This window comes from Thermobia domestica, chromosome 2 (assembly GCF_964235325.1).
Source record: "Thermobia domestica chromosome 2, izTheDome1.hap1.1, whole genome shotgun sequence".
In the NCBI taxonomy this organism is placed as follows: domain Eukaryota; kingdom Metazoa; phylum Arthropoda; class Insecta; order Zygentoma; family Lepismatidae; genus Thermobia; species Thermobia domestica.
This window is the reverse complement of record NC_137455.1, coordinates 21034767-21106855: the sequence shown is the minus strand read 5'-3', so window position 1 is coordinate 21106855 and position 72089 is coordinate 21034767.

Here is a 72089-nt window from a genome sequence, read left to right as displayed (position 1 = left end):
ATAGGGCATGGTAAGCCTAGTAAGGTAATCCTGAGGTCCAGAAAGCTCTTGATATGGCTGTTAGAGATAGGGCATGGTAATCCTAGTAAGGTAATCCTGAGGTCCAGAAAGCTCTTGATATGGCTGTTAGAGATAGGGCATGGTAATCCTAGTAAGGTAATCCTGAGGTCTAGAAAGCTCTTGATATGCCTATTAGAGATAGGGCATGGTAATCCTAGTAAGGTAATCCTGAGGTCTAGAAAGCTCTTGATATGCCTATTAGAGATAGGGCATGGTAATCCTAGTAAGGTAATCCTGAGGTCTAGAAAGCTCTTGATATGCCTGTTAGAGATAGGGCATGGTAATCCTAGTAAGGTAATCCTGAGGTCTAGAAAGCTCTTGATATGCCTTTTAGAGATAGGGCGACCGCAGGGGCAGATCCAGGACTGACTTCTGGGGGGGGCGGTGAGTTGTCATACTGCTACTTTTAAGGGCTCCAAACTTTGGGATGGGTTTTATTTATATATATAAAATAAGAAAGTTTACTCTTCTGGGGGGGCGATTGCCCCGATCGCCCCCCTGGATCCACCCCTGGGGCGACGCAACGCGCTGACCACTTGTCCGTCACTAGGCTGGATGTAGTTCAGCTGGTCGCTAACAGATGGCGCTGGAGTGGCTCAGGTTCACAAGAGGTCTGTTACGCCAAATGGTTTCGTTTTTAGTAAGGTAATTCTAATCCTAATCTTAATATGGTAATTCTAATCCTAATCTTAATATGGTAATTCTAATCCTAATCTTAATATGGTAATTCTAATCCTAATCTTAATATGGTAATCCTAGTATTTTGGATAAGAAGTCCACCTTTTCTTGATGTAAAAAAAGAAAAAGGAAAAAATATGAACTCCATGTGAGGTCAACAGCAAAAAATCCTAGACCCTATGCCTCAGCCATGAATCAAACTCGTGACTATGTGCAGTAATCATTCACCTATCATGAAATCGTGATTTCACACGTTGTGTTACTTACAGCACTGACCTATACAAATTTGGTTATGATCGTATGATATACAAACTAATTTGCAGTCATTTTTAACGACTCAAAAAGTACAGAACAGTATAATGCGTAAAAATAAATTATTATTTCCTCTTATTTAACTCCTATTTTAATTGCTTCCGTTAAATTCAAAACAAAACAAAAGAAAACTAATAATTTCCATTGGAGAACGCCAAACAAACAGATTATTAAAAAGCTTCTGTTGGGGTTAAAAGAATGAAACAAACGTGTAAAAGTTAAACGAAGGTTAAAAATAATTATTCCGAGGAATCGCAATTGGGAAAAAAACATTATATTTGTAGCCACAAAGGAATGTCGCAGGAAACACGTTCCACCCAGCTGCAGTTGTCAAACCGACGAATGATTTATTCATAATTTTTAATAGCTTTAGCCACTCATTCGTTTTTAGTTCTTCTCTAATACGTCGACAAAGGTGACCTCTGTTATCTGAAATAGGAATGACTTGGACACTGTTTTGGGTTTTATAGAGCTCTTAATTTCGATTCTAATTTTCTTTCCCTCTTTTGTTTTCTGAACACAGTGGAAAAAGTGAACACACTAAAAAAGACAATAATATATTTCTGCCTTTCGAGTACCGGTATGGTATTTTCAGTAGCGTAACTTGCTTATCTACTTAGGAGAAGCTGTTGTTTCTAATCTATTATTCTGATTATTTACTGTATTATTCTTAAATCCTTATTGCATTGTTTATATTAATAAAATATTCTGTTTACTCAAGGGAAGTGGGGTTTACATGCACGAAACGCCACTGGTATTTTTTTTTTTTACCATCATGTTGCAACTTCTGACTTTCATAGGATAAGTTAATAATTGGATAAAGAACTATCGATCATACCAAAAATTATTTTTTTAAAAAAGTGCTGGCCCTTGGATTGTATACTAATTTGACACCTCCAGTGCATGGGGTCATTAGTTTTATCCCCATCCAAGTAAGTTTGTAGTGGACAATATATATCCTGAGTTTTTCTCGGGGTGCTTACGTTTCTTCCCACTTTCTCATTCCACCAATTCTATCATCATCCATTCATTTGCGTTAATCATTGTCTCCCTTAAGCTAAAGAGCATAACCGTGGAACGTTAAACTGAAATATTTCGTTTCATTTTGTTTTTCTATGCTAATTTGAGAACACGGAATACAATGGCATTATTTTTAATTATTTCGGTAGATGAGGTCATGAAGAAAATGACCTCTCAGTTAGAATGTTTATATTTATTTATATTCAATATTTGAGGCCATTTTCCCTTGTGGCCTCATAAACGTACCACACCTCAAGACAATCGACATGTATCCACAGTGGTGGAAAGGAACAGGCAGCGCACTCCGCGTCAGGTAGCTGCAGACCTTGCAACCGCTACTTGTGCACAATCATCTGCCAGAACCATTTCACGGCACTTAACAGTCTTCATCCCGGCGAAATTAAAATACCGCTAATTTTACAGTAATTATGTGTTATCTTCAAATAGATAAAAGAAAATCGAAATGTGGAACAAGAGCGCCCTAGGCAATATCATTTTACATGAGATACCGTTATCACGACTCACTTATCTGTTTTCGATTTCGAGCCACTTTGAAAATTGGCATTTATTTTCGCGTTTCTAAACAGCTGAAAACGGAAAGTCACTAGGTGACTTGTGATAACGGTACCTCACGCAAAATAATATTGTCTAGGGCGCTCTTGTTCCATATTTCAGTTATCTTTTATCTATTTGAAGATATCACATAATTACTGTAAAATTAGCGGTATTTTAATTTCGCCGGGATGAAGACTCTTAAATCAAATTGGTTTATATGTACGAAAACCTGTTAAATGCATCCCAATTCAACCACGCTATCGTCGTGAACGATTACAGTGGTGTGAGAAAACGTTGGTTGGGATCAGCAACAGTGGTCCAGTGTGATATTCTCCGTCGAATCTCATTTCACTGTAACAAGTGATTCTGGCCACCAGTTACTGTGGAGAGAGCGGGAAACATGTTATGCACAACATAATGATCATTGATCGCTATGACCAAGGCATGATAGTGTGGGAAGGCATTACGCACAATGGTAGAACTCCGCTTCACATCTTTGAGCAAGGTAGCGTGACACCACATTCGTATTGCCGAGAGATTCTTCTGAATAATGTTCGTCAGTTTCGTGGTGCAGTAAGTCTGGACTTTCTGTTTATGAACGATAATGCGCACCCACACAGGACCGCTGGAGTATCGGACACACTTGAACGTGAAGATATTACACGTATTCAATACCCTGCCTCCTTACTCTCCGGACCTCAATCCTATTGAACATGCCTGGGATGTACTTGGCAGACATGTTTTTCAACGAACTCCCCCTCCCCAAACCTTGCAAGAACTGACAAGCTCCATGTAAGAGGAGTGGACACTACCTTCCAAGGACTCCTCACTAGTTTAGTGGACAGCATGAATAACAGATGCAGAATGTGCAGTAGTGTCCAAAGAGGTCTCACATTTTAGTGAAGTACTCGTATTTGTATCCTTCTGGCAGGAAAACTCATTTTACGAGGCTGTTTGGACATGTTCCAAAGAACATATTGGTTTTTCGTTTTCTTTTTTTTTCCATGTGGTGCAATCTGTACAATTTTCCATTAGAATAATTGCACACTGTCTCTACTGCATATGCACTGCATTTTATTTCTTTCCTCAAAGTCTATTCTGAATTATTCCGAAAAATAGCACTCTTCCTAAGCATTTGTCAAGCAGTGTATTTTGATTTAGGTCAGTTAGGTTAGCCTAGCTTTGCTTGGGTTGCCTAAATCATTAGGATATTTTAGGTTCATTTATTTTACATTATCTTCCCTTCGATAGATTAAATTTGCTCATGTTAGGTGAGTTTGCGTCATACAGAACGAGACATTACTACTACTATTATTATTATATTATTATTATTATTATTATTATTATTATTATTATTATTATTATTATTATTATTATTATTTTAGATTAGCGTTGTTTCTTAAAGCATCAAGGCTATATGAGATGTAAACCTACACTTTACAACTAAATGAGCTTCCACTAGGAATAGATCCCAGAATCATTAAAAATGAGAGAGTTTGAACAGGATCTTCCAGCATGCTCTATTTCCACAATTGCTTCATTCCCTATAATTCACAGAAAATTTACATACACCAAGTAGTTAACGATTTCTTAGTTTTGTTTTCAGTTTATCTGGGAATTTCTAAAGGTCTTCACTGCAGGAATATAAAAATCTCAGTGAATATTAAATCACCTGCTAAATTTATTGTTTATTATTATTGAGTTGCAGAAACAAAAGCAAGAAAAGAAAAGACGAATGTTAGGATTTATACTGAATATCCGTAACAAAATGTTTTCATAGCGGAATCACAAAACAACTTACAGAGCAGTCTATGATGTTCTTACGACTAAACACTTCTTTTTTAGTTTTAGCACAGCCAGTATTAATCTTGCATTACAACGTAAAAAAAAAAAAAAAAAAAAAAAAAAGCGACGTTCACTACAAGCTATCGATATTATAAACTGGTTCTCTGCAGTGCGAAGCTGGTGGCTTGCGCGTCAGTCCGGTGAAGCAGATGGTTTGGATTAAAAGAAAAGAAATACTACATTATTATCAGTTGGATTACGTAAGCAAAAAAGTACTTACAAATGATAAGTGTGTCACTACAAGGAGGATGGATGTGTCCCTGTTAGGGTATGTGTCACAGTTAGGTGTATCCGTGTCACCGTTAGGAGTATGTGTGGCACTGTAGGTGTATTTGTATTTGTATTTGCATCACTGTTAAGAGTACCTATTCCACCGTTAGGAGTATCTCTATCGCTGTTAAGAGTATCTTTGTCACTGTGTTTTTGTGTCACCGTTAAGAGTATCTGTATCACATTTAGGAGTATCTCTATCACTCTTAGGACTACTTGTATCACTGTTAGGTGTGTCTATGTCACAGTTTGGACTATCTATGTCACTGTTAGGAGTATCTGTTAAGTGTATCTCTGTCACTGTTAGGAGTATGTGTCCCTGTTAGGTGTATCTATGTCTTTGTTAGTAGTATCTGTGTCTCTGTTAGGAGTATCTGTGTGTCTGTTAGGAGTATCTGTGTGTCTGTTAGGAGTATCTGTGTCTCTGTTAGGAGTATCTGTGTTCTGTTAGGAGTATCTATGTGTCTGTTAGCTTTATCTATGTCACTGTTAGGAGTATCTGCGTCACTGTTAGGAGTATCTAGGTCACTGTTAGGAGTATCTAGGTCACTGTTAGGTGTTTCAATATCACCGTTAGGAATATCTGTGTCACTGTTACAAGAAGACAAAATACCATAGAATATAATCTACTACTTAACACTGAATATTCTTACGTATCGTCTTAAGTCATTACCTACAAATTTTAGTGATGTTAAGTTATGGGTTGCATTGTATTATTCTTAAGATAAACCATGTCTATTGCTAAGGTCTCATCTCAGAAGGATCTCGGGGTTGTGTTTGACGAAAGACTTCTGTTTACTGATCACATTACTGCCATGACTAAGAGTGCTATGCGATTATTAGGTCTCCTGTATAGGTTTACAGAGATTAGGGATATTACAGCTTTAAGGTGGATCACTAGGTGTTCTCGGTGTTATGCTAAACGCTACTTGAATAGTGCGGCGTTGCCAGATAGTGTAAAGTGTTAATTGGAGCCAGATAAAAAAGGAAGTAATCATGGAATTCTGCTTGGATATTTAGTGGAGAAATTAGTTTTCGACCCTTACCGTAATTCACAGCTAAGTTCTGGTTTTTGAACTGCAATGCCAGAATGCAGGAATTAAACATACAAATTTGGCAAGAACGCATTATGGCGTTCTGCGCAAGTTTCGTCTCAAAATCTATTTCCTTAAATGTAAATTAATATTTAAGTAAAATATGAAACATAACACGATAAACGGTCAAACGATATATCTATTTCGTGATAAGATTGTTACTTTAAAACATTTTACGCATATAAATAAACATTTCATTAAACGGAGCACTTCTAGTAAGATTTAACAGTAAGTGCCAACTTGTGTGCTCATCGTAAAATGAATCAATTATTTTCTTTAATTTGTTACATTTTTCGATATCAGGAGACACAACCAAATGAATCAGTGTCTTGTGCTGTAGCTGAGACATTATTCTATCTTATAGTACAATATTTATAATATGTAACGTTTCATTGCGCATTAGTTAAGGGAATAAGCTAAAATATGTACTTAAGGTGGATCTGGGTAGTGATCCACCTTAAGTATATTTTATAAAACGTTTATTTCAACCAAAATAGAGTACTGTTCCACCATTTGGAGTATGGCTAGCGTATCAAATCTCTCTCGCATTGACTCAGTTCTAAATTTCTTTCTTGCCATTGTCAGGAAAAGAATACCTTCTGTACGCTGTTTAAGTAAAACTGAATTGTTGACTGTTCTTGGCATCCGTACACCTTCATCTCGTCGCATGCTACTTGATATGATGTTTCTTCATAGAATTCTAAATGGGAAACTTAGAACTGAAGAACTAATCTCTAAATTTAATATTCGGGTACCTGCAAGAAGAACTAGAAATAGTGAACTACTTCATTGCAACACGCCTCGATTATCAATTGTTCAGCGTTCTTTGTTCCATAGACTGGCTTCTGAATTTAACTCCATTGCTTCTGACGTGGATATTTTTAAATCTGAGAATGTATTCCGAAGGGAAATTATTGCTACACGTATAGAACCTTAGTTTTCTTTCAATTTGTTATTGCTACACTTATGGACCTTTATATAGTTTTTTGTTTACACTTGTTATTGTTAATTTTATATTCTATGTTATATAGTTTCAGTGTAAAAGGGCTGCCTTACTGTATCTGGAACTTTGGCAAATAAATAAATAAATAAATAAATAAAAATGTTGAAGAAGCTTTAATCATGCATTTTCCAATATTTAGAAGGCAGGAACAGAATATTACTATTGACCAAGTGACATCTGTGGACAAATCTCTTCAAGGAGGAACCGTTTTTCTCAAAATCTGTAAAATGATAGTTATTTGACTCCTTCCTTACGTCCAATCATATGTAGTACACATAGGGCCGTATTTAACACTTCTGCCGCCCCAGGTCTTAGAAAATGGCGTCTCTCCTCAAAACTAACATTTGCTGCCAAGTTTCTGTACTTTGCAGAACTCGAGTGCGAAAAACGAAAAACTGATGTCAGAATGCCGCTCCGACTGATCTCCGATGTTGGCCCGTGCGTAAATTACGTCCCAAAGTATATAAATAAATAAGCATTGGCAATAAACCACATCAAAAAAAAAATAATGTCATAAAAATTCGTTTTTCTTGATTTTTATGAAAATTACGCGTAAGAGTGAGTCTATCCTCACCATCAGCCACCTCATTTTGTTGAACTAGATAGATATTAAATATAAGATTGATATACTGCGTGGACCATTTATCTTGAGACGCCCTTATAACTTTTAAACTAACGAATAAATAAAGCTTAAATTTTGTATCATGCAAATATCGGCAGGGGGTGCATTATTTGACATACCCTGTTATACCACAAGACTAACAGTGTTGCCAAGCCAACATAGAAAAAAATTAAATGAAATCTTTAAGTTTTACGTCCCACGATTATGCCGGTAAGGCTAAAGCAGACGGTGATGATGAGAAATGAATGAAATGGTGGAATGAAGAAAGTGAGAGGAAAAGGGAGAATCCCTAGAAAACCCACCAGCACGGTGTTTGTCCACCACAAATTCCACACGACGCGAGCTGGGATCGAACCAGGAACTCCAAGCACCGGGGGTGAACGCTCTACCACTGAGCCACCGCGTCCCCCAAGCCAACATAGAGTTGTACTTTCTTCTGTAATTATCGACATAGGTTGTGTAAAGCACTCCTTGAGTTTCTCCGTAATTTTCAATGACGCAACTAGTCTCCGTAATTTTCAGTGACGCAACTAGTCTATTTGTAGCCCAGGGCAAGATTGCGCCTTAGCCTCCCCCATCTGATCAACCAAACCAAAACGCTCCCCGACTACATCTGATATTGATATCACACAGTAATTTTTCTATTCCATTTTTTTTCTTCAAGTAGTAAAGCTTGATTTCAAAATTGCAGTACATAATTTAATTTCTAGTACAAGAATAAAACACCAAACTAATTAGTATTTGAGCCAAATAATCTGAGAGTAGCACGCTTGAGTCTTATATATTCTTATAGTCTTATCATAATAACTGCAAATTACAATGTTTTTGGAATTATATCGGCATATGCATATGTGCAAAATGAAATAAAACAGAAGTCTGTTGCTTTAGAATAGAATATTTAATTATGACACACAGTCAAGCTGTTGTCTCGATTATTATACTTGGGCATTTTGCAAATCTCATAAATCGATGTAAGTTAAATTACAACACAAAAAGCTGGAACTAAAATTTAACTTTGCGGGCTCTTTTGGCTGCAAAGGTTTTTACAATGTCCTCAAAAGATAGTCTTTGAAGCTAACTTATGCTCTGTGGATATGATCCTAAGGTTGGTGAGTCGTTATTGTCCTGATAAGTTTCTGAGGTAATTATTTATGATGTTTACTGACAATCCTTTTCTTCCTTTATAGCGAAAATAAATATTTGCCCAGTTTTGCGCTCCCCTAATCCGGCAACCGGGACACAAGCCCCGTTTGCCCCCTTTAGGTACGTCACTGGTAATTTTCACTACAGTCGCACGAATCTGACAGATCTGAATTCGATTTAATGGTCGGCGGGATTTGTCAATCTCACTGTTCTTCTTTGCCTATCTTGTAAGCAATTGCCTGTTTTGTTTTGCATTGACCCTCAAAACATATCCAAGACACCTATAAATTCCTTCACGCTAGCATCACACAAACGAGCCTCGACTATTTTTGCCCTCTTTCGAAGTCACAGAGATCCGGAGATCACACGGAGTTTGCTCTAACACACCACCACCAACAGACCGTAACTATCTAACCGTTGCCAACCCAGACATGTGACGTGTTTCCAACTCCAGGAGTTTCTACTATTTTGATTAACGCAATTCACAAAGCCCCAATCTAATATTGACCAACATTTGCATAGGAGTAGAGCTTGACTTCCTTAGTATACATGAAGTATTTTCCTATACAGATATTTGGTTCCCTATATAGTTTTTCATCAGAGTTGATATTTGGATGTAGGCAGTTTGGCGAAAGGATTAGATCAAGACTTAAGGGGGAATACGAAAGGCGCCGATCTTGGGGGGCGAGGGGGCCCGGACATTCCTAAAGCTCATATGAGCCCCCGTGTTGTATTTATGAATATACAATATTTTGCATAATTTCAATGCAATTTGTCTTAAAATCCTCATATATATACCTTCTGTATCTGAATGTCCCCCCCCCCCCCCAAATGTACAAAGAAATCAGCGCCCTTGGGAATACGTCAAACAAATAGTTAATCTGAGGTTGTACGTCAAAAAAAGACTACTTCACAATATAGATTTTATAAAATCAATAAGGGATTTTTTTTCTTTCTGAAATAGGGAAATCCATTGGTAGTTTCATAATCCTAAAACTTTCTTCTCTAATGTCGACGAAATGCTCGAAAAAAAAAAAGAGTGAATTAATGGTTATCTCTTAGTGACAGATAATGGAAATGAAGTTTCCGATAATTGACCACATATGTCGCTGATCGTTTAAGTTTCTTTCAATAGTTATTTCAAACTGTGCTAAATTCATAAGTTTTTTGAACTTTTTTTTCCGAGTAATTGAAGCAGGTATTTTCTTTTCAATCACACACATACAGCTACACATCTACACAAACTCACTTTTCACAGACAGCGAAAGTAAAAGTTAGTCAAGACACAGAGATCAGTTTTCGCCATTATTTTTGGATTAGGTTACAACTTTCTGAATATGACATCTTTTCGTAATATGAACTGTCAGACTCTAATAAAATACGACAATGAGATGACTTTATAGATGGCTCTTTAGAAAGTAGATATTTTCAAGCATAAAATGAACGATGTCCTCCAAAATTCGCACATTTTAACTACAATCTTTTAAAACTTATGTCTCTGGTATAAGCCTCGAATTAGTCTGTAATGAATGAAGTACAAATATGCATTTCATATATTTTAAATACTTTGTCATAAAAGTTAAACAACAAAATTCTCTATAAGAGTTAAGTTCCAAAGTTAGACTCCGTTTCTAGCAAAATTTGGAGAATTTAGCGGAATGAAATCAATTTGCTTCCTTGTGTGCTTGATGTTTAACGAGAGCAAATGTTGTGATTTTCTTATATGAATGGTTCTAAACATGGAACTATTTGGCAAGCGGAGGGAACTACTTGGCGCAAGGTTACTTCATGGTAGGATTATGGAAATGTAATAAGCATTTGTTTTGTAAACATGGCTGGTGATAATCAGGAAAATCTATTAAAAGTAAGTAGAGTCATGGTTTAATAAATCTAAAAATAAATTGTAGAAAATGCGGTAAGCAAATAACTGTAAAGAAACGTGGAGAAAGTTATACTTTTCAATGTAACGGTAACTAACATAACCAACATGGCAACAAGGTTCTAGAGCACAGGTCTCTCTTCCCATTTAGCTGTAAGAAAGACAGAAAACAACGTGCCCTGCTGGGCTCTAACCCGCCTTCACTGGCTAACGCTCGCTCGGCAATACTATTTGAATTAAATATTAAACTTTGGTAAACAAAGGAACCAATTATTACGCTTTCAGCTAAAAACTAGACGGACGACCAACTTCGGAATAAATACCTTCTATAAGTAGCAGTTACGTCCACATGTGCATAATTATAGGTTATATGGGAATGTTTGTGGACGTCAGTGATGTTTTAGAGTGGCCTACCTTACAGTTCGTGTCCATGTGGCGTTTTCTAAAATAGAAAATGACATACCATTTTAATACTATCCTTCAATATAATACATCACATCTTATTTATTAATAGAAAATAATGTAAATCAGCGCGGAATGTCCATCCCTAATAATACTCGGGCTAATAAATACTGCTACATGTTAGCATAAATGTTGCTAACAAGCATCCTATTTGCAGATGTGACTGGAACTTAAAAACTGCATTGTTTCAATTGAGTTATTTCGAGAATAATGTATATAGTGGCCCAGGGTGGAGTATTTCCAGCGATCCCACACATGTAACACCTATAATATGAATCAACTCTTGCTGACGGAAAAAAAGCGATCGGTATACAGGAATTGTTCACTTCTGGTATACGGTACCTAATACAGTTTCTCAGTGTAGGGTATTTCCAGCGTTTGCACACTTGCAGCACATAAGTAGTAATGGGGCCAACTGATCTCCTTTGGACTTTGACCCCTAAACTTTTCAAAACAAAAAATTTCGAAACAAAAAATTTTCAAACTTAAAAAATAAAACAGTTTTAAGACTAATTTTTTTTTAGTTTCGAAATTTTTGTTTGAAAATTTTTAGTGTCAAAATTTTTGTTTAAAATTTTTAAGTTTGAAAATTTTATATCAAAATTTTTAGTTTCAAAATTTTTGTTACCTTTGAAATATTACGTCACAAAAATTTATACTGACTCGGCTGGATATACGGGGGTCCGTACTACTACATATATGAATCAATTTTTTGATGAAAGAAAGCGATCGGAACTATAATCAGTAACTTCCCGTCAACTACTTCCAGTACACCATAGGGAGGGGGGCGTGGTCGCTCAGTAATAGAGTATTCACCCCCGGTGCTTGGGATTCCTGGTTCGATCTCAGCTCGCGCCGTGTGGAGTTTGTGGTGGACAAACATCGTACTCGAGGGTTTTCCCGTTTCTTCCCACTTTCTTCATTCCACCATTTCATTCATCTCTCATCATCACCGTCTCCTTTAGCCTAACCGGCATAAGCCTGGGACGTAAAACTTAAAGATTTTATTTCATTTTTCCAGTACACCAGACAGTACTGATCACTCTTTCGTTAAGACGAATTAATTGATACACAGCGGGATTCCTGATACCAAGATAAGACAAAAAGTATAGACCCACCTGGATGCACAAACGCTTACTTTCGGAGTTATAGGTTGCCAAAAGCAAAAACAAAAACAAAAAAAAAAAAAAAAAGAACGTCAAAGATCCATAGCTCTAGTACTATGGGACCTACCATAGTCGGGTGAAGACTTCACTTAGGAGCTCATACGTGCACTATCCAAATATCCATGTTTCAGAATCCTGCGGTTCTTCCGCAACAATTTTATAGAGGTAGTTAGTGAGTAATTCAAGTTATATGCCCGTACCCAAACTCCCTCTGCAAAAATTGCTGCGTGAGTACCTTAGGATTCTGAAACATTTATTTTTGGATAGTCCACCTATTATTTCCTAAGTAAAGTCTTGAGCCGACTAGTGTAGGTCCCATAGTTTTGAAGCTATGAACCTTTAAAGTTCAATTTTTCATGTTTTCGGCAGCCTGTAACTCCGAAAGGAAGCATTTGTGCACCCAGGTTGGTCTATACTTTTCGTCTTAACTTGTAGTCAGGAATTACCTCCCAAACGAAAATTGGTGTTATTTTGAAACACCCGATATATATATATATATATATATATATATATATATATATATATATATATATGTGTGTGTGTGTGTGTGTGTGTGTGTGTGTATGTATGTATATGTATATGTATATATAATGTTTTCATGTGTGTAATCGCTGGAAATACCCCACCCCCGGACCGGAATTGGGCAATATCGGTACGGACCTCTTTTCTTCGTCAAGACGAATTGACTAATTAATCTGTTGCCTAGTGCAATTGATCGAAACACCCCATCCACAAAAACTATATCAGGTACCGTGTACAGGAAATGGTTGGCCGGAAGTGACCAATTCCACTCCTTCGTTATGACGAGTTGATATATGTCTTGCATGATGTGCAATCGCAGGAAATACCCCACCTTCGGAAACCGTATTATTCCCATTATTTCAAAATAGGACGAGAGCCGAAACCATATATTTATATGCCATTTTTAGTTGTTACACTACGAGGTGTAACGATATGACTGCTGACAAAAGTCCAAGTAGCCCGTAAAAAAGTTTAATTGTATCAAATTGTTAAGATGTTTTTTTAAGTGGTTACAGCACATACTGTAATTAAAGTGACGGACATGGGTTCGAGATTGCCTCTTATCAACTGATATGTTCAAATACGTATTTACATTGTTTAAGAATGCTCTGATACTTCTGATACTAGCGTTTGTTATATTTTATAGTGTTGTAATAGAGCTTGACTCAGGCCCGTATCTATGGGGGTCTAGAGGGGCCGGCCCCCCTAAATTTTTGCTGTTCTCTCTAAAATTTTCAAGGTAGGTTTGCAAATTAACTATAATATAGTGATTAACTATAGTATGGTTAGATCGCCCCCCCCCCTAACTTCTACCGCACCCCACATTTTTGGGCTGGCTACCGGCCTGGCTTGACTAACTCGTGATGCTAACTTCCGTATTTAGTAACACGTAATTTAAGTTAACAACGATTTTATCGAAAACGGCCAACATCGATTTTTCCGCAGGGTTGTCCAAATACAATAGGAAAAATTAATACCTAGTATAAGAGAGAATAGGTTTCATTTAACTTGATTTCTCCTAAAATGTTTGGACAACCTTGTGAAAAGTCGAGTTTGGTCACAAAGTAATCCTGATTTAGATTACATCTCAATTACCTCTACTATCTACACCAGCGTTTCCCAACCGGTGTGCCGCGAGGAACTCGAAACAAAATTATTAATTCTATAGCAGAAAGTATTAAATCTAGTGGTAAAAATGGTTAATTACATAAAAACAAGGCCTCTTAAAACAAGATTATTTTCAAATCTATGTTCTGCAATGGATTCTGAATACACTCAGTTGCTTATATACACAGAAGTGAGGTGGTTGTCTCGTGGCCTCGTATTGTCAAAATTTTATGCACTTTAAGAACAACTTCTTCTATTCTTTCTGTCAGAAGAAATTGAATATGTTGATCTTTTTAGTGATGATTCTTGGTGTACTGAATTTGCTATTCTTGACGACATATTCCAAACCCTGAATGCGTTGATCAAAAGCATGCAGAAAAAAAAAAAAACGAAAATACTATAACCTCGAGTGACAAAATTTGTTCATTTAGAGAGAAACTCTCATTTTGGGAGGACATAATTAGAAAACAAAGCAAATGTGACATGTTTGAGCTTACAAAGTGCTGTAAAATTGACATAAACCTCTCTACACTCATTTCAGACACATTCTCTTTGTTGTGTACCAATGTTGAGAAATATTTTTCTACGCTTTAATTGACTTCATTTGACTAGGTGAGGGACACCTCTGCGAGTACAATTAAATGTCCGGGAAGAAAGTGAATTGGTCGATGTGGGGAATGACCAAGACTTGAAGCTTCACAGTAACACATGGCATCATTCTTGATTTCTCTGCGGAGAGAACATCCAGCTATTTCTACAAGGCTGTGAAAGTTCTCATTCCCTTTTCTACATGCTACTTGAAGAAGTAAATCTTCTGCAATGAATACAGTCAAGTGTAAGAACAAGTCACAAATGTTAACTCCGGAACACGATACGAGAGTATGTTTATCAACTATCTGTTCACAATCACTGTTGCCAGACCAATCAGTTGGAAAAGTAGGAGACTCGAACATAAAAAACAGGAGAAAGCAGTAGTCATATACAGTGGTGGCGTTTGAGTGTAAATCCAGGGGGAGGGCAAAACATTGCCAGTATTAAGGGCACAGTGGTCAAAACAAGCAGTCCAGAATGTATTACTACTTTCATTTCAAAATAAAGCAATACATACAAAACATAAATTTGAATTTTAATTACTTCAAAATAAGTTTCATAAAGATTTTTTTCCGATTATTAGGAATCTTTTGGAGGTAGAAAGACCGCCATGGCCCCTAATTGCGCCTAATGGCTATAGAATACCTAATTGCCACTCATGCTCCCTAATGCCATAGAGTGAAGGAATTTTCCGCAGCAAAAAGCAGGAGAATTTGCAGCTGAATTTTCCGTTCCAAGGAAAAAGCAGGAGATTTTTTCATTCTTCATTTTTTTCGCAGTGGATCAGTAGAACATCAGTAGAAAAAGCAGATCTCCTGCAAAACAAGTAGATCTGGCAACTCTATTCACAATTGAAAAAGATTACGAAAGATCATCAAACTCAAGTTACACATTAATTTTGCTTCCTGCATCAACTTGTTTTACTTATTTTTGAAAAATTGTAAACTTCATATATCATTATTAAACAATTGTAACCTTCAATAGATATGATTGAAAAATTGTAACATTACTAATATTATTGAACAATTTTAACCTTCATATAATATTTAATATTTAACGTATAAGTTTATACATAGGTTTCATACTGTTACTTTTCTGTATATATTTAATGTTGAATAAAAGTATTTGTTATCATTGTTACGATCAGTGTTGATTCTTTATTGTTGCAGTTTATTTCGTAACAAATTTTAAAATATCATTCAATCCTTTCGACAAACCAACATTCATACAACTTACCTACATTTGTTTTAAAAGTGCAAGAGATTTTTTTTTTTTGTTCGTTAATTATTTAGTGATATTCCTTATTAGTGAAAGGTTGGATACAGTTTTCGAAAAATAAATTTTATTTTTTTAAAAAAAGAGTCCTATGTTCCATTGCAGTTGTTTTCTATTTTTAAATTAGAATGAAAAATAAGCATAATGATTTACCTCGGGAGAAAAACAGTGATCGAGCTTGCATCTCTTTGAGAAGGAGATCAGTAATCACAGATAAAAATTACCACGGTTTTCATATTTACAAATAATAATAATAATAATAATAATAATAATAATAATAATAATAATAATAATAATAATAATATCTGAGTGTGCCGCGAGAATTTACGTTACATTCTTAGTGTGCCGCAAGTTGAAAAAGGTTGGGAAAAGCCGATCTACACGTTTATTAAATATGACTAAGCAAGCGTAATTCACTTCTCAAGCTTCCACTTTTATACATAGTTATCCTGTTTCGTTTCACAGAGGACAGAAAATCGTCTTTGTTTGCTATGGCCTCTCAAATATTTATACGGTATCCCATGAGTGGCTTATAATAGAGCTCCCCGTAGGTTTCTTGGTTCGATACCATGTGATGAAACTTGTGCTAGATCTCGTCCGTAGATTTCCCTGGGGATTCTCGCTTTCTTTTCACTTTCTTAGTTTCGCCGATTTGCCATCATCCTTATTCGCTTATACACATAATCCATCTCCTTAACTTACTGGGAATAATCATTGGCTGTTAAAATAAAAACTTTATTTCATATAGGCCTACTACCTTTTTACAGTTCGCTACCTTCTTGTCCCCTGTTTCTAGATTTATTATCATTTCACACTATTTTAGTCTTTTTTTTACAATGGTTTTATTGTGTTACTCAAGGCCCAGAGCGGCAAATTTCGAGGATCGGCAAAATCTGTCATAATTATCTTACGTAAAATAAATATTTCTTGTTGGAAACAGACTTTGTGATGATGGTAATTAAACTTACTAAGCTGATCTTCTATTTGAATACTACATTCATAAATCATGTTTAGGTCGTATTAGTTTAAGGTAACATGGACAGTGCTAAAGCAAAAGGTCAAAAAAATCCCAGCATGAATTACTTGATTGTTATCATGAATTACTTGATTGTTATCAAATATAAGACTTCAATTCTCGAACAGCAACAAAGACCTGTTCCATTTAGTTAGTTATTACAGTGTTGATATAAAAACGTCGTATCGTTGTCCCAAACAAGTTCCTTATCATTTAAGTTGAAAACAAGTATTTTTAAAACTATTTTTAACTGATGTAGCAAGGCAATCAAGAAATAAAGATAAAAGATGTAGTTGTACTGGAATTGCAAACTGATATATTGTAATTAAAGCTCGATATTGAATGCTATAAGAAGGATTACCTTCTTTGCAGGTGGGTTTGATTTAGCTTATCTCTAATTAACATATTATATTATTATTTAAAGAGAAAAACAGACATAACGAGATTGTATTTGTAGTGTTTACGCCTTTCTGAGTGTGAGTGCACTTTAATTCCCCTTCGTTGTTCAAGATGGGGTAGCATATTTAAAATTGTGGCTTTTAAGATTTGTTCTTCCTGGAGAAAGCGGGCGGGCGACAAATTGTCCTGGTGTTACTTGACTATTTGATAAAGTCAAATCTTGAAATTTAAATTGCACAAACTTTCATATTTACTACAGATCTGAAATTTTGAACAAATGAAATGAAATGAAATGAAATCTTTGAGTTTTACGTCCCACGGTTATGCCGGTTAGGCTAAAGGAGACGGTGATAATGAGAGATGAGTGAAATGGTGGAATGAAGAAAGTGGGAGGAAACGGGAGTACCCCTAGAAAACCCACGAGCACGGTGTTTGTCCACCACAAAGTTCACTTGGCGGGGGCTGGGATCGAACCCGAGACCCCAAGCACCAGAGGTGAACGCTCTACCACTGAGCCACCGCGCCCCCCAAATTTTGAACAAGTACGTAGTCCTACATTTATAAGCGCTTAAAGATACGCAGACCATTACACAATGTACTACAATAATAAATAGTATAATTTAAATGTTATATCACACACTTCATGGACTACTTCTAACGTGGATGGATTCTGATAACTTGAGGTAAAAATAACTAAAAATCAGATCAACTTTTGTACATAAGGTTACAAAACAACACAAGGACACTCTTCAATAATCGAAAATGAAACGAAATTAAGTCTTTCCAATTTAACGCCCCACGATTATGCCCATTAGGCTAAGGGAGACGTATGATAAAGGAAAGTGAATGATGTTGGAATAATTGGTGGAATGTGAACGTGGGAGGAAACGGAAGTACTCCGAGGAAACCCATGGTACACGATGTTGTCCACCACAAATTTACTTGGCAGGGAATCAAACTGAGCCACCGTGACTCTTCTGAGAATCAAGAGGAGAAAAAAATCCTTCAACGCTCGAAACGAGACAAGACAAGAAAATTCTTCGATATTCGAGACGAAATGAGACGAGACTTGTACAACATTTACGAAAAAAACATTATTTCTCGTCTCGTCTTACGGGGGACGCTATTACGCATATGCAGCTTCTAAATGTTTTCATTAACAACCCTATACTGTGGAATAAGTCTATTATCTTGAAAAATCCACACAGGCCAAGGGCGCCCATCAGCTGGGGCGTGGTGGGGCGCTTGCCCCCCTAGAGGAAATTGTACTTAAGAATATCGAAAACCCAACAGAATTTTTACATTAATTACAGCAAAATTGAAGTTATATTTGAAACGTCGCTTATACTTGCCCGTCCCCCTTGGAAACCACAACATGGGCGCCCTTGGCACAGGCTACTTTGTTTTATGGGAATGTGTTACCTTCCGTTTTGGAATATTTTTTTTTAAAAGAATGACTAGGGTGATTTTGTTCATTGTCTATTTAAAAAATAAATATAACACAACTTAACTTAATTTTTAGAAAAATGGAGAGCAGGAAAGTTTAGTGTGGTGATCTGTATACTTTTTATCGAGCCTTTTGTTTCGAAGATTTTTTTTATTCCGATCAAAAGTGTTAGTCATGACGTGGTCACACTAAAACTTTATGGTTTTTCGTTTGTTGCCTAAACTCACAGTGGTATGAGAATTATTCTTAGAATGGTTCTCAACTGCTCCGGTTTGGCCGGATATAACCTGGAATTCTACACTTTGTCCTGGAAGAATTTTTTTGGTAACGACTAAAATCACGGAATTCATATTTGCCATCTCTTTCTTCATTCCATTGTTTCATTCATTTCTCATCATCACCGTCTTCTTTAGCCTAGACAACATAACCGTGGGACATAAAACTTAAAAGATTTCATTTTTTATTTCATTTAATTGAATAATGAATATACGGTACGGAACAAAAGTTTGCAATTTCAAGTTTTCGAAGAAAAAAACACTTATTTAAATATTCAGCTCAGATGACGATGACGGATCTTCCCGGCGTGGGAGACCCAGGTTAGATTCCTGGGGAAAGCTCATGTGGTCCGGATCTCACGTTAAACTGTAGGTCCACATCTCATATAGCCTTGCTGCTGAAAGAAATTGTAAACTAAATTAAAATATTTTAAGAAGACTGATCTTTCTAACAACAGCGGATGTAAGAAAGAAAATGTGCCGCTCCTGTCTTTTCCGTGTATGTTGATAAAGTGTTTCACTTTGTACTGAAAATTCTTTAAAGCCAAGAGATTCTTTTTTTTAAAAAAAAAAAGGAAAGGAAAAGAAAGAAAGAAAAGAAAAGAAAAATTGATTTGATATATTTTCCGGGTCGAAATTTTATTCTTTTTCTATTTCAGTAAGTACGACCCTGATTTTTTTTTCCTTGTCTGTCTTTCTGGAGTGAAATATATCATAAATAAAATATTTTTCTTATGTCTGTTTTGTGATGACCGGTAATGATACTCTTCTGAAATTTCATTTTACATAAAAGCAGTGGCGTATTTAGTGGGGGCTTCCGGGCTTAAGCCCCCCTCCCCGAAATCTTACTTAGTATAGTAAAGTAAATGAAATATGTTGTAGAATTTTCACATTTCCAAGCAAAGCCCCCCCCCGAAAGTTAGCAAAGCCCCTCCCGAAACAAAATCGTAAATACGCCACTGCATACAAGTATGTCTCTCATGCAATTATGATATGAAAATGAAAATCGTTAAACTGAAAAAATCTTTGAAATCTTTTATTTTAACGACCCACAATTGTATGCCCTTTAGCCTACTAAGTGGGGCGGATGAATAAGGCAAGTAAATAATTATAATGGAAAAATTGATGTAATGGAAAAGTGGGAGGAAACGGGAGTAGCGTGAGAAAATATACGGACACGATGTTGTCCAACGCAAAATTTCTGGGTCGGAGATCGAACCAGGACCCTATGCACCAGAGGTAAAAGCTCTACTACTGAGCCAACTTGCTCCGGAAAGAAAGGAAGAAAAAGAAAAGAAACCAGAAGAATCACTTTGCTATCTATCTGTTAACACTTGTCAAGTCCATGTGAGACATCCTGTAGTCTTTGTTGAAAGCTGGTCTAATAGAGAAACAAAGATACAGCTTTTAAAGTTGTAGTAACCAGTATATAGAGCTACATGATATGTATAAAATTTTAATGAACAAGGTTTCCACGTGTAGACGAAATCAACCTCTGTGTTTACTCACATGGGATATGTACCTCAGGTGGCTCCTAACATGAATTACGGATATGTAGTAATTAGTGCTCTGAATTTATACTGGTTACTAAAATTATTTAGCATCTGACACAAAACTACAAGCGTAAGTAGAGAATATAAACACACAGACAGACATAAATATGTATAAGAAAAAAAGGCTCCTCAAGTGTTTATTGTGGATTAGGTTTCCTAAAATCTGATATTTTAATCTTTCACGCTTTTATTATCCATGCTTGGTTTTAATGTATCTCTCTTTCAAACTAATTGTTAGTATTCTTGTGTATACAAATGAGAATACATTTACATAATGTCTCAGAATTATAGTTAAAATTTGGCATTTTAAGTATTCAGTTTCTGTGTAACAGTTTTGAATAATACACTTTATTGCGGCATTGTCCGTCGAGAAATGCCAAGCGTTGTAATTTATTCATGGTGATTTTGTGTTACATAAACACGAGAGTCATTTTATAAATCTGGAATTCTTATTGTTCTTCATTCAAGAGTCCTGCCTCTTGGAAATTATGCTTCTAGCTAGGGATGCCAGGTCTTACGTTTTTTCGTGAGTTGTACGATTTTTGGCACGTTTCACATTTATTTTCCTCGTAACACAACTACTTCCGGTTATTTTTAATAAACGAAATAAATAATAGCCCTGGACTGTTTAAAATGTTTTTATAAGTTAATGCAAAAAAAATAATAAAACATAATTTTTACAAAATTAGCGCAACTTACTTCTTACACATTGTAAAACCGCATCTCACCGAATGTAATTTACTACTCACAGTCAGACACAAAATGCAATAGGTTCAGTTTTCATCTCTCATCTAAACGGCATCCCGATTTTATGTTTTTAAGAAGAATTTGATTTTTGCGTATTAGTCTTCATGTGTTAACACCGTCTCGATCGCTCCATCCTACAAGTAGGGTAATGGGATACACTCATTGTCCTATAGGCCAATACCTATCTTCCAGTGATGCCTAATTATGAAGGGGACTTCCCTAGCAAATAGGTGTCGGCGCTGGTAAGTTAATGCAGGCTCGCATTCCCTTTTGATGTAAGAACACAGCAAAGTACCGAATCTCACGGTATGACCATAACCCCGCAGAACAATCCCAACCCCACCTACCTGAGATTACTGCTAAGGTACCTTGTATATTCCTGGATCCAGGAACTCATGAAGGGGCCCCCACCTGAGAGTGGGATGAACTTCCTTTTCCCCGGTATGATAAAATATTCTTGATTTAGCCAAGGGTGATTATTCTTCCTTTACAATGTATCACTAAAGAAAGTTATCTTCTTCCCCACCGCGAGAAAGCTGGTAAGCACAAAGGTTGGAGAGTCTGACTCACAAGGAAAGCTATCAAACTCCTCGACGAGTATCGCATTGAAACTTGCACAAGTGGAAGGACATATTGAAAGATGGAAATATGGTTACTCTTACGATTCGCAACGTCATCGAACCGGAAGTAGAATAATCGTTCCCTCGTAGTCCCTGAAAGTTATGTACTCTGGTCATACACGCCAGAATGTGATACACTGGAACCTGTTTTCTCACGAAGACAAATATTGCAAACTCAAGATGATAACAGTCGATGATGATTAGGATCTCTAGTACGTCATTGATGCGAATCGATGTCAAATGGAGCACGATACTATCGTTAGTTCCAAACGAACACGTTCACCCGGTAGACAAAAGGGACACACTGAAACCACAACGCAAAAATGGTTTTGTATTATTATTATTATTATTATTATTATTATTATTATTAGTAGTAGTAGTAGTAGTAGTAGTAGTAATAGTAGTAGTAGTAGTAGTAATAGTAATATGAGCAGTATGATTAGTAAAACTAATAATAATGAGAAGAAGAAGACAACAAATGTATTGTTGGGTCTGTTAAGTAACGAAGGACTTCGGTTCGTCTTGAGTGTCCTCTAGCAATGCTAGTAAGGTTTTAGAATCCACGAACATCCATGCCCCAGCCGGAATTCGAATTCGGGAGCCTTGAGTCACTGGCTTGACGCCTCAACCCACACGAACACGAGGTCTGCAAGAAGAAGAAATAGTATAGGACAGGATTTCTCAACCTGGGGATCACGAAGATAAACGAAAGAGAGAAATATAATATCAGAATCTAATACCGGAAATATTTTTAAATAATTATTATTTTGAATGTTGTTATGATGAACAATTTTTACATATTTGTATACATACTGTCAAGAACAAAAAATGGCCTACTAAACAGGTGCAGAGTTGGTTAATAATCAATTTAAATGAAAGAGGTAGGCTACTATATGAAAGTAATGAGAACAGCATATTGAAATACCAGAAGAATGCAATTGCATTTTATTTTTTTTTATCGTAGGACCCAAAATAAAGTGAGTTTTAAAATTTTTAAACGGTCTCCATTTTGAAGCATACGAAGGATCGGATTCGATATTTGTAATATGAACGAACGGATCAAATTTGGTTTTAATCCATTCACTTTTAGGGAAGTTACTATATTCACTATATACAAAAAAAAAATGGATTTTACTATTATAGAGATAAAGGTATATAGTGATATCTCCGCAATAGGTATATTAAAAACCCGACACAAGCTTATTACAAATCAGAAATTATACGGGGGTTGCTGGCAAAAGGGTGTGATAATATACGGTTCGTGATCAGAATTAAGTTGAGAACCACTGATATAGGATTATTATTATTATTATTATTATTATTATTATTATTATTATTATTATTATTATTATTATTATTATTATTATTATTATTATTTCTTTGTCGTCTTCTTCGTCTTATTGCCGACCTCATGTTCGTGTTGGTTGAGGCTTCAAGCCAGCGACTCAATTCCGACTTCGAATCCCGGCTGGAGTATTGTCGTTTGGGATTTTAAAATCTTTATAGCAGTGCTAGAGGACACTCAAGACGGGCCGAAGTCCTTCGTTACTTAACGGGTTCAACAATATAGCCTATTTCTTGTCGTCTTCTCCTTATTATTATTTTTACTAATCATACTACATATATTCATAATGCTAATCATACTACTAGTACTACTACTACTACTACTACTACTACTACTAATAATAATAATAATAATAATAATAATAATAATAATAATAATAATAATAATAATAATAATAATACAAAGACATTTTTGCGTTGTGGTTTCAGCGTGTTCCTTTTGTCCACCGGGTAAACGTGTTCGTTTGGAACTTACGATAGTATCGTGTTCCATTTGACATCGATTCGCATCAATGACGTGCTAGAGATCCCAATCACCACAGATTGTTATCATCTTGAGTTTGCAATATTTGTCTTCGTGAGAAAACAGGTTCCAGTATATCACATTCTGGCGTGTATAACCAGAGTACATAACTTTCAGGGGCTATGAGGGAACAATCATTCTACTTCTGGTTCTAGGACGTTGCGAATCGTAAGAGTAAGCATATTTCCATCTTTCAATATGTCTTTCCACTTGTGCAAGTTTCAATGCGATACTCGTCGAGGAGTTTGATAGCTTTCCTTGTCAGTATGTTACGTCGAGTAGTTAATTTAGTAATATCTCTTCGAGGGGGAAACAGTTTTTCAGTGTAATGTAATATTTATACTAAGGGAGCTATATAGTTATTTGAGTTAAGAGATGTTAACGGTCTGATCCGCTAAAGATAGAAGTTAGCAGCTTCTTCTTGAGGGTACAGCGCTTGTCTCTGGTGCGTGAGGTCCTTGGTTTGATCTCCACCCAAGTAAGTTTGTGATGGACAATATCGTGTCCATAATTTTTTTCGGGCTACTCCTGTTTCCTCCCTCATTCTCATTCCACCAATTATTCCATCATCATCATCATCATCATCATCATCCATCTCCCTTAGCCTAACGGTCATAACCATGAGACGTTAAACTGAAATGTTTCATTACATTTCATTTTAGTACTATTTCTTGAGAACTGGAAACCCTTGTATAATCGGAATAGAGATTTTACTTACCACGATATAGGAAATAAAGTATCTTCTTTGATAAACACAAGTTGACCTGGGTTTGGGTTGACGTAGCTTGTTTTCCACTTCTTTCTTTCTTGTAGTTGTGATAAATACTATTCCATGCATGCAAGGGCGCCGATCCTGGGGGACCGCGGGGGTCCGGGCTCCCCGAAGCTCATGTGGGCCCCCTCATTGTATTTATGAATAAACAATATTTGGCATTATTTGAATGCGATTTGTATTAAAATCCTCATATATATGCCTTCTGAATCTGAATGCCCCCCCCCCCAAAAAAAAATTACAGAGAAATCGGCGTCCTTGCATACCTGGTGTTTAAATTTTCCAAAGGTGATGAAATTTTTGTTGGATTCATTGCTTGCTATCTTTGAATTGAGTTCATCTTCTCTTGTTGTAAATCACGCTCTGACAGTGCTATCAAAAGTTGGCCAATAAGAAAATGACTTGGAGTTAATCCTGCTGGATTATGAAGATCACATTGGACAACGCTACAAGAGGGGCGTGACTTTAAACAAGCTTCTTATCTGTGTGATTACTGTCGTTCTTAATTCTTCAAACGTGTGGTATGACTTTCCCATTACTCTTCTGAAGTCTACTTAAAACGACTTAACGCATTTAAGGCATTAAATTGGATGCAACGTTGCATGACGTATGTACCAGCATGTACCAGCTTGTTTAGATAAGTAAACAAACACGTAAAGACTTTGTTAACCAAGCAGGTAGAGAACAATTTGCTAGTTTACACTGAGAAAATAAATTGCAAGTGTACTTAGAAAGGTAGGACACATGAGTAATTTATGTAGTTTTTGGACTTAACGTACAGCAGACGTATAATTTAAAACGCAAGTTTTAAAGTACTTTCTGTATAAATGTTCCACCTGTACGTACTTTCCGTATAAAACAATATACGCGATCAGGATCTCACATACAAATGGACGTATATAACATATAGCTTAGGAATGTGGCATAAGTACATGCATGTGATATACGGAAAACTATTAGATGTCAGACATCCTGCAACGACATGATGTAACATCTAAGGGCGGTGCCTATGTAGCATACGGATAACGTATGCTGCGTACTGATTTCTATAGTAAGCAAGAGGATTCCGTATATTTGTATTATATACCGCTGTACGGAGAACGGATTTTTCTCAGTGTAGAACTAATACATGCATGTTTAGAAAATGGGTGTCAGGCATTAGAAATGGTAAAGTCTTCAACAATCAAAATCGCATCTCAGTAAATCTAATGTCAAAGACGTAAAATGTGTTAGAAAGTCTTATGTGAATACCAGGGACGCACTCACACATGCGGGGTCCATCGAGTCCGGACCCCCCTCCTCCCCAAAAATTTCATAACTCGATATAGACAAATACTTCATATAAACGAAAGATTTCACATTAGTCATCATCTGTATTATTTCTTTTCCGATAAAAACAATCTAATTTTATAATTTTTCGTGAGAATATACGTGTCAATACTTAAAGATTATAAATCACTTTTTTTTCGTTTTTCTCGGCTGAAGAATAACATCCGTTTGATACCACATAAACATAGCGTCTTGTATTATTAGACCTGCCCCAAACCTTGGACGCCTCCAACAAAAATTTCTGGGCGCGCGCCTGGTGAGTACTAATGTTTCGTGTTCGTATTGTCAAAAAAATCATGCGCCACACAAGTATAATGATTATCATAAGCTAAGTACATCCAGAAAATTAAGCTTTGAGAAGTATACAAACTGTGTTTTATTTGTTTGAAAGTGGTCAATCGCGTTGCAAAATATTGTTCATTAGGTGCATGCAAAATACCTAACCTCAAGCATCATACCTTACTATAAGCGGCGTTCCATATGGATTTACACTTTATTTCTTTTACACTTATAAGAACCTTTATGCCTCTGCAGATACGTCCACTTTCTCAACATAGTCTCCATTAAGAACAACTCACTTGCGCCATCGATGTGGGCAACTTCTCTATGACTTCTGAGAACCACTTTTTCGGAGTCTGTCGCACCCACGTCCGGACAGCGCCTTGCAGTTCCTGGAAGTCGTCGAAATGATGTCCATGGAGCAGTTTCTTCCATGCCCCAAATAGGTGGTAATCAGAAGGGGTCAAGTAAGGAGAATAAGGTGGGTATAGCAGCACCTGGAACCCCAGCTCATTAATGGCAGTCATGCTTGCCCGACTCGTATGGAGACGAACGTTGTTGTGTTGCAGGAGCACACCTTTTGCCCATTTTCCTGGTCGTTTCCTCTGAATCGCACGGCGCAAAGTCCGAAGCAATGTCACGTATGAGTCACTGTTAATGGTGGTTCCGGGTTCCAGCAAATCAATAAGGATGATTTCATCCTTTCTCTAGAAGACTGTGTGTGTTTACCTACGGAGAGCTGTGTACCGAACTTTTTTGGCGTGGGGCAGCATTTATGCTTCCACTACATTTATTGGGCTTTGGTCTCTGCCTCATGACAGTGGAGTCAAGTCTTGTCGCCAATAACGAGTTTGGACATGAAGCCTTCTGGATCCTAGTTGTAGTGTTGCAGAAGATCATGTCCTTGTGCTGTTGTCTTTGTGCTGCATTCAGGGATTTGGGAACTTACCTGGCAGATACCTTACCCTCTTAAGGTGTTCGTGGGCTATACGGTGCAGAGTGATTCTGGCAAGTCCTGTGGCTGCCTACAGTTCCCTGAACGTGATGCACCTGTTGTTCTAAATAAGCCACTCCACTCTTGAAATATTCACTGGTGTTTTCACAGTCACTTTCCTTCCAGAACTGGTTCCCTTCTCCGTTGATGTGCATTCACTTTTCCAGCCGTCCACCCAGTTGTATATGATTTTGCGTGATGGTGCGCACTCTCCCCACACTGCCACCAATCGCCTGTGCATTCCACAGTCTGTACACCCTCTTTCCACAGAAACGACGTTGTTCAGAGCTGTTCTTGCTGATCACCTTCTGTCCGGTCACGTGCTTACACTTTTCTATATTCTTCTTCCACCTAAAGGCATACCTAAGTACTACTTTCTTTCAACTGGAATGAGCTAAATGGTGGTCTCTGAAAGAACAATGTAAATCAATATGGGACGCCCCTGGTACATAGTAATTTTAAGAAACCACAGCAAAATCACGACGTAGGTGTTCAGAGTGCATCTTTCAATCCTACCACTTGTTTTGAGTAATCACCATGTAATTTGATTTTGATTTCATCTGATTAGGAATTTTATTCAGTGATGCAGGCTAGGGATTCGCACGAGACGAGTCGAGGCAGGATTTTCCTGATAAAATTCGAGTCGAGACACGGCTCTTCCAATACAGAAATATACATTTTTCGAGTCGAGATATCATTTTTACAGCACATTTTCGAGACGAGACATCCACAAATCTTGTCTCGTTCGCATCCCAAATGCAGTCTCCTCCTTAGGCCAATGGTCTGTAACCATTGAGGACCATTCTACCACATTTCATATATTAAAACATTTTTATTTGCTGTGTTATGTAAAGTTTATGTGCTTTTTTAAAAAAAATAAATAAATAAACAAGGTTATTAGATCTATTTTAGCGAGCGGCATGTTCAGTCTTACTTTATTTACTAGCATTTCTTGAAAACTGGAAACACTGTACAATCAAAATACAGATTTCGTTTGAATTATTCAAGATGATGGCAGTTTATAAGAACGTGCGTAAGACATGAACAAGGTAACATTTTTCTTCCACAATAATAGTGGTTTTAAATGTTTTTTTTTTTTAAGATTACAAGAATATTAGTGAACTTATTATATTTGCTACTAGCGTTGTTATAATTTTATAAGTGTAAGTGATAGCCAGTGGCTTTGGAATTCGCAGTTGATTACTACCATACTCTCTAGCACATCCCTCATGACACAGTTTCTTTTTAGTCAATGTTCGCACCAGTTTCTCTTCCTCTTCTTATCGCACCATTTCTAAGACACTCTCATTCGTCTTCCGCTTGACCCAGCTAATTTCCTCAGTCCTTCTCCACACCCACATTTCAAAAGCTTCCAGTCGCTTTCATCATTTTTGCGTAATATCCATGTTTCTGGCCCGTACATTACAATATTTCACACGAAGCATTTTACGAGACTTTTCCTCAACTCCTTATTCAAGGTCCCACAAAATAGTATATTCTTCCTCCTAAAGCCTTATTTCGCCATTCCTATCCTTGCTTTCATTTCACCTTCACACTTCATATCATCACTAATAATACTACCCAGATATCGAAAACTAGTCACCTGTTCCATTTTCTCCCCTCCTACTTCTATATATTTGACACCGACCCCTTCGTTCCAATCACGATGACATTTGTCGTTCTAATATTTATTTTCATCCCATTTTCTTCAATAAATTTTCTATCATTTGATCCAGTTTCTCTTCAGATTCTGCAATTAGCGCGATATCATCTGCAAACCGTATACAACTAATCATTCTAACTCCTACTGAAATGTCTCTTCATTTTGTAAGCGCTTTTTCACTATCTCTTCTAGATAGATATTAAATAATGTAGGCGAGAAACAGCATGTCTCTCAAACTCCTCTTCCAATTGCACTCTCCTCTGTTATTTCCTCCCGCATTCTAACACTTACTTGTTGGTACGTATGTAAGGTTTTTTTTTTTTTTTTTTTTTTTTTTTTTTTTTTTTGTGAATGTCTTCATTCCAATCCAACCTTCTTTAGAACTTCCAACAACAGTTCCGAATTCACACGGACAAAAATTTTATTATATTTATATTTCAAATGATATTATTATATTTCAAATGATATTATTATATTTCAAATGACAAGCCTTTCATATTGTAGATATTAAAGGTTTATCATTTGAAAGCACGTCTCGAAAAAAAGATATCACTAGTCAGATATCATAGTACGAGACGAAGCAAACTAAGTGGTGGTCTTCAATAAAACTAGTCGATTCATTGCTATGGATAAATAAAATACTATTGAGAACAGGGGCGTCATTTAGGGAGGGCAGGAGAGGGCAATTGCCCTCCCCCCCCCAAGAGTTTGAAAAATACATATAGTTTAATCGATTGTCTACTAATATACTAGTACAAAACCGGAAAGTCTTATGTCTGTGGTGCTTTTGCCCCCTCAAGCGAAGTCTGAAATGACGCTCCTGATTGAGAAATACTCGCACATCCCTGTAGACTGTTCGCGGAGTATCGTAGGTCTATTCGCACAACTCCAAAGAATAGACAAGCCATCTTAAAATTTATTCTTCAAATAGCATACATTACTCTCGTATAACGTAATAAATACCTAGTTTATTTCCTTTCGAAATAAAACAATTCTTTCTTTGAATATTCTATATTTAAAACAAACTCTGTACACTTCATTAAATAAATATGTTTGATGTTTGTTAAATCTCCCCCTACAAAATAAAATAACAAATAAAACGGGTAGAGAATGATTTTGCGAATCAAGGCACGTATTGAGTTTTCAACAAATTAAAAAGAAAAAGGCTTAGTTTTGCCGTAAATTTTGTCTTGAAACGGAGCACAGCGATTTACTTCGCCGTTACGTTTATTTATCTTTTCTCGATTTCTCTGATACTACGAACGAAGACAAGGAACCTAAGCATTTTGTCTTTCTTTTTATTTGATTTCAATTCTTTGTACAATTGCAAATAGGAAAGAGTTCCATTTTTTTTTCTTTTTCGAACTCTTAAAGAAGAACTTGTAGTAATTCTTCCACAGAATCTTTACGATGCCAGAACCTGTAGCATTTCAAAAGAAGGAAATGTGTATATATATTTGGCTCTAAGCAGATTACTATCTTTGAGTTCCAGTTCCAGGTAGTGTAGAGGGATAAAAAAAGAAATCTAGAAATCAAAATACACCCAACAGCAAAAGACTAGTCCTCTTCGATTAAAGGAAGACCATAGTATAGTCGTATTTGTCTATTACCATAGTATAGTAGAATATCATCTATTACTATCTATTATTCTATTATCTATTAACATACTGCTGTATACCTAGGTACATATTTGATGTTATTTTTCGTTGCTAACATTTACAATTAGGCATTAGCTTTAAAATTAGACGAAATCGGCCAAGCCTTATAGAAAAGAAAATCATATTTGCCCCTGCCGCTGGAGGACAAAACTGGCGAAACCTCACAAGGGGACGCGGCAGAAGTCCTAAAATGCAGAAGTCCTAAACGGCATTAGACCTAAAATGCACAAGTCCTAAAAATTATTTCGCGGCACAAGTCCTAAATGGCAGAAGTCCTAAAGTGCAGAAGTCCTAAAGTGCAAAAGTCCTAAAATGCAGAAGTCCTAAAGTGCAGAAGTCCTAAAATGCAGAAGTCCTAAAAGGCAGAAGTCCTAAAAATCATACCGAGGCAGAAGTCCTAAAGTGCAGAAGTCCTAAAAATCTCTTGTGGCGCTACCATCGCGTCCGTAAGAAGAATACTGTCAATCTGTTAGTCAAGTTTTAGATATACTGTTTCATATTACAGAGCCTTAGTTCTTACAAGTTATTTGTATAAATACATATTCTATCGTTCTGAAATAATAAATAAATAAATAAATAAATGAAGCCTATTGTCCTTTCTTACTCTTTCCATGATATATTTCTATGTTGACAAAATTTTAACTTTCTACCAAATGTGATTCCCAGATCTTTCATAATGTCTGTTTTTCTCTATTTCCACACCATTGACTTCATATTAGTAACATAATATTGTGTTTTAGTTATGTACGTCATAAATTTTGCTTTCCTTGTGTTGTTTTGAAGTAAATTATTTTTACACATATATTTCTTGTACAGAAGTCTTTCTGTAGCAAATAATTGTCATATTCGTAATTAATTACTCCTGGGATACGGCTATTTCGGTGTAGGATGTTATGGTGCAGGGCGTTTCGGTGTACGGATTGCTCGGTGTAAGGACGTTTAGGTGTGAGGCTGGTTCGGTGTAAAAGTTCTAATGTTTACACCGAAACGTCCACTCTTCAAAATGAAAATTATTCGTTAGGGAGAAATAAATTCACGAAGTAGAATATATAAATTAATAAATAAAATAAAAATTAAATGTTTCTGTAATTGGCAAGGGTTACTTATTTATAGTGAGTCCCCTCGCTTCACTCTATGTCAGAACTTCTTATATCCTCAAATGTTATAATTATTAATTGATTGGGAAAACGTTTTACGGTAATGATATATAGTAAAAAAAGTGTGTGATGCATAAACATTGTGTACACCACACACATGATTGCTTTCTGTTTATGCTTGGAGGCCACCTCTAACGTTCAAAGAGTGGTTTCTACCCTTAAACCCGCACCATTGCCAAAAATAAAATTTAAAAAAAGTGACGATTATTTTTTGATATTCTACAAGTATGCAAAGTTTCATTCAAATCAGTAAATTACACTTCCATAAGTCTCCTTGCTAGTGCTGTTCAAATGGAAAAAATAAGTTAATTGGCGGATATGAAGTCAGAACAAAGAAAAAATACGCCGGTGTTACGAAGAGACTGAACAACGTTTGTGAAAATTACAAATCTGACGATGTGATTACAGTCTTAAAAGGAATTGTGTACAATTTTAGATTCTTAGTTGAGTGATTCTATGTAATTATATTTTTTTCAACAAAATTCCTTTGAGTTGAGATGAGTTGATTCTGAGTTTAACGTCCCATTCAGGAGTGAGGCTATATGAGACGTCCACATACTGATTAACGTGGAATCCGAACCACATGAGCTCTCACCGGAAATCGAACCCGGGTCTCCCACGCCAAAAATTCCTTTGAGGTATTATTCAGTTTGTATATATTATTACTGTGTCTCAGGAACTTTGTACAATATATTTATTTCAATTTAGAAATATTGCTGAATATTTTTCAGTAAATTTGATTATTATTCTATAAAACTCGCCTATGGACATCTCTGAATAGAAATTATTGTTGCGAATGGATTGGTGTTGTATTATCATCCTGTCTCAATAACAATGAGACTCAATAACAATGTTAATCAGTTTACACTATTCCAGAGTGGCTACACTATGACACTTCATGCCTGTTCATTACAAGCATATGATTAATGCAATCAAATATTAGGCTATACACCGAAACGTCCTTTACAGCAAGTGTCCTTACACCAAACCGTCCTTACACCGTAGCGTCCGTACACCGAAACATCCGTACACCGAAACGTCCTACACCGAAACATCCTACAGCGAAACATCCTACACCGAAACGTCCTACACTGAAATATCCTAAACTCTTACTCGTTATCATTATTAATAATTTAGTGTTACTAACATAGTTGTTACCGTTGGAATTAAATACGTTCATATTGGTATTGTGGCAACTACTTAGTACTGAAATGCTTTATCGAATATTTAAGTCTGTAGTTTGTAGCAGGATGGCCATAGAAGTTAATGGCTTATAGCCCATATTGCCTCACTGAAATTTTAGAGGATCTTTGAAAAGCAACTTAATTGAAATTAATGAGAAATATATATTTAAAATACATTTCTTTAATACAAGAACATTACGTTTAATCAATTCCGCAACCATGGTTGAGGAAGGGATGTCTTAAAGTACGAACCATTGAATTAGTGCAGAAGCAATAGCTGAGTTTTTTATAAACATATATATAAATGAAAGTATACTAGAATGTAACTAACTAGACTGGAAATGAAAGAATGTAACTATATATATATATATATATATATATATATATATATATATATATATATATATATATATATATAAAATGAAAGTAACTATATTTGTAACTTAACAACACTTGAACCACCAGACTGATCTCGACAAAAACTTTCAACATAGATGAGGTTCGGGCCTGAGATGGTTTTATCATTTCACTTTGAAGGTGCAACTTGGAGGAAGGAAGTGCGGATATATATTAAAAATTATCGATCTTAGTGTCGAACCCATAGTTTTCGGGGTTGCTGAGATGAACACTGACATCTCCGATGAAGCTTAAATTCTAATTCAGCACTGCAACTTGGAGGAAGGAGAGGAAGATGTATAAAATGATCGAAAATGACCGCTATAAGTGTCGAATCCATAGTTCTTGGGGTCGCTGAGGTGAACAGTTACACTTTCGATGCCGTTTAAATTCAAATTTACTCCCGCAAATTGAGGGAGGTATATAAAAATGATGCAAAATAATTGATATTAGTGTGAATCCATAGTTTTCGAGGTCGCTGAGGTGAACAGTGACACTTTCGATGCTGTTTTAAAAAATTTAATTTGTCCCCGCAAATTGAGGGAGGGGTGGTATATTAAAATGTTGGAAAATAATCTATATTAGTGTGAATCCATAGTTTTCGAGGTCGCTGAGGTGAACAGTGACACTTTCGATGCTGCTTAAAAAATTTTAATTTGTCCCCGCAAATTGAGGGAGGAGGTGGTATATTAAAATGTTGGAAAATAATCGATATTAGTGTGAATCCATAGTTTTCAGGGCCACTGAGATAAATAGTAACATTTTCGATGCAGTTTAAATCCAAATTCAACGCCGAAACTTTAGGGAGGGGGAAGGGGATGATATATAAAAAAATGATCAAAAATGACTGATATTAGTGTTGATTCTATAGTTTTTGGGGATTGCTGAGATGAGCAGTGACACTTCTAATGCCGTTTAAACCCAAATTAAGCGCCGTGACCTGGGGACAGAGGAGAGGGGTATATATATGAAATAGTATATATATATATATATATATATATATATATATGTGTGTGTGTGTGTGTGTGTGTGTGTGTGACCGATATTATAGTCGAATACATCGTTTTTGGGGTTGCTTTGATGAACAGTAACACTTCCGATGCCGTTTACATCCAAATTCATCTCCGCAACTTGGAGGCGGAGAGATATATAAAAATGATCGAAAATGACCGATATTAGTGTCGAATCCATAGTTTTTAGAGTCGGTGAAATGAACAGTAACACTTCCGATGCACTTTAAATCCAAATGCATCCCCGCAACTTGGAGGCGGATATATATATGATCCAAAATGATCTATACTAGTGTTGAATTCATGGTTTTTGGGGTCCTGAGATGAACAGTGACACTTCCGATGACATTTAAATCCAAATTCAGCACCGCAACTTGTGGCGGGAGAAGATGTGGGTATATAAAAATGGTCGAAAATTGTCGATATCAGTGTCGAATCCATACTTTTCTGGGTGGCTGAGATGAACAGTGACACTTCCGATGCCGTTTAAATCCAAATTCAGCCTCCATTATTACTCCTAAAGGGAGAGGATGACATGTAATAGTAAGTGAAAATGACTGATACTAGTGTCAAACTCATAGTTTTGGGGTCCCTAAGTTCACTGGTGACAGTGTTGACGCTCCTTATACCGAAAATGAAACTATTCTCCCCGTATGAAGAACGGGTAATCTGCTAGTCTTTAAGAATAACGAACGGAAGTTTCACATGTTATATTCTTTAATATATTTGTCGCTGCTCAAATTTAGGCACTTATGCGGTGTATGTGTGTATATGTAAAGAAAATCGTTTCTCTTTTTGAGTTCTTCGAAAAGTATACAAATAATAAAGAGGTATTTTTTATCAGAAAACTAAAAATAAAATTAAAAGATGTTGCTTTAACTATTTTTCCTGCTAGCGAAATACGTTGTATGTATAGATGCTGCAGACACGTTACAGCAAATAAGATTAGCATCAGGCGAATAAATAGTTTTTAAATTACATTATCCGGGTTTTGCCAATATTTCCGAACAAAAGATTTTTTCCAATGGGTTCAAAATTACAAAAATTTACACAGCACAAGGAAGATACGTGTATCCATAAAATAGATATTTGATTTTAACATACTGGTATTAACTAAAATGATTCTGGCCCTGTTATTTTAACACTTCCCTGCTATGAAACGGTAACTTTATAAGATTACTTAAGATAATTTAAATGCGTCTATATTATTTAATCTAACTTCGATTATATTTCAGAATTTTTTGTAGCCATAACTCCATTCTATCACGGTGCTAACTTTAAAGGAATGGTGTAAATATATTTATTGCCATTAAATTTCCCTATTCTAATACAAGAAACATAACTACTCAATGATCTTAACTGTAAAGCAGTAAATATAAAATAGTGGTTTTCATTTTAAAAGCATAATATGTGAAACATTCGAATATTTCAATTTTTCCCAATCTTTTCGTTTTTTTCAGGTTCGGGAAAAACGGTAAAAAAATTTTTTTTTTACCCAAAATTTCCTTTTTGTTTTTTCTAGACCTTTGCAACACTAGTTGCACATATTGTAACATTCATCAGACACGAAGATATGATTCATCACTATTCTCCAATCGTCAGCAGTCCAATGTTCTTTGCCACGTGCCCATTCGAGGCGCTTCTTTGTAATGATTGGAGTAATTTTTGCTTTCTTTCTTGGCCTGAGTGCTTTTATTCCGTTAACACAAAGAACCCTTCGAACATTTTCAGGCTAAATGTCTACACCATACTCAGCCATTTTAATGTTTAAGTCTCTAGAAGTTGCGTTTCTGTTTCCCAGAGCCAATCCTTTTTAGTTTTTTGATACCTCTTAGCAATAGCTTTGGATCTCACCCACTGTTCCAAAGCCTATTTTGCTGACACATTTGCTTCTTGCTCATCGCAACGGAGATTTTACTCACAAATTTTTGCCCTACCCCAACTCTAATAGCAATTTGTCGTGTATATCTTCCTTTCACCAGAAGTGTTTTGACAACTTCCACTTTACGGGAAGAAAGGTCTCTGGCTTTTCAAATTATGCCGCGATTACAGGACTTCATAGAATAAAAGATTAATACACAAAACACGTCAAGATCACTTCTAACTGACCCATACGAACTGTTGAAGGCTTTGAATGTCGTAACCGCTTACGACACAATACTTCAGATTGTAACTTGTTGTTCGAAATCACAACAGCTGTCTAAGCTGAATACCACTTTCAGAACTCTTTCCCCTCTATTAATGCCATCTGCTGTTCAACGGTGATATCACCACTTCAAGTCTACAGTAAACAAACGAAGAATCCTATATTGGTGGTTTAAACAATTACATTACACGTTCAAGACTTATTAATGTCACCCACTGTATTGCATAATAAATGTTCTTTGCTCAATTTTAAATTTACTGCGTTCTTTATGTATACAGTTGGTATTTAATATTCACTCGTGAAATGTCTAGTGAGCTTTTGTCCTAATTAAGTAAACTTTGGTGGATTTTTGTCCTACTCTTAATAAAATACGCTCCGCACAGTATATATTGCAATTCTGAATGTTTGCTTGGTTTCAGAAGTCTGGTAAAATATGCTTTTTAAACACTTTTTTATTATTTATTTATTTTTGTTTTAGGAATTTGTCTTGGGATTCTCGTATCTCCATTCGAAAGAAACGAATTTCTTAACAAATTATGTAATTAATTCTTAGAATGAAATAGGTTGTATTATGTAATTCGTGTATAAGTGCAGAACAGATAGTGATAATAACGATCTTAGTAGTACAAATATAGCTGTTACTGTTGGAATTAGATACGTTCGTAACATTATTGCCAACTAGTTGCTGCATCGTCCCAATTTCGTGTGGTGGTGGCGAATTTCAGAACTAAAGCAAGTGAATGATAAAGGCACAAGTCCTAAATGGCAGAAGTCCTAAAAGGCACAAGTTCTAAAAATCATATCGCGGCAGAAGTCCTAAACGGCAGAAGTCCTAAAAGGCAGAAGTCCTAAAGTGCAGAAGTCCTAAAAGGCAGAAGTCCTAAAGTGCAGAAGTCCTAAAATGCAGAAGTCCTAAAGTGCAGAAGTCCTAAAATTTAGGTCTAGTGCCCATATTTTTAGGACTTCTGCACTTTAGGACTTCTGGATGTCACCCCCTCACAAAACCGGCTGCGAAACTCAAACCTGGAAACTGTCAATTGGAAGGGGAGAACATTAATTCTTCATTGAGGCTCAATCGGTACTTTTTTTAACTGCTATATGGAGTGCTGAATAGTGTAACCTATGAGATGACATTTTTCTCGTCTCGTCCCGAAAAAACAAGAGAAAAATATAGTAGATTCAGTGAAATAGGCCCGCATGATGAATAAGGGTACTTGTCACGTTTACTACGGAAATCTGTACGGAGCATATGTTACCCATACGCTACATACGTACTGCATTTTTCCTACTTAGATGTTACATCATGTCGCTGCAGGATGTCTGACATGTAAAGTCTTCCATATAATTATAATATACGCTTACGTATGTTACATACATCAGCTGTATGATATATATGTCCATCTGTATGTGAGATCCTGACCTTCTATATAGAATGCTTTCCTTCGTACGAAAAGTATGTTTAAAACATATCTTTCTGGTTATACGTTTGATGCAGAATATTAGACAGGGTTGTACGTTAAGTCCAAAAAAAAAAAAAACTGGATTTACGTGTGTAACCTATGTTTTTATGTACACCACATAGGTTTTATTTTCTCAATGTAGAGACGAGACAAGACGAGACGATAAAATCTTACTTCTCGTTTCGTCTCATGGGCAACACTAGTGCTGAAATTAAATTTGTCCTTTTATTTCGAAAGCGACTTCCAAAATAACGTGTACCGACATGTTTGCATTTCTGGTAATTTCTTGATGTTTACTTGGTGTTTTAAGTTCCTTCTTCAGGAATATGCAACATGGACCTACGGTGCCTCAGTTGTTTATCCCTTGGAGGGCCAAGCGGGGTACAATTTGTACCCCATTTGTAGATATATTTCTATGATAACTCGGTAAGTAAGGAAGTTATTTTTCATTTTTTCTTATACTTGAATTTTATTGAATGAAAAATAAGGAAATTAAATAATTTTTGTATAGAAAGTGTTATTTTTCGTTGAAAATACAATTTTTTTGATTGGGGTCCAAAATGTACTCCAACTCCGTGGAAATAATTTAAATTATTGCAATTCGCTTTTTTTTTTTTTTTTTTTTTTTTACATTTGGTCTGACACTACTGTTTTGTAACATAATAAATTCCGAGAAGAATGATGAAAAACATTCAAATTGTCACTTGGCGTTGAGTATGATTGTGTAATAACTAGCTAAGTCTTCAGAATAGACCGTGCAGCTCTGACCGATCAGGAAATAGAATCTGAACTTCTTGCATGTGATTCTTCATCTGAAGAGGATTATGTTGAGAATTTAGAAGAAGAATGTTGCTACCAAAGTGATTAAAATAATGACATCAACATTTCTAGTGATGACGTAGACATTTCAAGTGGTATCAACAGTTATTTTCTGCCTCGTGGGCAAATTACGTGGTACAAGAAAGCCTCTCCCCCGTGCATCGAGAATTCCTGCTGCTAATATTTTGACGGCTTCACCTGGTCTTAGTAAGAAATCTCAGAATGTTGAATCGATAAAAGACCGTTTCCTTCTGGAAATAACAGATGACGCTATTGATGATAGGCCTATTGTCCTGTATACGAATGAAGAGGGCGAACGGTTGGTGAACAAGTGGAATAAGAAATCTGATAGGAAAAGAAGATTTGTTCCCACTGATAAGACAGAAATCGCCCTATTATTGATTAGTTGAGTTTTGCGCGAAAGCCAAGAAGGCTTAAAAGAAATGTAGACAACAGACAAAACTGTGTCGTGATATATATATATGCAGCAACAATGTCAAGAGCAAGATTCAAGTTGATTCTTTCCCTTAACTAAGTAACTAACTCTATGGCCTACGGAACCCGGAGGTTCAATGCCGCGTTCACAAAAGCTCCCCACTGACTTCTATCCTTAGCTAATTGGATCCAGTTTCTACTGTGTATTCCTATCTCTGTCCTCCCATCTGCGGACCCATCTGTCCTCCCATCGTTTTCTATGGGTCTTCCAGTCAAGACTTTGAAAGCGTTTCTACTTTCTTCCATTCCAGCTACATGACCCGCCCACCTAAACCTCTTAGACTTGACGACCCTAACATGTTTGGTAAACCATATAGCTTATGTAGTTCCTCGTTATGAAGTTTCCGCCATTCCCCATTCCCTTCCTCTGGGTCCGAATATTCGTTTCAGGATGTTGTTCCCAAATACTTTCAAACTACATTCTTCCCTCAGAGTAAGCGACCGTGTTTCGCAACCATACAGAACAACAGGCATGATTATCGTTTTATATATTTTAAGCTTCAAATTCTTCGGCAGAATTCGCGACGACAAGAGATTTTGAACCGAATAGTAACACGAATTCCCTGCTTTTAGTCGACATTTAATTTCTTCGTGAATATGATTTTCGTCTGTTAATATTGATCCTAAATATTTGAAACTATCCACTTTATCAAAAGTATTATTCTTCTCCCTTATTCGCTTTAATAACAAACTGACAAGAGAAGAAAGAAGATGAACAGAGAAATTGGTTGCTACAAGGAATGTGTGTTAACATTTTGCAAGAAACTGCAGACAGAGTTTTGAGCCCAGGCTGTACGTAACTGTAGTTGAACAGCTACTGTAACTGTATTTGGAGGAAAATATCCCTTGAGGGTTTATGGATTTATTTGAAATCTAAATCTGGACGGTATGGAATAAAAGTGTTTGTGTTACTTGATGTAAGATATCATTACACAGTGTACTTTCAAGTATATTAAAAAAAAAAAAAAAACAGGGCCACAACCTGAAAAAGGGCAAGGTAAACATGTGGCTTATGATTTGGTACAGCATATGTATGGATCAGGACGGGGTATTGGCTGGCCATAGACATTTTTTTTTTTTTTTTACTGAATTTGATTTGGAGAAAGACCAAGTGAACAAGAAGAAAGAGAGATACAAAGTGAACTTCTTAGTAATGAGTACAGAGATGCGCATTCTTCTGTTTTTACATTTAGAAATACGATGACACTAGTGTCGTACGTACGAGAGCCAAAGAAGTGTCTTGTACGTCTGTAAACCCATCATCTTCCTTAAATCTTACCAAAAGACTTAGATAGGTTTTAAAATATATATATTAAACAATATTTTAAAAATTCTCACGACAACGTATTAAAACAAAAATACGTTGGGGTCCATTTTGTACCCCGCTTGGCACTCCGCATGTGCTAAATAGCTTGGCCCTCCAAGGGTTATTTGTTCACGACCATGGCAAATCTAGTAAGAATTCAAAGTGTACGAAAGAGTTAAATAAGAAACAGAAGAATGTTAGGTAGTTCAGTCATTTTTTATTACAAAAATGTGGTACAACACTCACCTTTCGGTGCAAGAGACCAGTCCATGTAAGTTTGTGGAACACAACATCATGGCTGTGGGTTTTCTCGAGGTTCTTCCGTTCTCTCCTCCATTATCAGTCCAACAATACTTTCATAATTATTCCCTTTTATGAGTTATTCATCTCCAATACCTTATAGGTTGTAAAGATGATGATCGTGTGACGTCAAATTATCAACTTTTCTCGGCAGTTTTGTTCTATTTTTAATTTGAGGTGGGAAGAATAGCTTCATAGCTTCCGTTGCTGATTCTATGGAGGTGGTTCTGTTCATTTAATTTAACGTCTCTCTTTAGCATTGAAGATGTAGATGACGGGATCTACCATCTAAATAGTACCCTCATCAAGAATCGAGCCCGGAACCAGGAAACACGTACATTACAAACTCTACCATGAAAGGATAACTTCCAAATCTCACGTACCCTTAGGATATTATAAAAGTGAACAGTAATTAGCAAGCAAATAAGAAAATAACATTGTAATTTAAATATTGTTCCGCATTTAATTAAATGTGCAATTTCATTCCCATCCTAAGATGGGCGGGTCGCAGAAGGTAACGCCTTCTATGAGGCCATGAACATCCGTTTATTTGTAGCTTCATTTAGAGATGGGTATCAGGATTTATTTATTTATTATATTGTAATATCCCATGTGTTACTGTATACAAACTTTACTCTACGCTTGTGTTTGTAACCATCACTACATGGATTTACGATAGTGTACTACGCAACATGTGAATTTACTATAAGCATCAGACGACTGACTTCTGGCTCCTTCCACGAAGCACATGATATCGGAGCAGCAGCGCCACCGCCACCTGGACGCCTATATAATCGGACGCAGCCGGCAGATCTCCACTAGTTCTCTGATATCCCCTCTATAGACTCGCAGTGGAGTCCAGGAGGTACCTACCCTTCTCCAGAGCACTTGCAACGGATCCAAGAGTTCCTATCCTTTTCTCTTTTTGCTGCCTGCAGCGGAGTAGCGGGAGGATCCTACCACAACTTGGCCAGGCTTGCAGCAGAGCCTGACGGGATTCTTAACCTCCACTACTTGCTATGGAGTACAGCAATTCCTACAACCCCTCACGTAGCATGCTACTAAGGATTCCTTCCTGAGACCGTCAGGACAAGGGACACCCGTGCTTATATAAAACCTTATATTAGAGAAATTGTGAATTAAGTATTTGTGAATACTACGTTAAAATATTAGTGGATTTTTAATAGACCGGTAGCGCGAGTCGATTCCATATCCTCATTTATGCAACCTATCTCTACCCACAACTAAGGCCAGAATTTTACAATATATTTGTCTGATTTGTCGTACAGAAGAAGGTGACCTGAGCATGGTAAGTAATATATGTGATGAAATGAAGTGCAGGTAACAGAAATAGAGACGGGCACAAGTCGACCCAAAGGTAATTTTCTCAAGTCGAGTTCCGAGCCGAGTCACTGTTCTTGAGGTCGAGTTTCGAGTCAAGTCGAGTTTAATAAATGGTCCGCTCGTTCACCTCATTTTAACTCGTTTTGAAATCATAGCCTAATTAAACTGGAAAGTGAAAGCCATGAGAAATGTAAGCAGTAGGTATAATGTGGAATACTTTATGTGTCGTGTTGGTCACGACAGCGGATACTACTGTCATCTCATCCCGTCTCATAACAATACAGCAGTAGATTTTAATAACGAGACAGCCTAAAACGTCGTGAGCACCAATATAAGTATATACTGTAGTTCTTACCATCAAAGTTGAGATCGGCACGGTCGAATTTTTTAGCCCAAGCAGAAGCCCAACCCGGGTAGTGATGTCAGCTGGCTCGGTTCGGTTCGACTGAGCAAACAGCTCGAGCCGGCTCGCTTGGGTCAAACCATCGACTCCGCTCAATTGAGCCAATAGCTCGAGCTGGCTCGGTTGGGATGAGCCATCGCCTCAAGCCAGCTTTTCTGAAACGAGTCCATCGGCTCGACTCGACTCGACTCAACTGAGCCAATGTCTCGAACCTGCTCAGTTGGGGACCCGGGATGACCAATCAGCTCGATTCTGTTCGGCTCAGGTGAAAATGAAATGAAATCTTTAAGTTTTACGTCCCACGATTATGTCGGCTTGGCTAAAGGGGAAGGTGATGATGAGAAATGATTGAAATTGTGGAATGAAGAAAGTGCAAAGAAATGGAGAACCCCGAGAAAACCCACGCACACGATGTTTTTCCACCACAAAGTTCATTGCTTCAGGCGGGCCATTGGCACAAGCCGGCTCGATTGGGTGAGCTATTGGCTCGGCTCCTTCTCGATTCGCTTGACAGTGAATGAACTGTAAGCCGAGCCGTTGACAACCCTAAACCCGGGCCGACGAGCCCGAATACTTGCTTCTCCGGAACTGAAACCCAGAACCTCGTGAACGATGTCCTTGCCTCCTGAAGACTTGTCTCCACAAACGTGATCAGCAATCAAGTAGATTTTAGTATTCAGATACAAACCGTCTCTTTCATGGTTCTACACAGTGTTATAATAATAATAATAATAATAATAATAATAATAATAATAATAATAATAATAATATAAAGTTGTAGTATTAGTATCACTGATAATATATTGTCTATGTAGGATACTTGCAGGATACTCCTTGAAACCACACCCAGGATTTAGCTCGATTTGGCTCGACTCGACTCGAAACTGACTCGAGTTGGAGTAAATTTGTCGAGCAGAGTTATCGAGTCGACTCGAGTTTCAAAGAAAACTCCTCGTGATTACCCCTAATCAGAACTCACGGCTATATGGCCTTAATTACTACGATGGTGTTAATCTACTTAGCGGCCTGTTAGAAAACAAAGGAAAGAAATAGAGAAATACAAACAGCTAGATGCAAATTTTGTTATGCAGAGCGCTACTTCGTAAATAAATGGTTTTCATACAATCTTTGGTTACGGGAGATCCAGATTCGATTCCTAATGAGAACTCACGTGATTTTGATTTGGTTATGGGCACCATATATCAGATTTATGCAAACATATCCGTATTCTAAGAGTACAAATTTCCGTCCGCATAGTATTCTGCAATTCTCCGATTTCTCTTAATATTTTCAGCTTGAAGTGTAGACATCTATTGTCAACTCAATTTCAGATATTTCACATGTAATTAGGTATTTGTATTTAAAGAGGGAATCGTCAAAAAAAGATGAAATCTATTGCAAAATATGAATACGCAAACTCAACATGATGTGTGCGTACTAGAGATGGAGTGGGTCAAATGGGTCAAGTGGGTCGTGGGTCAACAGGACGTGGCTTATTCTGACCCACCGAACAACTGTGCTTAGTCCAGAGGTCTGCACGGGCTCGGGGCAAGCCTGCGAGCCTAAACCCAACCCAGCCCACGGGCCGAACTCAGGCCTAGAAAGCATATATCACTTCGGGTCCGGGCCGGAACTTTTAAATACACAACCATATTTCTCGGGCCTTTTCGGGTCTAATTTTGTAAATATTGTACAACAATATTCATTGGATCGTTTTCTCTGGAGAACTTTTAAAGCACAACTTCCAAATTAAACATCTAATTGCTGTAAATAAAAATACAATTTTGCGTTAATTATTAAGCTTCTGTGATTCGGATTTATTTCGGGTTCATTTGATGATCACACGAGCTCGGGCCGGGCTGGGCCTGGACTAAAAATTCCAGCCCGTGCAGACCTCTAGCTCAGTCCATTGTAGACCGCGTTTTCTGAACATTAGCGAATTTGTCTACCTTTTACTTTCAAGGCCTCATTTGTTCCTATTTACTTATCAGAGATGAGTATATCTAAATAAAAAAGAACTTAAGGCACTTTTGGATATTAATGTTTGTAATTATAATAATAGCAATAGTGCTTACTACTTGCCTTTGGAGGCACAGTCGAATTTTTCTACCTTTACGTTGGTCTAATTTACCTTGGTTTGATACTTCCAAATTTCATCCTATTTTCTACCGAAAAGTATCTGTAATTCAACAAGAAAATAATTATATATGATAATTAAATTGAAATTCATTGTAATATAGCCCATGACAAACACTTGACCATTTGTATATCGTAACGGTCACATCGACCGGTATTGTAACAGCGGTGGTTGTGCGATTGACCGTAGAAATTCAAACTCCGATTATAGTGATTAATTTCACAGCCTTGTTTTATTACAAGTATAAAGTCTTTAGTTAGCGATCAGGAGGGCATCGATCATGGGTCAGGGTTGGTGACGATGGGTTTTGGGTCAAAGTGGTTCATGTTGGGTGTTGGGTCAGAGTGGGTCAATGTGGATGGTGAGTCATAGTGGGTGGTGTGTTGCAGTGGATGGTGGGTCAGTGGGTCATTGGTCAAGTTTTCATTGATTTATGCCATTTCTGGTGAGTACTTTTGTTTATCTTTTATACATTTTAATATGTTTTTCACAATGTTTTAAAATCAACCTTGAATGTAAACGATACAACAGATTTGTTGTGCCGAAGATGAATGTTTATACAACGGGTTATCCAGGTGGAATTGTGGTTCAATCTTGACATTTCAGAATAAGGTAACTCTAGATTTGGTGGACTGGGGTTCAGGGCCGTGCCGTGGAAAATCAGCACCCTGGGCGAGAGTATACGACGGCGCCCCCATACATATATTCCAAGCAATTTTTCCTATCTTTTTCCTTTTTTTCTCCCGAATTTCTCGCCCCTTTACTTCGGCGCCCGGGGCCGTCGCCCCGCTCGCGCCCCCCACGGCACGGCCCCGCTGGGGCTTAGCCTTTTACAGCTACCCACCGAGGCCATATGAGGTGTGAACCAACAGCTTAGTGTGGGATTCGTACCACATATGCTCCCACCGAAATTCGAACCCAAGTCTCTGCATTGAAGTGGGTGTACCCTGACCATATAACCACGATGCAGCTCTCTCATATGGTACCAATCCAACATCAACCTTCAGATGCATGTCTCATATAGCATTGATGCTAAAAAAAACTTCAACTGCAAAACAACCAACCGTTATGCACAATGCATTATGGTGAGTGTATGACTACATGAATCTGACAAAGTATCTAATTTTTCATAATTAAAGTAATTTTTCTTATTTTGTTGTCCAACACGAGCAGGCAAGAAATACCTTATCTCGTCTCGTTTTCGAGACGAGACGTATACCTATCTATCTATCTATCTATCTGTCTATCTATCTATCTATCTATCTATCTATCTATCTATTCAATTCGAGATGAGATGGGAAATTCCAAGTCTTGCTTAAATCTCCAACACTGTGCTAGTGTTGCATGACTTATCGCATAAAACTACAAATTGATAAGGTGATTATAAGAACACAATGAAGACAATTTATCAATGTTAAAAGTATGCAAATCATTACACAATATACTTCAACAATAAGCATGGTTTAAATGTTGTTATATCTAACTCTTGGTTAACCTCTCGAGACATGAAAGGATTCTGATCACTTGTAGATGAATTGAAGCAGGTGGGGGAAATCAAGACATACATGTTGTATATAACTATACAAAACGATACGAGAAAAGAGTTTCGAGAATTGATGCGAAACGATACTTCTACGAACTTTATGACACAAGATGAGAAGAGAAACCTTATTTCTCATCTCGTCTCATCTCGTGAACAATAGGGATGACCTTTTTTCGAAAAATCTGTTTTTCGATTTTCGGAAATTTCATTTTTCGGTTTTTCGTTTTTCGTTTTTCGAAGAAATTTCCTTTTTTCGTTTTTTTCGAAAAAAATTTCGTTTTTCGTTTTCCGAAACATTTTTCGTTTTTAGTTTGTTCCAAAAAATTTTTCGTTTTTCGGAAAAATTTTCGTTTTTTGTTTCGGAAATTTTTCGTTTTTCATTTTTCATTTTCCGAAAAAAAATCGTTTTTCGTCTTTCGACAATATTTTTCGTTTTTTGTTTTTCGAAAAAATTGTTTTTCGTTTTCGAAAAAGCCATTTTCGAAAAAGTATTTTTCAAAAAAAATGTGGCCATCCCTAGTGAACAATACTGTTTGTGAGTTAAATACTCCATACCATTACTAACTTTTTTACACAGTAAGTTGCGCCTTCTATAGTTTATACATACGAGTGCTTTCTGAAAATGAAATCTTTTACGTCTCACAGTTATTCCGCCTGGGCTAAAGGAGACGGTGATGATGATGAGAAATGATTGAAATGGTGGGATGAAGAAAGTAGAAGGAAACGGAAGAAAACCGAGAAAACCCATGCACATGGTGTTTGTGCACCAGAAAGCTCACTTGGCGCGAGGTGGGATCGAACCAAGGATCCCATGCATCAGAGGCGAACGCTCTAACGCTAAGCCATCGCGGCCCAAGGATTCTTTATGTTTCAGAGAATTTGAAAATGTAAATCTCATATAGGAATTCAACATAAAATACGCCGAGAAAAAAGGGGCGCAATGTATTGTCCGTGGCAACATGCAGGAATACTTCATAATTATTAGAGGAACCCACATTATGCTTTATTTTTTGCTTAATTATGCTTTATGTTTTTCCAAATTATGCTTTATTGTTAATTTCAATCATTGTTTAACATAAATCGTGTATAATGTATAATATTTCCTATGCATTAAATATTCCAAATACCTTGATCTGTTTATTAATATTTTATGCAACCAGTTTTTTTTTCATATTTAATGAACTTTCTACTTAATGCATTGTAAAGAGATATACTTTACTCAAGTCAGTTTTTTTTATCACTTGTGTCTGCCTTAGAGGTGCATATATATACAGAAAGGGAAAGTAAAAGATGCCACCAAAAGTGCTCCAGTTCAAGAGGTACACATGCGGAGTTCTTGTACACTTTTTGTGCATTTTGAATAATTACACATAACTGCGCAGTTACACTTAGAATAAAACTATTGTTTATTCATTGTTGGCGGAAAGTTTTCTTCTTCTTTTCCTTTTTTCTTTTCTCCACTTTAAAGGATTACACCGAAAAGTTTACAAAATAAAAATAAGCTTTTCATTGTTGCATTGTTATGTTTTCAAAGGTTTTGCACTGTAAATATTGGTTTCAAAAAATATTAATACAGTATGTTAAACTTGCAGTTATACAGAATTTTCCAAGAATTGTTCTATATATTTTAAATTACGCTTTATTTTCCAAAATTATGCTTTATTATGCTTTTAAAGTTAGTTTCTTCTGGACCCTTAGACAACCACAACCATGTTGAAGGTACCAACCATATATGTAAATTGTTGTTATGCTTTTAAGGCTTTTTATGCTTTTGGGTTGCCCTAATAACAATGAATAAACATTGCCCTTCTAACAAAAGATTACTGTTATCTGAAATCAGTGGCGGCCGGTGGGTTGTGTTTTCGGGTGTTGAGTACGAACGATCGGAGACAGAATATATAAAGTGGACTCATTGACTAATCAGCATAACTTTAGATGCAAATACTATCTGACATGTGAAATTAAATAAAATTCTGTTTTTTTTTTTAAAAAAATAAAAATAGTGCAAAACATTTTTTTTTCGATTAATCATCTTATTTAATTAGTAAGTTCATTCTCCTCTCTTTGATTGGAGCAAAGCTGCCTAATACATGCTGATTGAACTCTGGTATTCTTATTGTCAGGTCTTTTTCGATGGAAAGCATAACCAAGGTGATGACCTTTCTTGGAACATTCAATCCCTTGAAAGTGTCAATTCTTTTTGATGTAGATAAAAACTTATGTTCTTTTGCCGACGCCATAGGTACAGTTAATATTAATTTCAAAAGCTTTGTAGATTCACTAAATAATTTTTCTAGATTATTGCGAACAATTCATTCTAGCAAACTCAGTCCCTGACAGTGATCCGAATTCCCCTTCAGCGTAGTCTGAAGAGAGTTCGTACCAGAGATTAGTGTTATAAAAAATGTACATTGAACACACTTTATTCACAGTTTATCTAGGAAAATTTAAATTGTGGAAATGTATCTAGTGCAAACATTACTGTCATATGATGTCCTGTAAATTTAAACCGGATTTTTTTCGAACATTCTCCTGAATTGCCCTTTGCTTGTTTTGTCAAAGCCTTAAATGCAAGTTTTTCCTCAGTTGAAAGCTGGGCATTTTTTTATTGTTATTTACAGAAGTCATGGTATAAAATTCATTGAGAATTTTTAGGTTATTTACAGAATTAAAGCACACACAATAAAATTAAATCTAATTACTAATAACCAAAACAGCTGATACAAAAGAGGTACTGGTATATGAATTGCGATTGTCACTTATTCATACACCAACACACACATGTGCGTAAAAGAAAAAAAAACTACATTTCAAATCATCCGTCTTGGTTGTTACGGAATGCACGATGAACACAAAATAGTTTCACAGAGGCGAAACAATGCTTATTAATGTCATATGTTCTGGAAAGCAAACCTTGAAACCCGCCAGATGTAGCATGTAACAGAAACCAAAAATCAAAGAACGCCAAAACAAACAGCATTGTCAGTTCTACACTTGAAATGTTAGCTGGAAGGGGTCCAAAGTATTTGAGGGAGGTCCAATACGTCTACGTAATATCGAACCTATCTTATACTGCACCCGAAAATACGATAAGTAATTTTTAATTACTGTCACCTATATTTTTAGAAAAAATGATAGAACGATTATTTTTATAAGAAAAAAAGAGAGTACATGATGGGGCATAAAATAAAATATTTAGCCTACATCAATCATTTCTCTATTAAACAAGTATAGTTGCTTAGGAAACTTTACAAATGTTAGTTAAGTTTCGAAATTTTTGGGAGGTCCGGACCCGGTGAACCCCCTCGTGGCTACGCCCCTGAGCATTGCTAACTAGTTCCAAATTCAATGTGGCATTCCCCATCATACAGTTTTATGTGGAAATTATCAAGAGTATAAAATATACTTATTTTATAAAAGAAATATGTATATAGTAAAATACTATCCACAGAGGGGGCGGGGGATTGTACATATTGATTTATTAATATTTGGTTCATAAACTACTGATAAGCCTTCATTATCTATATAAGCTAAGAATTAACATGTTACTGCGGATCTAGTTTCATTTGTTTTCTGCTCTACTACATATTTTCTTTCTTATTTTGTAATTCTGCAATCATCTTTTTTAATTGCCATTATATTGATTTGCTGCAGTATAGTCCCGTAATTTAAAAATATGAATGCATAAAAACATATTCCATTTGTTAATTGGTAGTGAAATAAAATTCAGAAATCTTATTTAGCGTGGAAAACCTTCTCGTTCACTGGAAACCGTGCTGTGTTGCAGAAGCACTGCAACGACCAGAGGCTTTAACTTCTGAGATAGGGGAAAGGAGACTTAACATTCGCTGCAATTGCCGCGCTGAAGGAATCTGGTCGTTGTATGTTCGCTGCAACACAATATAAATTAGAGACTCTGTGACAGATTATTTTTCGATTTTTAAAACGGATTAACGGAACGGACGGTTACAGAAGTAAAAAATATGTTATTTAAAGTATATATGGAAGTATTAGAAAGTATTTTTTCTGTTCTTTACTACTATTGCTGATAATATTTTTTTCTTGAAATACTTTGGTCGTTGCGCAACGCTGCAACACTAACATTAGCCGCCACTGTCTGAAATAATAATATAAGAAGATGCTTGTAGCCTGGGGTCCTGGGGTCATGAAGGAATAAATTTTATTAAAGAAGTTGGGCGCCAAATAACTCTCAAAACAGGCGACATTCAGGCTTCAGCCTTTCTTATACAGAGATTAAGTATGGCTGTGCAAAGAGGGAACGTGGCAGCGATGCTAGGAACGCTTCCACCGGGAAAGGCACTGGAAGAAATCTTCCTTCTGTAACCACCCTCCTCTCACCAAACTCACGCAATTTCTGCTAATTAATAATATATAAAATATATTTTTGTATGTTGCAATTTTTATAATAATGAAGTAATTACGCGTATCATTTTCGGTGAAAAAAATGTATAAAAGTATGTTGTAATTTGAAAATTTTAAATATAAGAAGTGTATTCTTTTTCTTTTCAATTTTGAAATATAAAAAAATGAATTATTTTCTGAAACAGAGCAAAAACCAAGAAACAAGTCAATTAGAAGGTGGAAAATATTCCATTGCGCAATTTTTAAGTTTAGAAATCACTCGTGTTTACGAGGCTATAAAAGAATAAAAAAAAGAAAAAGAGAATACGTTCCTGTGGAAGAATTCCTTGAATCTTACATTCTCCTTTTTTCTTTCTCAGCCCTTTGTATTTCGTCCGTTTCCCCTTTATTCCCTCCTTTCCTTCACCTCATGTCGTTTCTTTAAGTAGTCATTTTATAGATTATGAGGGTTCCGAGATCGTAATTTAAACCAGCATGGTTCTTGCAAATCATTCATCTTCGACATTAAAAAAAAAATCTAAACGATTTTGTTTTTACTTAGGTTTCCCACTCTATCTCTCTTTAAATCATTAAATTCTTTTTGCTTTCCTATATATTTTTTTCATTTTAGTATGCAAAGGTGACTATTCTTAGAACTATCACAATCTGATCAAGATTTTTTTCTTTCTCACTTATATGTCTTTTTTTTTTATTCGAGAGAATTGTGGTTGGGGAAGAAAAAAAGAGGAACATTTCTTTTTCATTTCTTTTTGGAAGAGAGCAAAATCGAAAATAACCTTGACGTGGAATGACTGCCAATTCTATAAAGTCCCATTACCAAAAACCCATAACTGCTTTCTCTCTAATCGAATGTGCTATATAACTCGTTTTTTTCTTTTTTCTTCTACTACTTTTTCAGGATTTTTGTTTCTTCACAAACCCTGTTTAGATGCTCCATCTGGTCTCAAGAACTTCTTTTCTTTCTTTACACCTTTTTGACATCATTATTTTTGTGTTGATTCTGAAACTAAACTTCTGCTGGTGTCCTGTTGAGTTTAGTGCATTGATATAGAAAGCAATTTAAATATAAGCTTATAAATATACGTAAGAAAATAAGAAAAAGAATCCAATACATTAAGGAGAGAAAATGCATGAATTGGCACTGTGTGAACTATTCCACCTTTGTGATCACACTAGTAAGTCTTGTAAGATTGTAGTGTTATGAGGATCATGCTAATGGGTCTTATAAGATTGTATTGTAATGTTATTAAGGTTAAGCTAATAGGCCTTATAAGATTGTAATATTATGGGATCACGCTAATGAGCATATAAGATTGCAATGTTTTTGGGATCACACTAGTAGGCCTTACAAAATTGTAATGTTATTAGGATCATGCTAGTAGAACTTATAAGATTGTAATGTTATTATTATCAACCCTAGTAGGCCTTAGAAGATTGTGAGGTTATTAGAATCACGCTATTGGTCCCTATAAGATTGTAATGATATTAGCATCACGCTACTAGACCTTACAACATTGTAATGTTATTAGTATCACGATAGTAGGTCCTATAAGACTGTAATGTTATTAGTATCACGCCAGTAGGTCTTATAAGACTGTAATGTTATTAGTATCACTCTTTTAACCCTTATAAGATTGTAATATTACTGGGATCATATTATTAGGCCCTATACGATTGTAATGTTATTAAGATCATGCTACTAGGCCTTACAAGATTGTAATGTTATTAGTATCACGCCAGTAGATCATATAAGACTGTAATATTATTAGGATCACTCTTTTAAGCCTTATAAGATTGTAATATTACTGGAAACATGTTATTAGGCCTTATAAGATTGTAATGTTATTAAGATCACGCTACTAGGCCTTACAAGATTGTAATGTTATTAGTATCACACTAGTAGGTAAAAAAAACTGTAATTTATTAGTATCACGTTATTAGGATTTATAAGACTGTAATATTATTAGGATCACTCTTTTAGGCCTTATAAGATTGCAATGCTATTGGGATCACGATAGTAGGTCTTATAAGATTATTGTGTTATGAGTATCACGCTAATAGACAATATGGGCCTTATACAGAACCCTTCGGACGCGTGATTAATGCCATGCTAAAGAGTTCGACTAACATATGTTCACTGAAGTAGTCAGGCGTTTAGTATGATGCTAATCATACGTCAAAACTACTCTGCATAAGGCGGTATAAAACTAATGTTATTAGGATCACTCTTTTAGGCCTTATAAGATTGTAATGTTATTGGTATCACGATAGTAGGCCTTATAAGATTGTAATGTTATTAGGATCACTCTTTTAGGCCTTATAAGATTGTAATGTTATTGGTATCACGTTAGTAGGTTTTATAAGACTGTAATGTTATTAGGATCACTCTTTTAGGGCTTATAAGATTGCAATGTTATTGGGATCACGATAGTAGGTCTTATAAGATTGTAATGTTATTAGTATTACACTAGTAGAATCTATAAAACTGTAATGTTATTAGTATCACTCTTTTAGGTCTTATAAGCTTGTAATGTTATTGGGATCACGCTAATAGCCGGTATAAGATTGTAATGTTAGCACGACCGGCCGTTGCTCCACACGATAACTTCAAAAAAGAGAGATTTTGAATTCTCTTTATTGCAATAGATAGTTAAATCGGTTATCGCGGCCGAATTCATAAATGGAGTCAAACCGTTAAAATCCTTATGTGTAACGATGTCTTTAACGGAGCGCCAGTATTGCCGAAGATTTTACGATCTTTAGAGAAGAAATGTGATATTCCGAATTTACATATAAAAACACATATATGGTTTCATATAGCAGCATCGAACAATTTTAATTGGAAACAGGGTCAGTTCCATTAAAATTAATTGTAACACATAAAAAATAAAATAAATTACAATTCCTGGCGGGAGCTTATGTGGTTCGGGTCGCAATTTAAGCTGTAGGTCTCATACAGCCTCGGTGTTGAAAGAGACACTAATCTCTTATCTAACCAAGCAAGTAGGACATGTATCACATACAAATCTTTGTTGCCTTTTATTCATATTTTAATGAAGATTTGGCATATCTTAAACAGTACCACATATATTTTATACATTCAAAAAAATCGTTGCAGGACATATCGTAATATACAACCACTTGGAATATTATTTCTGAAACCCACAAAAACCTAATTTAAGATGGCTGCCTGAAAAAGCTATTACACATTTTCGACCGAGTGTCTCACCGGGAATCGAACCCAGGACTGCTCACATCAAAGGAGATAGCGTTAGGGACGTGCTACGCGGAGGCATTTTTAAAAAATGAAAGAACACTGAGTGGATTAGAAGTAGGGTCCTTCAGATTTATATTAGCTATATTAACCATTTGTCTAAGAGCAGTTCCCCCTGAATATGTTGTCATTGATGCCTTTACTTCAATTGAATTTTGTGTTCCCACTTCGAATCTTCCATGATATGCTATTTTTATTTCATAGATACTTTTATATTTCACTTTGCGTTTTCGTCGCTTATCTTCACTATGCATTATTTGTATTTACAACTTCTGTCCTCTTACGTTACATATTCCAGATTTTCATTACCTATCTCCACAAAACTAAAGCTTTGTCCAATTTAATTCTCATATTCTCCACTAGTCGCTGTAGGAATCACAGACAGGTGCACATTTAATTGTCTGACAAATTGTATCCTTTCCTGTGTTGGATACGCATTTCAATAAAAGTGGTAGAAATTTTCCTCTTCTGTAGGGAAAAACGTTGTTTTAAGTTACCAAATGCCTACTCTCTGAGGGGCTCTTATTAATAAATACTTACATTCTTTCCACTCAACTGGTAGGGGATTTTTCCACATTGTAAATCATATGTGCACCAAGTTTGGTTGAAATTTCTCCAGGTGTTCAAGACATGCTAGAACATGCATACTTTTTCTTTTAACTGGCCAAAAAAAGAATGTTCTCTTTCGACCCGTTTTTTATATACGCATCAGTGTCTATTTTCACGCGTAACGTCGACTTAGGTGCACCGATGTTTATTTTTTCAAAGTATACGTTCTCGGTGGTCCTACACAAATTTCATTAAAATGTAATAATCTAGTATTCGAAGTCAGATTATGAAGCACTTCAAAGAGTGTAGTGAGAAAACCGTAATTAACCGACTTTAATATGCGTAGGTTCAATTGTTCATGCCAGAGATGGTGTGTGTCAATGAAAATTTGACCCACGACACACTGACACACCATCCATCGTGACCCACGATCCACTGACCCACGACCCACCGTGGCCAAATCTGACCCACTACCCACCGTGACCCACTCTGATCTAACATAACCCACTCCGACTCATCACACACCATGACTAATTCTGACCCACCTCCCACTATGAACAACTTTAATCCACTTCTACCCACCAAAGCCACCATCATCAACTATGACTCATGATCCATGCCCTCTTCTCCACTGGTTGAAGGGTATTACATTTGTAACAAAACAAGGCTGTGAAATTATCACTAATTGGAGTTTGAATTTCTACGGTCAATCGCTCAAACACCGCTCTGTTACAACAACGGAGGATTTAACTTTGACGACATAAAATGATAAAGTGTTTATCATGGGCCAAATTATGATGAATTTCAATTCTGTTATCATATATAATTATTTCCTTGTTGAATTCAAAATACTTTTCAGTGGAAATTTGAAAGTGTCCAATCAAGGTAAACTAGACCAACGTAAAAGGAAAAAAGGTAAAATTTTCCATATAATTAAGCATACCGTACAAACTTAAAATTTCCATGAAATTAAGCTTATAGTACAAATTTTATGTCTATTTTCCTCACAACTTTATGGCTTGATTGCCTTGTGCTGTCAACACTCCATACAATACAAACAAGCTTTAGCCATTAGAATATAACAGAAAAACGAGGATATAAAATGCAAAGCACTCTAGTTTTCGTTTGTCAATTAATAATTGTTTTTCAATTTGATTCTCAATTAATAATAATTATTTTAAATTATTTTTACAAATCAACTCTCTACCAATTCCATCTATAAAAGAGAATTTTAAAAATTCTAGGAATCAAAGTAGCTCTGCATTCGTTGAAGAATTGTATTCTCAAGGTCAAAGTTACCGTTGTAGCTTTAGATTTGTTCAAGAATTGGATTCTCAAGGTCAAATCGTACAGTTGAAGCTTTGCACTTGTGGAAGAAGAGGATTCTCAAGGTCAAATCGTACAGTTGAAGCTTTGCATTTGTGGAAGATTTGTATTCTCAAGGCCAAGTGGTACAGTTGAAACTTTGCATTTGTTGAAGAATAGGATTCTGAAGGTTAAAGGTACGGTTGTAGCTTTTCATTTGTAGAAGAATTGTATTCTCAAGGTCAAATGGTACAGCTGAAGATTTGCATTTGTAGAAGAAGAGGATTCTCAAGGTCAAAGTTACTGTTGTAGCTTACATTTGTTGAAGAAGTTTGTTCTCAAGGTCAAACGTTACAGTTAAATCATTGCATTTGTTGAAGAATTGAATTATCAAGGTCAAACATGAAGGTTGTAGCTTTGCATTTGTTGAAGAATTGCATTATCAAGGTCAAATGATATGGTTGTAGCCTTGCATTTCTTGAACAATTGAATTCTCAAGGTCAAATGTTGTGGTTGCAGCTTTCCATTCATTGAAAAATTGGATTATCAAGGTCAAACGTTATGGTTGTAGCCTTGCATTTGTTCAAGAATTGGATTCTCAAGGTCAAAGTTACCGTTGTACCTTTAGACTTGTTCATGAATTGGATTGTCAAGGTCAAATGGTACAGTTGAAGCTTTGCATTTGTAGAAGAAGAGGATTCTCAAGGTCAAACGTCAAAGTTAAATCACTGCATTTGTTAAAGAATTTTATTATCAAGGTCAAACGTGAAGGTTGTAGCTTTGCATTTGTTGAAGAATTGCATTATCAAGGTCAAATGTTATGGTTGTAGCCTTGCATTTCTTGAACAATTGAATTCTCAAGGTCAAATGTTGTGGTTGCAGCTTTCCATTCGTTCAAAAATTGGATTATCAAGTTCAAACGTTATGGTTGTATCCTTGCATTTGTTCAAGAATTGGATTCTCAAGGTCAAAGTTACGGTTGTAGCTTTGCATTTGTAGAAGCGTTGTATTTTCAAGGCCAAATGGTACAGTTGAAACTTTGCATTTGTAGAAGAAGAGGATTCTCAAGGTCAAAGTTACGGTTGTAGCTTACATTTGTTGAAGAAGTTTGTTCTCAAGGTCAAACGTTAAAGTTAAATCACTGCATTTGTTGAAGAATTGGATTATCAAGGTCAAAAGTGAAGGTTGTAGCTTTGCATTTGTTGAAGAATTGGATTATCAAGGTCAAATGTTATGGTTGTAGCCTTGCATTTCTTGAACAATTGAATGCTCAAGGTCAAATATTGTGGTTGCAGCTTTCCATTCGTTGAAAAATTGGATTATCAAGGTCAAACGTTATGGTTGTAGCTTTGCATTTGTAGAAGAGTTGTATTTTCAAGGCCAAATGGTACAGTTGGAACTTTGCATTTGTTGAAGAATAGGATTCTCAAGGTCAAAGGTACGGTTGTAGCTTTTCATTTGTAGAAGAATTGGATTATCAAGGTTAAATGGTACAGCTGAAGCTTTGCATTTGTAGACGAAGAGAATTCCCAAGCTCAAACTTACTGTTGTAGCTTACATTTGTCGAAGAAGTTTGTTCTCAAGGTCAAACGTTAGTTAAATCATTGCATTTGTTGAAAAATTGGATTTTCAAGGTCAAACGTGAAGGTTGTAGCTTTGTATTTGTTGAAGAATTTGATTATCAAGGTCAAATGTTATAGTTGTAGCCTTGCATTTCTGGAACAATTGGATTATCAAGGCTAAATGGTACAGTTGAAACTTAGCATTTGTTGAAGAGTAGAATTCTGAAGGTCAAAAGGTACGGTTGTAGCTTTTCATTTGTAGAAGAATTGTATTCTTAAGGTCAAATGGTACAGTTGAAGCTTTGCATTTGTAGAAGAGGATTCTCAAGGTCAAATGTAGTTGCAGCTTTCCATTCGTTGAAAAATTGGATTATCAGGGTCAAACGTTATAGTTGCTGCTTTCCATTCGTTGAAAAATTGCATTCTCAAGGTCAAACGTTATGGTTGTAGCCTTGCATTTCTTGAACAATTGAATGCTCAAGGTCAAATATTGTGGTTGCAGCTTTCCATTCGTTGAAAAATTGGATTATCAAGGTCAAACGTTATGGTTGTAGCTTTGCATTTGTAGAAGAGTTGTATTTTCAAGGCCAAATGGTACAGTTGGAACTTTGCATTTGTTGAAGAATAGGATTCTCAAGGTCAAAGGTACGGTTGTAGCTTTTCATTTGTAGAAGAATTGGATTATCAAGGTTAAATGGTACAGCTGAAGCTTTGCATTTGTAGACGAAGAGAATTCCCAAGCTCAAACTTACTGTTGTAGCTTACATTTGTCGAAGAAGTTTGTTCTCAAGGTCAAACGTTAGTTAAATCATTGCATTTGTTGAAAAATTGGATTTTCAAGGTCAAACGTGAAGGTTGTAGCTTTGTATTTGTTGAAGAATTTGATTATCAAGGTCAAATGTTATAGTTGTAGCCTTGCATTTCTGGAACAATTGGATTATCAAGGCTAAATGGTACAGTTGAAACTTAGCATTTGTTGAAGAGTAGAATTCTGAAGGTCAAAAGGTACGGTTGTAGCTTTTCATTTGTAGAAGAATTGTATTCTTAAGGTCAAATGGTACAGTTGAAGCTTTGCATTTGTAGAAGAGGATTCTCAAGGTCAAATGTAGTTGCAGCTTTCCATTCGTTGAAAAATTGGATTATCAGGGTCAAACGTTATAGTTGCTGCTTTCCATTCGTTGAAAAATTGCATTCTCAAGGTCAAACGTTATGGTTGTAGCCTTGCATTTGTTGAACAATTGAATTCTCAAGGTCAAACGTTATGGTTGCAGCTTTCCATTCGTTGAAAATTGGATTCTTAAGGTCAAATGTTATGGTTGTAGTTTTGCATTTGTTGAAGAATAAGATTGTCAAGGTCAAAAGTTACAGTTGTAGCAAGAGGTGGAGTGGGTCAATAAAAACTTGCCCAACGACTCACTAACCCACCAGCCACCGTGAACCACTCTGACCCACGACCCACCTTTACGCACCATGAGCCACTCTGACCCTCTGTGACGTACTCCGACACACTAAAATCCATAGTCATCAACACTGGCACATGATCCATGCCCTCTTCTCCACTGGATGAAGAGTATTACATTTGTAACAAAACAAGGCTGTGAAATTATCACTAATTGGAGTTTGAATTTCTACGGTCAATCGCTCAAACACCGCTCTGTTACAACAACGGAGGATGAGGATTTAACAACAACAGATCTGTTAAATATCCTATCGTGTTTTCTCTTAACAGCAGCAAATACATTCATAGTAATATTGTAGTATGTAATAGTATTTAAGCCAGAGGCGGATCTAGAATATAGGTAATAATAGCTTCAATTATTTTTATCACTCAAAAAACTGGGGGGCCTAGGTCCCCCGGCCCCGGGTTAGATCAGCACTGATTTCAGTTCTACCTTCATCCCAATAACACTACCATTAATGCACGTAGTCATTATTGAGTGTAGAAGGTGGTCCATTTAAATAACACGTGGAAGATTTTTTTTTTCAGATTTATTTGACCTTTTTGGCCAACCTTTCGTCTAAATTGTTCTGAAATAATTCTGAAAGATATTTACATAATTTAAACTTATTACACTCCCAATGCCGTGCCGTGGAAAATCAGTGCCCGGGACGAGAGTATACGACGGCGCCCCCGTACATATGAGTGAGGTCGACAGACCAGCCGCGAAGCGCCATCATGCTTGACGTAAAGTATAAGAAAATTTTCAATAATAAACCCTGCTTTTTCTTGCTTTTGATCACTTATTATTACTTTTTTTCCTTCCATTTTATATACGTGCACATACATTTTCCTAACATGAGTAACATTACAGGACCACTTCCTAAAGCAGGAAGAGGATTTAAGTACATACTAGTTTGCACTGATCTAAAATATTGCAAGTAAGTTTTCCTCTCTCCTTTTTTCTTTTCTTTTTTCCTCCTGAATTTTGCGCCCCCTTCCTTTGGCGCCCGGGATCTCCCCACGGCACGGCACTGCATACTCCCTCATAATAATCATGTAGTTAGACCCTATATTCTCACTTTTGCCTTGTACTGGACAATTCTAGCAGTATCTGAATTTTCGAGTTGATACTGTGTACAAGATATGAATTTCAATAAAGCAGTGGCGGATGTGGAAGGTAAAAACTGGGGGGGGGGGCAGCCAGAACCTAGAGTATGATAGGTATGTTGGACTTTACTATGAACTTTCAAAAATATAGAAATAATTGCTTAAATTATTTATTACACTCAAAAAACTAGGGGCTTAGGTCCCCTCGGCCCCGGTCTACGTAGATCGGACACTGTTCTAAATTATCCTCGAGTTGAGCTAGCGAAACGTATTGTGAAAAATAAACGTTTAATAAACTCAGTTCATGTTCAAGAGTTCAATTTCCTCTCTTTTTTTTAATATATATATATATACAGGGGTGCCCACAAGGGGGGGCTATGACGCAAACTGCGTCATTGAAATATTTGGGGGGGGTTAAAATCTATATAAATATGTTTGATGAGGGGGGGTAAAATTAATCGAAAAGAAGATTTTTTTCATGGAAGAACACCTACGGATAGACGATTGGGGGGGTGCGTCATTGACATAAGGGGGGGTGGGCACCACTGATATATATATATATATATATATATATATATATATATATATATATATATATATATATATATATATATATGTGTATGTATATATATATATATTGGGCATTTAAGAATATAGAAACAACAGGACTCACAATTCCAAAAAGATTTATCTTTTTGATAAAGCATACTGAACAAAAACGTAAATGGGGCATAAAATGTCCATAAAAGAAAACGGTTGTGATGGTTCGCTGGCAACAAACAACCCGTTCACTCAAAGGCAATATTGAAAAGACTTTTAAAAAAAAAAAAAGAGAGAGAGAGAGAGAGTAAAAGAAAAGAAAAAAATGTCTACTTGATATATATACAAGTTATTTTCTCAATGGGAATAAAATAAAGAAAGGGGACAGATACTTACCAAAGAAAAAAGGAAATAAGAGAAAAAACAGAAGAAATTTGATTTTGCAGATGGTAGCGAGTATCGTTTGGGGAAAGACAAGTGTTTCATAAACAGGTTCAGCTCCCTCTGTTAATCTCTTTGTTTTTCATCGAATACTATTGCAGTCAGTTACCTACCCTTTTTCGAGATATACTTTGCTATCAGGAAAAAAAAAAATATCTTCGACTTCCAAGGTCTGCGCAATATCTATATCGCCCTAATCTCCTTGAACATCATACAAAAAAGGAAAGAAAGAAAAAAAGTTAAAAATCTGGGCTTGATTTTTTTTTTTAACATTTTCTTCTTGTGTTTCTTTCGTTTTACCGCGTTTCCGGTTTTGTTTCTCCTCCATTTCTTACATTTTCCGGACGCCATACAAAAGTTTATCTATATGTTTTTTTCCCGAAGATTCAATTCTGTTTGTTTCCCGATAAATGTATAACTTTGTCTTCCCGTTCTCGTATGATGGCAGGTAGGGTATCAAGGGCATTGATCTTGGAACACACAAAATTGGGGGAAAGCGTTGGTGGAGGTGGGGTGGGGGAGGTAAATATCATTTCACTATTGAAAGAGAAGCTATAGATAAACAAGAATATCAGCTGACAAAGCAACCTTCTGTACTTATAGAGGAAGCACTGTTGGATTAAGTTAGTTTCCCAACACAACATTACATGGAACGCAACACCACCTGTCGCTACATTACACAATTTAAAATATCACATCAAAGAACTTAACACGACGACGGAAAGGTCGCAAAAAATAGACGAAGTACATAATGAGACCATTAACGTTTAATCCTGTGATGAGTGATTGTGTTTACATTGCGAATACGCTACGCTTGGATCAAAATCAAGATATTCTAGTTCTCTTTCCTGAGTAGCATACTTAGTGTTCGAAGTGGGGAAAAAGCAGAGACAGTATGTTTTATTTCAATTTTGACTTGACATACCGGCTATCTAAATGTTGAAATACATTGATGGTATGTTGCCTGATAGATTGCTTTTCTATTTACATAATGACTCAAAACCATGAAAGAGCTTCTCTGTAGTTACAAGGGGGGAGCATGAAAATGTTTTACCCCTACCCCCAAATTTCCAAGAAAAATATCCCCCTTATGATGTATTATAGAGAATTATACACGAAAATTCTCAAAAACCGATTTTTTATATTAGCAATTTTAAATCAATTCCTGATGATATAAATTTAATAGGGGATGATAGGAGAACAATAGAAAGAAATGCAGAGATCTTATTAAACGCTTGCAGGGACATGGGTTTAGAAGTTAATGCAGAGAAAACTAAATACATGGAAGTGCGTCGGGACCGGAATACAGCAAATTATGGATGCGTTAAAATATTAAATAATACTTTTGATAAATTGGATAGTTTCAAATATCTAGGATCAATATTAACAGAGGAAAATCATATTCACGGAGAAATTAAATGTCGACTAAAAGCAGGGAATTCGTGTTACTATTCGGTTCAAAATCTCTTGTTGTCGCGAATTCTGTCGAGGAATTTGAAACTTAAAATATACAAAACTATAATTATGCCTGTAGTTCTGTATGGCTGCGAAACATGGTCACTTACTCTGAGGGAAGAACATAGACTAAAAGTATTTGAGAACAAGATCCTGAGACGAATATTCGGACCCAAGAGGAACGGGAATGGGGAATGGCGAAAACTTTACAACGAGGAACTACATAATTTATATGGTCTACCCAATATTGTTAGGGTCGTCAAGTCTAGGAGGCTTAGGTGGGCGGGTCATGTAGCTAGAATGGAAGAAAGTAGAAACGCTCTCAAAGTCTTGACTGGAAGACCAATCGAAAAACGACCATTAGGAAGACCTATGCGCAGATGGGAGGACAATATTAAGATGGATATCGCAGAGATTGGAATACAAAGTAGAAACTGGATGCAGTTAGCTAAGGATAGAAGTCAGTGGAGAGCTTTTGTGAACGCGGCATTGAACCTCCGGGTTCCATAGGCCATAGAGTTAGTTAGTTAAATCAATTCCTGAGGGGCAACTCCCGGATCCCCCACTCGACTGAGGAGTATTCCAGACCCTCAAAAGGTCCACTTTCATAGCAGAGAACCCCTAAATCCGCCCATGCACAAAAACACGGCATTTATATGAATTAAGGCAACAACACACACACATACACACGAAAGGAACAACTGAATATGGCACAACAAATTATAAACTAGGTGAACTTATTTCTAGACACCTCATTTTAAAAACAAAAGATAGAAAAAAGATAACAAAAATGTCGGTGTTGCCAACTTGGAAATTATTTCTACATAAGAAATAACTAACATCTTTTTACGTGCAAACCTATCCGTTAATTACTGTGTATAAAATTAGGTTTATTAAAGTTATATTAGCATTCACTTTTCAGTTACGGTATGTCCTAATCACTGAAAACTTAGAGGCAGTATATCTTCATTACTGTAAAACCGGAGGCGGTATAGTATGCCACCGCTTACCGTCTCATTTCGACTAAATAATTTTCTTTAGTGTAGATGAACATGTAAATAAGAAAGAAAGTCGTTTTCGAAATATCGACTTTCAAAAACAAAATCATACCGTTCAGTAAACTGTCCTTATTTATGGAATAGGAAAAAATCTGATTCTCTCCCTTGAAGAATCGTAGAAAAGCCCTAAGGGGGCGGACTACAAAATATTTTTCAAAAGCTTACAATTTTCCTTTTGCCAGTTTTTCGTAAGTGAAAAGAGATAATGAAATGTAACTTATCTCAATAATAGATAATGTTATTCTACACCCGAAAATACGAATCAGAAGAATTTTCAGTGTTGCCATCCATAGAAATTAAAGTGTGACCAGAATTTGAATTACCCAAAAATCTAGGTTATGGCAGCGACTAGAAAAATGAACTTAACGGCAATTGATGACTTATCATGCTGTCTGTGTTCCTTGTTAATTACTTTTTAAATAATGTTTGTATTTATTTTGTAATAAAGACTACAAAATAAATAATTTTTTAATAAACAGTAGAATTAAAATATAAACATTATTTAAAAAATTATAAATCATGACAGCATGATAAATCATCAATTGCCGTTGAGTTCATTTTTCTAGTCGCTGCCATAATCTAGATTTTTAAATAATTCAAATTTTGGTTACACTGTAATTTCTATGGATGGCAGCACTGAAAATTCTTCCGATTCATATTTTCGCGTGTAGAATAACATTATCTATTACTGAGGTAAGTTACATTTCATTAGCTATTTTCACTTGCGGAAAACTTGCAAAAGAAAAATTGTTAATGTTTGAAAAATATTTAGTAGTCTGCCACCTTAAGTTTAAAAATTTGTTGAGTTACGTTGAATGGTATTACGTCTAGTTGAGTGTATATACGTACATCAGAACGGGCGGAATAGATTGAGATATTCTTTAATTCTATTAAGCATTGGAGTTGTCATTCTTATAATTATGGCTAGAGAGGGAGTCTTCAATAGTTTATTTTATGTATCTAGTTTTATTAGTTTAGTTTTAATCTTATTTGAGCTACGAATTGAGGAAAGTTCGTTACTGATTCTCTATGTATCTCTGTGTCTGTTATTTGCGAATTTTTCAATTTTGTGCCCTCTATTTTCAGCATATGTCTTCGTAGAACGTTTTAACAGAACTCTTAATCAAAACATGTGGAAAAAATCTAGTGCTCAAGGAAATTATAAATGGATAGGTATATTACACGAATTATTTAATGAGTATAATAATAAAGTACATAGAACAATTGACATTGAGCGTGTAGAAGTTAAAAAGGAAAAAGTAAGTTCGTACTAGCAATGCTCTTAAAGTATTCTCAACTAGTTTTTTTCTAGTTTATGTTTTAATTTAATTTTATTGTTATAGTTCCCTAATTCCTATTTTATTATTGATTTTAGATTGAGGATATCAACTGGAACGAGGCAGGCTGGGCAGGCCGGTAGCCAGCCCAAAAATGTAGGGGGCCGGCTGAAGTTAGGGGGGGGGTTCGATCCAACCATTTATAGTTCATCACCATATTATAGTGCATTTGCAAGCCTACCGTGAAAATTTTAGGAGGGGCCAGCGAAATTTTACGGGGGCCCCTAGACCCCCCCTGGATACGGGCCTGGGCTGGGATATATTTGTTATTTTATAGTTTATTTGCTTCTTTAATCCTTTTAATTGATATTTTCTTATTTAGGATATATTAGTGGTAGTTTGTTAATAATTAGCATAAGTAATATAGGGATTCGTTACTGTTTATGGTATTTTGCCAGAGTAGTGGTCCCGGGTTCGAGTCCCGACCGGTGCTTACCAATTTTCGGCGTCGTGAGGCAAACTGGAGAGTCACGTGAATAAAAGATGTGACGGCCGCTAGGTCCAAAAAGCTCTTGATATGCATGTTCGAGACAGGGCAAGGCAACGTGCTCACCACCCGACGTAGTTTAAGCTGGTCGCTAACAGATGGCGTTGAAGCGGCTCGAGCCCACAAAGGGCTAGCTCGCAAATGGTTTGGTTTTATGATTACCAAAAGCACATGTTGAAGCCCCAGTGACAGATAAAAGAATTCGTTCATATCAGTTGCATGTTCTCGAATCACGCCTTAGGTTTGGACAATAACGACGAACATGAAGTTGAGACATTTGATTTTTAACTTATTTAATAATTTCAACTCATTTTTTTTTTTTTTTTTTTTTGGTTTGCAATCTTACATGAAGCTGTGGTAGAAATTTTGATATTGCATTTATCTGTTTAAAGCGTGTTCTTCCCAAGCTGGTTATGTTTTACTTTTTGCTGTAAACAAAATAAGTAACATCGAAGTGACCTCTATGTTTATCTTCTAGCTAATGGACGGCGACCATATTTTTAGTTTTTATTACTACGCCGTTGTGTCTGTTGGTTGCTATGACTCTGGACTCTTGTTTCAGAATCTGTTTGTTTTGTAAACACGAAAGGATCAAAGAGACCAAAACACCATCTTGATTTTGATCTTAATCTTCCTCTTCTGGTATCCAAAGAGATTATACAAACAAAGGATTAGTTTTTAGCTGAAGACTTGAGGTATCTTTTTACTTCACGTCCTGTTGGACACAATCCCTGTTAATGTCAAAAGATGTCATAGATATAACATCAGCTATCTTATAACTTTTAACGTTCTTTCTGTGCTGTATTTTGCTTTAAGTAATAGTTGAGTTGATTTTCAATTTAACGTCCTTTTCAGCAGCGAGGCTATATGAGACGGGACCTACTGATTAACGTGGAATCCGAACCATATGCACTCTCGCCGGGAATCGAACCCGGGTTTCTCGCGCCAAAGGCGCGCATGCTAACCGCTTAGCCACGAATGAGCTCTGCTTTAAGTAATAGTGTGTTGGTAGCTTTGAAGAGAATAGATTTTTCTTATTTAGTTTCAGTTTCTATCACAAATAGTCTTTGTCAATTGAAGACAACATATACATAATAATTAGTAACTTCCATTATTTTGATAGCATATATTTTAATTACGCTCGATTCTACTGTAGCCATAGGTATTAAATACACGGTTCTGATTGGTTGGAGTTATCCGTTTCTCGCCACGTAGCACACATATAGCACAAATCAAACGCTAGCTGCTCTCGGTCCTCGTAGCCGAGCGTACTATAATCTGTTTCACATAACCTGATAGGAAAAACAAGAAGTGTTTCCCCCACCACGCTCAAGTAAAGGTAAATGTTGATGTTCCGTCTTCCACAATCAGCCCCCGCACACGGAGGTATAGAGCGTATCCAAATATGTCTAAATAATAAATTACAACTTCCGTAATAACACAACGTATTTTAAAACACTTAATTACATTTACCTGTATTAGTGAGGTAAGTAACACATGTGTTATTATAATCGAAATTTTATTGAACAGTTGTATTGTTTATTTTCCTTCTTTGGCAGTCGGGGTTGTGACATAATGTTGGAATGGCAAGGCATGTCAGAGTTGGTAATTGAATGGGTATACTGATACAATAATTTCATAATAATATAAAATCGAAAAACCAAGTACAATATGTATGGGTAAATTATCAGAGCGTCAATATGACAGCAATAGAATCTGGAATGATAAAAAAAAATACACTTCTCTTTTCTTCTCTTTATACTTCTCGCACCAAGTGAGCTTTATGGTGGACAAACACCTTGTGCGTGGGTTTCCTCGGGGTTCTCCCGTTTCCTCCCACTTTCTTCATTCCACCATTTCACTCATCTCTCATCATCACCGTCGCCTTTAGCCTAGCCGGCATAATTGTGGGACGTAAAACTTAAAGATTTCATTTTATATACATATATAATAAAATATATATTTCATTTTTTCATTTTAAGTGTTCCATGTTTTTTTTTATTAGTATGTATATTCAGGCCCGTATTTAGATAAGTGCTATTCTGTGCTCGAGCATAGGGCGGCAGAATTTAGGGGGCTGCAACATTTTGGGTTTTTAAAAAGATTCGTAATAAAGTAATATTTAAAACTAACAACCCGCAGAATTCTGCGCAAGCGCGAGAAAATATGTTATTGTGTTTAATTCGCTGTAATTACAGTAGTTATTAATTAGCTAGCTTATCTGATTATTTTTTAAAAGTCATCCTCTCCCACCCCAAGGGGTGAGGATGAACTTGAAGATCATGAAAACTGTGTCCGTTAAACTCAGCTAGCTCGAAAACTATGAACTCAGCACTAATATCTGTCGTTTTCGATTACTTTTACAATCTCGCCCCCTCCCTTCGGAGTGGATCCTAGAGACCTCCGGGTCTAACACCTACATTCGGGCGGGCAGAGCACCACATCGTAATCATCATTGAGAGAATTAGGTCATTTTAAATTACGTTGTAATTTTTTGTAACTATTTTTCCAGTATTAGATTTTAAATGACTTGTAATATCTAAACTGCTACTCAACAAGAGCTGGTATGTTTGCAAAAACACGGCTTGTTTTCTTGTTTGAAACGTAAATTTGTGCGCGGAGGGCGGCAAATTATTTAGAGCACAGGGGCGCACAATATATAAATACGGCCCTACCTAAGAGGGTTACCAAAGTTACGTATCCTGAAGTCGCTGGAAGATGTCCTGGAGGCTATTATGAGCTAAAGGGTTCTCGTATAAATCATTTCCTTCCTTCACCTTACTTGTTATAAGGAATATTTTCAGATATTCATTTTGTAGAGACAAAGTCTGTTTTGTAATATTTTAAAAAATAAATTAGATGAAGGGCTAAATCCTGGACTGTTATTGTTTCTACCTAATAGACATTACAATATAAATAATAAGAAATGAAAATACTTACGATAGACTATGATAATATTTTCAGGAGCAAAATTCGATATTTAGAAATCACTTACCTGAAAAGAAAGAAAAGCAACATTAATTTTTGAAAAGAAAAAAAAACACTAGAGAAAAGCGATTGTATTTATTAATTAATAGCATGATAAACAAAAAATACTAATAAATTAATTCAACTATCGAGTTTTATGAACCAGTAAGTAATTTATTGTTTTTTATTTGATATTAATGAAAAAAATCATTTGGGAAAGATGATATAGCATTCTATATCATCGATTGCTTGAACCAGTGGTTCTCAATCTCATTTCCATCATAATCCCCCTTTCCAGTGACCTCCTTATAACTTCTGGTTTGTAATAAGCTTGTGTGGGATTTTTAATATACTTATTGCGGAGATCTCACGATATCCATCTATTTCTATAGGTAGGATGGTAAATTTGTGAGAGAAAGAGTAAATTTGTGGGGAGGATGGTAAATTTGAGGGTAGGAAGGTACATTTGAGCCAGGGAGGAGAATGGTAAGTTCGGAGGATTGCTGGGAAGGATAAGTAACCCTGCCTTTCTGTATGTTAGTTCCCATCTACTTTAAGTAGAGGGTTTCGCTCCTCAAGAAAGGGTGAGAATCAATAACGTTTTGAAAAAAACAAAGAGAGAAGGATAGAGGCATGTGAAAATGGTCGGAGACTGAAAATGATGCAATAAATAGTGAAAAGAGAGAGCGAGAGAGATCCCGTTCCCTCCTCGTTTGAAGTCGTTCGCAGATACCCGTCCCTGGAAGCGACCATAACTCATTATAAGTACGTCTCATGTCCCTCCGACTGTTGCAAATGAAAGTCTCATCCCCCGAAGCCCAACATGTGATGGATGGATGGAATACGGTTTCCATAGCATACGCTAAGCGACGTGTCTCGTTTGGATCGTACGTACAACTGCTACCAAATTTGTTCGCTTTTTCCCCTCTCTTTTCACACAGAGAAATGCATTTAATTTAAAACCATAGCCAGCGGTATAAACAGGAAGTATTTTGTTATTTGAATTGCTCTTTTACTCTTGATAACTAATATTTTTAAATATATGGAAATATATTTTCTTGAAGTTTCATTAATTTTTTAAAGATTGTAGAAACTCCTACGCTATCTTATTTTTTTCAGTTTTCTTCTTATTTATTTATTTAACAAATTACCAGATACAACTCAAAGGGCATTTTATACTGGATATCTATCAGCAGCAATAACACTGGAAAGCATTTGGGAAGGTATCGACTAAGGCCTGTTTAGTAGGTACCATCCCGGTATTTGCCTGGTAGGACTGAGGAAAACATAGAAAAACACCAGTCAGGATGGTCGGCGGCAGGAGTCGAACCCACGACCTCCCTAATGCGATGCCAACGCTCTACCATTTTTTCTCTAAATCCTTCCTTTGAAATGATCATTGATGTTAATTGCTTTGTTTTACTTAGATCTTCGGCGCGAGAGAACCAGATTCGATATCCAGTAGGAGTTCATGTGGTTCGGATTCCACATTGCGTTTACATATTCGAGTCTCATATAGCCCCATTGATGAAATGGATGTTGCACTCCCAAATCAACAAATGTAATAACGTTACAGTGCCCTCTTTTCGCTAAATAGTTATGTTATCGTTTTCAGTGCAGGAGACCCGGTTTCAATTTCTGATAGGAGTTCATATTGTTCGAATCCCACGTTAAGCTTAGCTCTACGTTTCATATAGTCTCGGCGCTGAAAAGCGACGCTATCAAAAACAACCAACCATGAAATAATGTTATATGCCAAAATCAAGATAATCAAGCATTCATCTCCTTTGAATTGATACCGTGATCGTTCGCGTCAATGATCATACAACATAGAAGAGATTAAATAATTCCCGTGGACTTGGGTGGAATCACGTAGTTCTTTCCTTGCTGTGATGGCGCTGTAAGTGTTAGCACATTCCTGCCACCTACACGTCTATTAACTAAAGTTTTGCAAAACGGAAGCAAGGTCGTTCAGAGTAGTGTTATGCAGCATAGTATCACTGCTGTTGATGAACAACAAGGGAAAGATTATTTCTCACATTTTGAAAATGATACCAATGTTGCAATGTAATAGAGCCTATCTATAAAGTGTCATATTTAGTACTTGCAGAATGCTAGTCCTTCGTACGGGGAGAACGTTTCATTTTGGTCATAAAGGGCACTAATTATTTAAGGACCCCAAAAGCTATGAACTCGACACTAATATCGGTCACTTTCAATTGTGTTTACATGTCACCATTCCCCCTTAGCAGTACAAATGGAGGCTGAATTTAGCTTTAAACGGCATCGGAAGTGTCAGTGTTCATCTTAGCGACCCCGGAAACTGAATTCGACTCTAATACCGGTCATTTTCGATCATTATATATATATATATATATATATATATATATATATATATATATATATATACTGTTCGAATTAATTGCGACAAACATGTTTTCTTTGTCTGAGTTGGTATATGATTACCAGTGATGTCCCGAACCGCCTCGTAACGGTCATATCTGCTTTGAGGTAGTGTGACTAATCGACCGTGACTATAATTTACTCGTTTGAATGGTTTTAGTGTAGCAGTAGATCAATTGTGAGCCATTCAGTGTAGCAGCTGGTAGTTATAATGTTGCGTTCCATGTAACACGTGTTACTTTTGCTTGTTCAAAGATGGATATTACTCCGAGGAAGCGTTCGAAAATAATCGCTCTTAATGAACACACTTCTATGACTGTGAGAGATATACCTACGGCAGTTGGTGTGGGCAAATCAAGTGTTTGAAAATTTTCAAAAACATTTCTAGATTCTGGATCATCGTCTCCAAAAAGAAAATGTGGGCGCAAATGGAAAACTACTCCAAGAGCTGATAAATCCTAATAAGAAATAACAAAACAAATCCAAGAAAGACAAGCCCAGACCTTTGAAGGGATTTATTGGAGTATGGTATTGAAGTGAGTACCTCAACTGTACGGAAGAGACTTCTGGAAGTTGGCCATAAAGCAATCAAGACCGAGGATAAAAAAAACAATTTCTAGCTTAGACAATGATGAAAGAATATTTAGCATGGACCAAAAAATACCGATCATGGACTGGCAAAAGGTAATTTTTAGTGATGAAACATTTATTTGTACAGGGATACAAATAAAGTTTAGTTAGACGAAGTCATGGTGAAACTCTGCGACCAGATCGTATCCAACAGACTCTACAACACCCTTCTAAACATTTTTTTTTTTTAAACAACGAATGGCATAATTCCTCTTAAAGGCAGGATGAATTCCGTCAAATACATAGAAATATTACGCAGTAGGATTGTTACATTCATGGAAACATTTGACAGAACATTTTAACATGACTTGGCCTTTTGTTACAATTCGAAATTTGTCCAAACTTTTATGCAGGAAAATAAAATAAAAATGTTTCATTGGCCTGGTAATTCACCAGACCGAAATCCCGTTGAGAACTAACGGCATATTCTCAAGAATCGCTTAGCTAAGATGAATTGCACGACAACGGAACACACGATAAACAGTGCTATACAAGTGTGGTTCCATGATGATGAAGTCAAAAACATGTGCGCTACATTAATGGAGTCAATGCCAAGACGTGTTGAAGAGGTCATTTCTGCAAAATGAGGACATACTTCATACTAATATTGAGATTTATCAATGTACTTAAGGTATATAATGATTAGAAGCTAAGGTTTTAGAAAAAGTCGTTTTTTTTATTTGTCCCAATTAATTCGAACAGTTTATATATATCCCCTCCCCCAAGTTGTGGCGCTGAATTTATACTTAAACGGTATTGGAAATGTCACTGTTCATCTCAGGACCCCGAAAACTATGGATTCCGCACTAATATCGAACATTTTAGATCATTTTATATACCTCCCCCTCCCCTAAGTTCCACCTTCAAAGGGAAAAGATAAAAAACATCCCAGGCCTGAACCTCATGTATTAAAAATTTGATCGAGATCGGTCGGCTGGTTCAAGAGTTATTAAATCACAAACACAGTCACTTTCGTTTTTATGTATATAGATTGATAGATTTAAATAAGCTTTGATAGACAGCAAGGAAAGACCACGGACTAGAAGTTTCAATTTCGTCCGGTAGACGTCAACTACTGGAGAAGAGTGTTTTCTGCCATCTAACGGTGAGATGAGCAACTTTTACTAGCTTTGTTTCAATAGTAGAAAACGGAACATGGATGCCTAACGTTGAAGTCACTGTTAACCGTGAAGATTTTTTTTTAACGAAGTCGCTTCATTAACGAACT